This window comes from Henckelia pumila, chromosome 2, assembly GCF_033568475.1.
Source record: "Henckelia pumila isolate YLH828 chromosome 2, ASM3356847v2, whole genome shotgun sequence".
In the NCBI taxonomy this organism is placed as follows: Eukaryota; Viridiplantae; Streptophyta; class Magnoliopsida; order Lamiales; family Gesneriaceae; genus Henckelia; species Henckelia pumila.
The window spans coordinates 21,357,068-21,429,156 of NC_133121.1; the positions used below are offsets into that span (position 1 = coordinate 21,357,068).

The 72,089-nt window shown below is 35.2% G+C and overlaps 3 protein-coding genes and 1 long non-coding RNA gene across 11 annotated transcripts; 3 read left to right on the forward strand and 1 right to left on the reverse strand.

The window, feature by feature from the left end:
* Positions 1-7,782: 7,782 nt before the first annotated feature.
* On the forward strand, positions 7,783-17,544 carry LOC140879743 (DNA (cytosine-5)-methyltransferase CMT3-like). The gene is made up of 20 exons (XM_073283608.1): positions 7,783-8,180; positions 9,664-9,747; positions 10,355-10,462; positions 10,542-10,661; positions 10,735-10,834; positions 11,899-12,086; positions 12,219-12,284; positions 12,358-12,621; positions 13,367-13,425; positions 13,526-13,592; positions 13,928-14,257; positions 14,406-14,474; positions 14,553-14,639; positions 14,726-14,813; positions 15,849-15,967; positions 16,055-16,159; positions 16,261-16,304; positions 16,392-16,461; positions 16,551-16,654; positions 17,207-17,544. Exons 1-20 carry the CDS (start codon positions 7,857-7,859, stop codon positions 17,361-17,363), a joined length of 2,553 nt encoding a protein of 850 aa, XP_073139709.1. The 5' UTR covers positions 7,783-7,856; the 3' UTR covers positions 17,364-17,544.
* A 2,233-nt stretch (positions 17,545-19,777) lies between these two features.
* On the reverse strand, positions 19,778-22,197 carry LOC140878123 (uncharacterized). Its single transcript, XR_012149314.1, has 2 exons — positions 22,083-22,197; positions 19,778-21,997 (listed from the first exon to the last, which is right to left on the reverse strand). It is a non-coding gene; the product is annotated as an uncharacterized lncRNA (long non-coding RNA).
* On the forward strand, positions 21,991-33,256 carry LOC140878121 (E3 ubiquitin-protein ligase BRE1-like 2). Of its 8 annotated transcripts, none has more exons than XM_073281727.1 (20): positions 21,991-22,278; positions 23,639-23,712; positions 25,534-25,695; positions 25,805-25,892; positions 25,968-26,198; positions 26,342-26,509; positions 26,633-26,856; positions 26,965-27,048; positions 27,909-28,028; positions 28,099-28,285; positions 28,354-28,514; positions 29,134-29,205; positions 29,291-29,367; positions 29,552-29,746; positions 31,276-31,348; positions 31,533-31,619; positions 31,716-31,853; positions 32,164-32,366; positions 32,463-32,625; positions 32,715-33,256. In XM_073281727.1, the coding sequence occupies exons 1-20, from the start codon at positions 22,218-22,220 to the stop codon at positions 32,844-32,846; spliced, it is 2,700 nt and encodes an 899-aa protein (XP_073137828.1). In that variant the 5' UTR covers positions 21,991-22,217; the 3' UTR covers positions 32,847-33,256. The 8 variants fall into 8 exon arrangements, with proteins under 8 accessions (XP_073137828.1, XP_073137829.1, XP_073137831.1 ...); XM_073281728.1 differs by lacking the exon at positions 21,991-22,278 and adding an exon at positions 23,363-23,519; XM_073281730.1 differs by lacking the exon at positions 21,991-22,278 and adding an exon at positions 23,363-23,519 and having other exon boundaries at positions 23,645-23,712.
* A 3,511-nt stretch (positions 33,257-36,767) lies between these two features.
* Positions 36,768-38,066, forward strand: LOC140885260 (uncharacterized). Its single transcript, XM_073292204.1, has 2 exons — positions 36,768-37,271; positions 37,827-38,066. Exons 1-2 carry the CDS (start codon positions 36,774-36,776, stop codon positions 37,869-37,871), a joined length of 543 nt encoding a protein of 180 aa, XP_073148305.1. The 5' UTR covers positions 36,768-36,773; the 3' UTR covers positions 37,872-38,066.
* Positions 38,067-72,089: the final 34,023 nt, after the last annotated feature.

Here is a 72,089-nt window from a genome sequence, read left to right on the forward strand (position 1 = left end):
CTAAACATTTGGAAGAAGACATACACCCTTTATTTTTAAAGGTTGCTCTCACCTGCTTTTCTAGTTGACAAGCAGGACAAACTTTGTCTTTTATAAAATCTCCTTCAGGCAGACCAGAAACCAAATCATGCTTCCTCAAGTTAGAAATGGACTTAAAATTTAGATGATTTAACCGCTTATGCCACAACCAATGTTTATCATGATGAGCAGTAAGACAAGTAGGTGAAGAAATATGTGAGCAAGACCAGTTTACCTTGTAGGTGTTTAGGTCTCTTACACCGGTCATAAGAGTCTCACCTTTGTCATTTTTGATGATGCAAGTGTGTTTGTGAAACTCGACCGAATGATCATTGCCACATAGTTGACTAATACTTATCAAATTATAGCACAGTTTGTCAACAAGCAACACATCTTTAATAATGATGTTACCATGGATAATCTTACCCTTACCCACGGTTTTACCTTTGGAGTTGTCTCCAAAGCTGATCTTTGGTCCTTTGCACAACACCACTTCTGTTAGAAGTTCTGGATTCCCTGTCATGTGCCGTGAGCAACCACTATCTAAGTACCAGGTAGTGTCCTTGATAGAAGTGGTCTTCTCGCCCGTTTGGACTTTTAGTACCTGAAAAAAGTAAAGAACTTTTGGTACCCATATCTAGTAGGGTCCAGGTCGGATTAGCCCTTTCGGGACCCACACCTGAAACACCCTTACAGGTTTGCCCGTGTGTGTGTCCAGAAATCTGTGCGGTCGATAAGCAGTAAATGTGTGTGCTTGTGAGGTTGCTATGTGCTGCTTGCCTTTTTGATCTTTATCAGTTAGCCTGTACCTCTTTTGAACTGGACTGCAATTAAAGTACTGGTAAGGCTTCTCCTTTGACCATCTTCTCTTAGAGTAGTTAGACTCATTCCATGGCCTTTTGAAATTAGATTGGTTTCCCTTTCTTCTTTCATTAGGTTTTGGTTTGACCCAAGTTCCTCTTTGATTGGAGATCTGGGGATCCACATATCCCAGCCCTCTATGCTTAGAGCTTCGTTCGTTAGATACTTTCTGATTTTTTTCAAAGCTGCACTCATCATGTTCATATATCGTGCTGGACCTGACAAATCTTATTTTGTTAAGATTGCCTTTGTCCAGGCTTGACTGAATACAAGATTCCATAGACTGTTCATTTGTTCCAAACCCTAGACCGGTTTTGTCATGTGCCGGTCTTTGGATTTCCTGAATCTTGTCAATGGTTACAGAAGATTTATTCCAAGCCTTAATTATTTCAAGTAGTTTTTTGTTCTCAGTCAAGGTTGCTTGGAACACTCTTTTCAAGGTGTCATTCTCAGTAGCCAGCAGACTTAGCTTGACCTTAAGACCATCAAGCTCTTTTCGCTGCATGCAGCTTGATTCGCTTGACTTATCTTTTAGGTCAGCTCTTTCTGCCTTTACCTCCTCGAATTCCTTGGATAATGCTTTGTATTCATTAGCCATTTCGTGTAAAGCAGTAACTAGATAACTGTGAGTAAATTCAGATGAACCAAAGTCAAATACCTCCTCAGCTTCTTCTTCGATGTCAGCCATGAGGTATTCCACCTTTTCATCTTCGCTGTCATCTGAAGAGCTTCCGGTATCGGGGTTGTCAGAGTCAGATTCAGCCCACTTACTTTTGCTTTCGTCTGCTACTAGAACCCTTTGGTCTCTACCTTTTCTAAACGTCCTCTTGTCCTCCTTGCCCCTTCTTCTTTCGAAGACTTGCTTCTGATCATTGCTCTTAGGCTTGGTGCAATCTGCAATGAAATGGCCTGGCTTGCCACAGTTAAAACAAGTGGGACCATCGTCTGCATGGTCCGATTTATGATAATTTTTAAATTTAGAATTGTTTTTACGCATAAATCTACCAAATTTCTTGACAAAGAGTGTCATGACTTCGTTGCTGATTTGCTCAGCTGATCTCTTTGGAGCTTCCTCGACCGGTGGACGCATCACCGTTGAGGTTAAGGCCTTGGTTGGTTGAGAGTTAGATGGTTCATCTTCTGTCCTCATGTTGAGCTCGAACTCGTAGGCTTTGAGATCTGCAAAGAGATCATGCAGTTCAACCTTGCTTAAGTCTTTTGACTCCCTCATGGCCACTGTCTTGATTTCCCATTCTTTGGGCAAAGCTCTCATAACCTTCACAGCAATTTCACGGTTAGTATAAGTTTTTCCTAAAGCAATAAGGTCACAAATGATACTACTAAACCGTTCATCAAATTCAGCCATGGTTTCCCCTGGCTTCATTTTGGCATTGTCATATTTTTGAATGGCCATGATGAGCTTGTTTTCCTTGGTCTGGTCATTTCCTTCACACAGCTGAGTGAGCTTCTCCCAAATCTCCTTTGTTGTGGAGCATGACTTGATTTTGCTGAACATGTTCTTGTCCAGTATTTTGTATAGGATGTCCCGGGCCACATTGTCAAGATTGGCCTTCTTTTTGTCCTCAGTAGTCCACTCAGCTCTTGGTTTCTCAATCATTTGTCCTGCACCATCGGTTAGAGCTGGGTTGACCTTCATGATTTTGATGGGACCGTCTGTTATGACATATAGCATGTCATCGTCCTGTGCTGCAAGATGTGCCTGCATGCGAATTTTCCAGTCATCATAATCTTCTTTAGAAAACATAGGAATTTTGTTGAAAGAAGTCATGATTTTAAAACTTTAGATCAGCAGTTGAGAAAGGAACCCGCTCTGATACCACTTGTTGGGATCGGTTCAGAGGGTAGAGGGGGGGGGGGGGTGAATACACTCTGAAACTTTTCTTCTTTCTTTTCAAAATGATCAAGTGAAGTTTAGTTTACTTAATCTGTTTTCTCAACTTCTAAAACGGTTTGAACAACTTAAATAGTGCGGAAATAGTTCAGAGGTTTTAGTGATGCAAAGTTTAGAACACAATGTATGAGCAATATGTAAGATAAATAGCAGTAAAGACTAAGGCACGATTTTTGGAAGTTCGAAGGCTTAATCCTTCTACGTCTCCCCTTCTTCCACTTAGGAAGAAATTCACTAGAAGACTTTGGTTATTACAACGTCTTGCAATACACCCACTTCAGACTTAGGACTTATCCAATGCCTAATCCGAAACTCCTAGATTTACACAGATAAGATTCTCAGTTCTTATCAGACTGGTGGAAGCTTTCAGAGTAGCTTCAAGTCTCTTCAATAATGAGTATAGTTCGGTTGAGCTTCTCAAACTGCAGAGCGATCGAGAGGCTTGGAAACCCTAGGATGATCCTTGAAGATCAGATATGTAAACTGTAGGCAAGGGTTTATTTGAGCAGCAAGTGAATGATCTTGTAAGTGTGCTCAAGTATTGCTTCAGTATATCAGATGAGGACTTCTGATAGTATTCAAGTGATTGAGTTGATTGAGATTTTTCGTGTTGCTTGTCTTCTTGTCACTTCTTGAGCAATCTTCCCTTTATATAGGTCAATCATCAACGTCTTTATTTTGAACGTTCTGATGCTGCATTGAATGCACATTTAATGCTTCATAAATGCATTGATGATTCTGCATGAAGATCGTATACTTCTTTAAATGCAGACAACTTCCAGGGTCCAAAACTGGTATAAACGGTCGAATGCTTTATCTGTAGCCATTCTGCGTTTTTGCCATTTTAGTGCAACCTGTTGTCTCGATGCAAGAGTCAACAGATCTTCTGATACGCCGGTTCTGCTTTTGATAAAGATTTTGCAATGAACGTCTTGTCACAAGTACTTGTCTTGAGATATCTTGATAAGCAGTTGGCACTCTACCGGTAGATAGATTTATCCTCTGCTGGTTTGAATAACCAGTTGATAGGCTTGTGACTGCAACCGGTCGAGAGACAAAGGCGATTGACAAGCTTCCGGTAGATAACTTGAAGGGTTTAGACGGTTGCGGTAGGAGTTGTAGTAGATTCCTGAAATACAAAAGATTGGTAGCACATTCCTATACAATGAGTTGTTGTTTGTTATCACCAAAATGTCGGATTCAACAAACTTAATACTATTTATTCATGTATCTATGTCAATTGAGTTTAGTTAATTTAATAAATTGAACAATTGAATACTATTTATACATGTATCTTTATCGTTTGTGAAAACAGGAGGAGGTCGAGCGTCGAATCACCGAGAGCTTTCCATTGAGGCATACCGGAGAAGAGCAGCACTGCCCGACGACTAACGAGGTGAATGCAATTTATTTTGACGTCGTCGGTGGCGTTAGTCATTAACGGGTATATGGTATTGGGTCTACCGCCCAGACCATATTCTCGGATGAGATGACACCTCGTCCTCGCGGGTGTATTCAGATGAAGTCGACGATGGCGTCACAGAACGAGGCGATACAGGTTGCTAGATCTGATGCACGGACTGCGAGGGAGGAGACCCAGGTTGCAGAAGAGGAGACCCAGGCAGCGAGACTGGAGACGTAGCAGCTTCGAGCAGAGCACGAGCAGACTCAGGCACGACTGAGTAAGATGAAGAAGATGATGGCTACTATGAACTATCTGCTCTGCGATCAACAGGAAGAAGAAACAATTCACAGAAGGCACTCGTGCTGCTACGTCTTTCGTTCCATCTTACTCGCTGCGTATTCAGGAGCCCACTCAGCCCGACCACGAGGACGATGATGACGACGACGAGACCCAGCCGGCTTCGGATTGGTCACAGTTCCTTCAGTAGACTAGTGCATGTAATGAAATTTGGATATTTTGTATGTATTTTGGTTTAATATATGCATTTAATTTGGACAATTTGTGTGAATTTTATGATTTTATTAATATTTCAAAATTATTTTTAATTATTAATAATAAGATATATAAGCAAATTTTTTTAATATAATAATTATATTTTTCCACGATTTTTCCTAAACCGTGAAAAATTATTGGATATATATATTGTATAAATGGTGGAAATATTTTGTCACGGTTTTTAGGAAGCGTGGCAATATATAGTAACGGTTTCAAAAAATCGTGGCAATGTTTGCCACGGTTTAATGAAAATCGTGGGAATAGTTTGTCACGATATGGAAAACCGTGGCAATATATTGCCGCGGTTTAAGTAACACTGACAATGTATTGCAATGATATTTCTTAAACCGTGGAAATAATTTGTAAGGATATATTTTAAACTATGACAAACATTTACCACGATGCCTTTTCGGACGGTTTCTTTAAACCGTGGCAAATGTCGTTTTTTTTTTGTATTGATTTGCTTCAAATCAACACAAAATGCATTTGGTGTATAAAGTAAAATATTTCCGTCAGAATTATTTTTGCATTTAAAACTCCTTTAATAATCTATATATGAACAAGGAGCTAAATCTATATCAAAATCAAACCAAATCCCGAGCTTATCTCAAAGGAATCCTACCTATACAGGCAGTGCCTTGACATAGATCTAACGGTGGACATTTACCAATAAATGTGAGGTTAATTATTTTTAGGAACCCCGCATGTATTGATAAATGAAGACCCTTAGATCTATCATGAGGGTAATGCTGTAAAGATAGGTTGATATGAAACCCATAGGAGGTTGCAATTAAATCTGTGACAGATTGACCTGTGAGGTTTAAATTATTTCATGGGATATTCTTTCTCATATCAGCACACCACGCAAAACTAAATATGCAATTATATTTAGATCAAGATAAAATAAATCTTCCCAAAATATCGCAATCATATATTCCATATATTAAAAACAATAACTTCTAGGGGTTAGTCTATGCTACACCGGGAGTGCTTTTTCCCCTATTTTAATATCATTAGATCATGTGGGACCCATATATTTTTATGAAAATTGACATATGTCTTGATAATCCAATGGTTGATATTTGATCACATCATGAGGGGAGAAGTATTCCAGGTGTAGTATAGAATAATCCAACTTCTAGCATGATAGCATCTCAACCACATCTTCAGCAAATTACAAAAAATATTCAAACAAATATATTTTTCAATTATTATCATATCTTAAAAATCTACAATAAATTATTTTAAAATTTTTTGAAAAAAAATAACAAATCGAGCAAAAAAAAAAAAAAATCATAGAAAAAGAATGAAATTTTTAAGTGGAAAAGAAGTATGGGGAATATTTGGATAAAATTTTCTTAATAGTATTTCAGTGATTGCGAAGATTCATATGACTTGAAATAATACGTGTTTGGATTACGCTAAATTTTAAAAGGGTTGACCCCGAAGGGGACCCAATCCCACATGAGTCAGAGGTCCATTGGCTCATGCGGGGGTTAAATCGAGGGATGTGCACGAGTAGGCAGAGACCTGAGGGAGGAAACAACATGGTCCAACCCCCAGAGCATATCCCCAAATATTTCAATGAGGAATATGCTCCACACGAGGATCGAACCTGCAACGCTGGGGAATTTCTTTCCACGTCACCTCAGGCCTTACCAACTCGCCTATACCCCTGTGGGCGGATTACGCTAAATTTAGGTGATAACAAAAGAATTTTAACTAATTGCTTGAATCTCGGCGATTATTTAAAAAAGCTACATATAATTAACATAATTTAAAATTATTAATTTATCATTTTGTCTAAGAAGATTATTATCCATTATAAGACTTGCATAATTGAGATTATATATTTAGGCACCGTTCTGTTCGTGGTATTACTAATATATGTATAACTCATCTCATCTCATCCCACGTTCTTCTCATCATATTATTTATCTATATATTAACTATTTATTTTACATCAATTAAATCATTAATTATTTATCTCACATCAATCAAATCATTGAATTCAAATTACTATATTACCCCTTATAAATAATATAATTTTTATTTTATTTATTGTTAAAAGGACAAAATAGTCATTTAACATTTTTATATAAAATTTAATCAATCAAATCAAATAAACCATAATCTATCAATCAAATCCAATACAATTTTAACTATCATTTCTTATTTATTTTTTATTACATTATACTACTTATCTATAAATTATTTATATCATACCTCAAACCAAACGGTGCATTAAGTTCTAAATAAAAAAGTGAGATATTTATCCGAATCAACCCAATCGAGATATAGACTAAAAAGTTAAACTTTTGACATTAAAAGTTGTAACTTCTCATGGTCCAGTCGAATAAAAAACCATTCTCAGAAAAATATATCAAGAAATTATCTCACATGAGTTTTTGTGTAAAATAGATGCACAATATACGAACAAAGATTAAAAATTAAGATAATTAATAGATGATATCACATATAAGTACAACCATTGCTTTGACATATATCTAACGGTCCTCATTTACCAATAAATGTGAGGTCAATTATTTTTTGGTGAACCCCCCATGTTTTGATAAATGATGACTCTTAGATTTATCATAAGGTAATGTCTAGGTTGAAATGAACACACTTTATAAAGGAAATCGTATAAATTAAGAATATTTGTTTCCATCTATAAAATAAATTACCATCAAGAGAATCTCCCATCCATTTTTAAATAAAGAAGCTTAAATAAAAATTCAAAGATGAATATGAAATTTGGGTGAAAAATGAAAGCTGAAATTAAGTAAAAATCAGCTTGATTTTCGCCCAAACTGTTTATTTATAATAAAACTTTAAAGTTTGAATTCGATATCTATTAAATTAATTAATTAATTAACTCGATTTCATTTATTTCCACTCGTAAATAAACAGAGTGGAAGCGGACTCCACGCCCCACAATTCAAATTCATTTAAATAACATCCCAAAATTCCAAGCTCCCGCCTAGTGTACACTCCCCACTCCCTTCAAATTTTTTTGAAAACCCTACCCTTCATATACCCCACCCTTCCTCTCCAAAGCTCCACACTTTTCCCCCGATTTTTCTCTCCTCCAGCTCCACTCCAATGGCGAAGAAGAGGAAGTCTGCTTCCGCCACCAGGGATCCGGAGGCTGCGTCGACGGAGAGAAAATCCAAAAGGCTGGCTAGTTCCGTCGCAAAGAAGGTGACTGGATCGGATTTGATGTCGGATGAGGCGGTGGAAGTCGTTGAGAACGGTGGATGTGAGAATAATTTGAAGCCTTCTGTTGCTGCTTCGAGAAAGAAGGTTGACGTTTCGGCTGACAAAGACGATGCGGAAGATGAATTTGTCTCCCGTTTTTTGGGAGAACCGGTTTCTGGCGAGGAAGCGCGGCGGCGTTGGCCCAAACGCTACCAGAAAGGTCAAGAGGTAACCGAAATGAATTTGATTTTACCATATTCATCTGTTTTGTTCTGTCGCAAGATACCTAAGTTTGTTTTTGGGTTTGATGTTTGCATTCTCCCCAGTTTTTGGAGGAGAAAAATTGGCTAGAGTTTCCTCTCAAGATATCAGCCCTAACTCATTATGATTGTCTGCAATGTTGGTATTATATTTGCATTATCTGAGCTATTTATAGACTATACTCACCTATTTTCTATAGAGATTTTGACCTCCTACCCCCTTTTCCTCGTGTACTTAAGAAAAATAACTGAAAAATATGGGATAATGGCGTTGTATTTAGTTTCCTCAGTTTGCTTCGATCAATGTTTAAATTTGTTCTTCCTAGTCAAATATTAACATCCGATTTTAAATGTGATTTCGGCCAGCTAATTATTGTGCAAAAACTTGTATATTCCTTTTGTAACCAAGAAATATGTTGCCATCATTCACCTTTTTAATTCATTCAATCAGACTTTAATTTTCTAATTGTTGATTTCATAATCATCCAAAATTTCAGCATTCGAATAGTGTGATTTTCAGGTCTAGTGTGAATCTCATTTTTATTTGCATTTTATTACATTGTTCAAATTTACCAGATCCTGTAGTCAAACTGATGCCATTCTTGAAGCAGCTCTAATTATTAAGTTTAATAGTAGACTGGTAAATGTTGCACTACTCCATCAAATATGAATAATGAAACTTCTCCCTTTTAAACCTCACACATGGTTTCGTCCATAGCTGTAATAGGCGAGTGCCTCTCGTCTTAAGGTGACATTGTTGTGCATGGGTATACACCAATGCTGGACCTGAGTTTTTTTAGGCATGCTGTGAGCATATAAAAATTGGTGCTCCTAAAGCTTAACATTCATATATTTTTTTATGGATAAATATGATAGTATAAATAACATGACTTCTACAAATAAAATTAAAATTAAAAATAGATAAAAATATGTCATAAACAAATACTAATAAATCCAAGATCATCCAAACAAAATGTGAAATTTATGTTTTGAACCAGTACATATTCACTTGATTATTGATGGTCTCTTAGGTTTGAAAGCGAAAATATTGATTAATTTTGCATAATAAGTGTTGTCAAACACTTCTTTTCCTGATTGATGCATAACCATGTCATTTATGACTATCTAAATTGCATGTTTAATGTAATCATTTTGAATCTTAGTATGTTTTGAATTTTCAAGAATCATGAGGCCAATGGACAATCATATCTATACAAATGCCTTAGGCATCAAATTTAGGTATTTGTAAGTTCCTTGAGGCTTAATTGACTCCCAGAAGTTTTGTTGGCCTTCGAATCATTATCTTACTTGTATCAAGATGGTTTTTTTTTTTTAATTTTGTTATACATTTTATTTTTGAATTTTCATTCCCAAATTTTTGTTACATAATTTGTATTTCTTCTCTTCACTTCTTCTCTACATAATTGGTTGAGGATGTTTACATTTTGCAGGAAGTAACTCTAGCCAAATTTCACTTTTTGCAAGCAGAAGTAGATGGAAAAGTTTTTAATTTGGGAGATGACGCCTATGTGAAGGTGAAATTTTATTCAACTGTAATCAAGGACAATCCTATCTATAAACAATAATTTTCAGAATTGTTTTGCATTTTTTTGGTTGTTTTTTATTTATCGTTTGTGCTCTCCATTGGTAGTCATGGTGATGTTGACTCCTGCTCCTATTTGGTGATAGTTGACGTAACTTCGAAAGGCATATTCTTCTTGTATTGAGTAGATTTTATTAAATTAGAACTAGAAGAATATTATAAGGTGGCTCGATATAAGAACAAGAGTATATATAATCATCTTCATAATTAGGCTAAGATTTAACATTCACAACATGGAAAGTTCTTATTAACAAGTATTTGGAGTCTTAATCACAATGTACTATATGTGTGTTGGTACCCAACTGTAAAGATAAATACATTTAATCTAATAATGTTTCATTTTTCTATTGTTTTTGTAAGTGTAATTATTAAAATTCAAGTCTTGCTTCTGAAAGGTCATTTATTTGATGCTAGAACATTTTTAGTGTTCTCTCATGTTATTGTTTTTGTACTATGAGGGTACAATACCTAGTTTCCTTTGCAAATTATGACAAATTGTTCCAATCCATTACATTACTAAAGGATGAAATATGGTTCAGGCCGATGATGGGAAAGACAATTACATCAGTAAGATAATAGAGTTTTTTGAAGCTCGAGATGGCTCTCTAAAGTTTATGGCACAATGGTATTATAGGGCCTCGGACACGGTAATACAGTATCAGAAACTGGTGTTTTTTGGTATATATATTTTATATATTTTTTTGAATTGGTTTAATTTTTGGTTAGGCCATCAGAGAGTGTGGTCACCTTGTCGCAGACAAACAGATTTTCTTCTCTGAGATCAAGGATGAGAATCCTCTTGATTGCCTTGTTAAAAAACTCAAAATTGTATTTTTGCCACCAAAGGTAAGTCTTATCCAAGTAAAGTTGATTACAATTTTTACAATTGTGACAGGATCTAACACTTGTTCATTTGCAGGCAACATTAAATGAGGGCAAAAGTCTTAATCCATCATTTGATTATTATTACAACAAGATGTATTTGCTTCCATTTTGCTCTTTTGTCAACATACAATCAGGTATCCTATCGATTTCCAACCGCAAAGGTGTATTTAATTTATTATACAAATGCAAACTTAAAAAGTTCTCAACCGCATTGCATAAAAAAAATGTGGCAACAATTTGAAGGAAAAAAATGTGGCGACCCCATTGCATAATTGGAGAAGTTCATTCGTTTTTTTTTACTTTTTATTTATACATTGATATTTATATTCTATAACACCAAAAAATATATGCGCAATACTTTCTTCAATTTGTTAGTGTCCCACATTAGTGGATGTCGAACAACCAGTGTTCTAAATGACTCCACCTAGGCGGTAGAAAGGTCCTTGACCGCACCGCTTTTGCCTAAGGCGGTTATGGAGGCCGGGCAGCCGTGGCTGGTCCAGGATGAGTGAGACTGGCAGAGAGGTGGCTGAGGCAGATGATTAGGAAGTCCAAGAGCCCGTCATCAAAATTGAAAATTTAAAAACCCTAGCTTTCCAAACCATCATATCCATGTCCAACCGATTCACCCACAAGTCTCATTAGCCCCTTCCCGCTTCTCTGCCTCAAACCGTTGCCGCTAGAATATTTTCCCTCCACCGCTGCCCACTAGGTCAGATAATAGTATATTACTTTATTAGTATTAATATTACTTTTTTTAGCATTAATATAGTGGTGCATTTTTTTTTTTTTTTGACGTGGGAACCCGCAACCGCTATTTTCGGTGCGCACTAGGTAAACCCTCGAACTAACGCAATAGCCTGCAAACTACGTTGTCTAGGTAAACCATCTAGGTAAACCACACTAAGCAAACTGTGGTTGATTTAAAAATGGATGGTGTTAATTTTTGTAAACCCGAGATGAAATGATGGTTGGAATGGTTTCACAAGTTGATTTAAAAGTGGACGGTGTTAGTCTTTGTAAAGCCTTACTCCATTCTTTTGCTATTTTAAGTGAAAACTATTACTGCCATCGCATTTTAGTAGGTTGCACCTCAAATGTTTCATACATTATGTACAACATATAATTTGTCTCGACTCTTGATGCATGTATGGATTTGAATTTTTTATTCATTTCTGAGTGCATTCTTGCTCTACAGACTGTTCTACAAATAGCAATGAATCTAATTCTACAATCTCTAGTGATGCTGATGTGGAAGCCATTAGTTTTTCTGAGGTTGAAGAGCATAGTAGTGAGAGAACAGTGTTAGATCTGTATTCTGGATGTGGTGCCATGTCCACTGGGCTTTGCCTTGGCTCCAATATCGGTGGCGTTAGACTTGTTACAGTGAGTTTTTATGACATCTTGTAAATAAACTACACGTTTGAACTGTTCCCCCTATAATTAGAATGGTTCCACTTGTGTTCTATAAGTTTGTTCTTTATTAGTTGAAAAGCGTTTGAATTTTTGAACTTACAGAAATGGGCGGTGGATATTAATCAATATGCTTGTGAAAGTCTCAAACTCAATCATCCAGAAACTCAGGTTCATTTCCTTGAGAAACATATAGTTCGCCATTTGTTTTAATGCTTATTTTTGGGTGTTTTGGATAATCTAGGTTCGAAATGAATCTGCTGAAGATTTTCTGCACCTACTTAAGGAATGGGAGAAACTTTGTGCCTCGTTCTTATCCGTAGATAAAAATGGCTTAGCTAGTGAAATCGAAAATTTCGATGACATTGAAGACGATAAAAGTGACAACAACAATGTAGATGAAGAGGATGTTGATGGAAATCAATCTGAAATATATGAAGTTCAAGAGATATTATCTATTTGTTATGGTGATCCAAATAATGACAAAAATCGTGGTCTTTATTTCAAGGTAAATAATCCAAATTTCTTGGCATTCTTTTCTGGGCATGCAGCTTATTTAAAAAATGTAAGTAATTGTTTTCTGCGTAAGAAGTGACTGGGAAATTTTCTGATGCTGGATCATAGTTTTCGAACGAGCATGTGTAATTGCAGTGAATCACAAGCTGTTCAATAAAGCACGCCTCAAAGTGCACCAATTTTGGGAATTGCATCTCTGCCTTAGAGAAGAAGCAGCCTTTTCTTTTAATTTCTGGAAAAAGAGAAATTGCCTTTTCTAATTTTTTATTAAAATAAAAATAACAGATGAAACCCTAATGTGGCTTGATAGAGATGATTATGTAGATTTGGAAGGTGATGATGTTAAGAATTTCAGTGTGTGATATTTCATGCTTCACATTTTAAAAGAAATCTGATTTTATTTTTATTACTTCCAGAATATTTAGTTGTTCTTTATTTCTGTCAAGTGATTTCTTCATTTTGTGTTTAAAGCCTTGGGACCCTTAGTGCCTTGATGCACATTGCACGTTTTCAAGGGTTAATTAATCCTTTAAACTACAAAGTTGTTTCACAATTGGATACAGTTTTTTACACGTACGTGTTCTATTTCATGCCTAGCACCATTTTGTTTGTGGGTTAGGCAAAATATATGTGTGCCTGTAGAATGTTTCTTGATTATGAATTTTTCTCATTTAGGATAAGTATTTCCTTGCTGTGATTACATAATTTCTGCCCCTTATCTTTTCAATTCTATTTAGATACGCTGGAAAAATTATGGTGCTGAGGATGACACATGGGAACCTTTGGAGGGTTTAAGGTATACCTATAGCAATGTTATTGTTTAGTGATAATTTTGTTTAATTTTTTTTCCATGATCTCCTAATTTCTTGTATTTGTACTGAATGGTTTGTTACTAGTGCTTGCAAAGACAAACTAAGGAGATTTGTGTCCACAAGCTACAAGTCCAAAATGTTGCCTTTACCTGTGAGATCTTGTTGCTTTGATAAACTCTTTATTACTCCATCTGTTTCATATATATTGTCCTCTTTTCTTTTTCACACAGATTAAGAAAAAGGTATTGGAAAAGAAATTTTATATAGACTTCCTATTTATCCCGATTTAATGTATTAAAAAATGATTGTACAATTTTTAAGGTTTAGTCAATATGAGTATATCAGTAAAGAAATGTAAAAAAATATTACTAAATATAGTATATGACTATTTTGGGACAAACAAAAAAAACGTGGACAATATAATTGGGACGGAGGGAGTATTTGGTATCTGCTTTGTAATGATGAGTGTTTTTCTAATGTCTGCAGGGAACTGTCGATGTTGTGTGTGGCGGGCCACCATGCCAAGGCATAAGTGGCTTCAATAGGTTTAGAAATACAGACAAGCCCCTTGAAGACTCAAAAAACAGACAACTTCTTGTTTTCATGGATATTGTGGCGTATTTGAGGCCAAAGTTTGTGTTAATGGAGAACGTTGTTGATATTGTCAAGTTTTCCAGTGGTTTTCTCGGAAGATATGCACTGGGATCTCTTGTTGCAATGGATTATCAAGCTAGGATGGGACTGATGGTTGCTGGTTCTTATGGTTTGCCACAATTTCGCATGCGAGTTTTTTTGTGGGGTGCTCTTCATACTGAGGTGATACTACTCATATTTCTCTTGTATTTATTTATGTTTCCCGGTATCTACGTTTCTATTTTTCCTATATCCTGTGTGTATTTTGATTGTTGTTGAACTTTGGTTTTATATATTTTGAATTATTCCTGCCACTTTCTTTTCATAACAGAAATTGCCCCAGTATCCATTGCCAACACATAATGTTGTTGTTAGGGGTAACACTCCCACAGAGTTTGAGGTATGATTTTCTAGTTAGGGTATAAAATTTAGATTTATCGACATTATGTTTCATAATCAATATTATATAAACTTGCAGGCAAATGTGGTTGGTTATGAAGAAGGCAATCGAGTCCAACTGAAGAAAGAGCTTTTTCTTGGTGATGCTATATCAGATCTTCCACCTGTATGAGTTCAAGATTATCATTTAATCACCTTGTTTATATTCTTTTTCTTGTACTGTTTTAACTTTTTTTTCCATGTCTGTTTCAGGTTGACAACTATGAGGCACGTGATGAACAACCATATAACGCAGAACCTAAGACAGATTTTCAGAAATTAATAAGGTTGCGTCGGAATGGTAAATTCCAACACCCTTTTAGAGAATTGCAGAATTTACGAGTGAATATACATCTTGGCAGGTGGTAATTAGTATTGTTTATGGTATCTCAAACCATATGAATCATTCTGTTTTAATTTCACATATATAATAATAATAATAATAAATCCAATGACGTCTAAATTTACCTATAAATAATATAATTACCTACTAATGATCTAAGTTTGAGCATGTTACAAGACCATTCGGAAGTGAAATGCTTGCTGATAACACATCCCAGATCTATCTACCAAATGAGCGACCAAAGCAAGTAAAATAAATTAAATGATATGATTTAGTGTTTTTTGATTTAAGAGGACAAAATATGTAAGTAAATTTGAACATACATGTCTCTATAATGGATAGAATCAATAATTCTAGAATAAATACTGATAAATAGTACATGTCAGAATATAACATATGAAGTCAGTCTTATAAAACTTTGGAAGAAATTAGCCTGATCCAAAACTTGACTGCTCCCCACCCCACCTGATTTCTAGCTCTACCTTGTCGAGGTTTGCAATAATAACAAAAACCTCTGTTTTTGTTTATGTGTATAGTGTTTTTAAGATTGAGAACATTTATGTTCGACCTAAGACCTGCTCTTTATGATAGTACTATAGTAATTTAAAATAAATTTCATACTTTATGAATAAGTATCTAGCATTGTTGATTTCCAATCATTTTATATGTGATTGCTTACCTGATATATAAAACAGGTTAAAGTTTGCCTTATATAGGTAATGACAAATTCTAAATAATTCTACTCCTTACCATGCCACTTCAATAGGATGCAAATAAAATGTGGAAATAATTCTCTATCTCAGCCTTCGGTCAAGTGTTTTTTTTGTTTTTCCTGCATTGGTACTTATAGGTTTTTCATTAATTTATTTGCTTGTTTTGTTTGCCTTAAATCTATTGTATTTCAACTAGCTGGTTTTTTAAAATTTTGAAACTTTTTTATCTTGTCGTGGAAAATGAAAGTTTTTCACTCAATATTGATCGTTTATATTATAGAGATGCCTGGCTGCTTGAATTTCAAATCTGAAGTGACAGAACACAGTTTGTATGATCATCGCCCTCTTCAGTTAAATAAGGATGATTTTGATCGTGTTTGTCGGATTCCAAAGAAAAAGGTAACCCCAAACCCCGTTGCAAATAATTTTGCCTTGTAATCTTCCAAGACTTGCTATGTATTCTCCTAAATCTTCAACTTTTTTCAGGGTGCAAACTTCAGAAATCTGCCTGGTGTACGCGTTCGTGCTGATAAGAAAGTTGAATGGGATCCTGATGTAGAAAGAGTTCTCTTGTCTTCTGGGAAGCCTTTGGTATCTATTTGTATTATTTGTTTTATTATGTTGGTTTGTAAGCCAGTCGTTAGCACTTAGCAGTGGATTTTCAAGAATTTATTTGCTTTCGATGAATGCAGGTCCCAGATTATGCGATGACTTTTGTGGGAGGAACTTCACCGAAGTAAATTAACAATTATTGTTTTGCATTAAGTGTCTTTTCTGGAAAATTGTTTGCCTGATCTGTGAAATTATATTTTGATTGCTGCAGGCCCTTTGGGCGGTTGTGGTGGGATGAAATTGTGCCTACTGTAATTACAAGGGCAGAACCGCACAATCATGTAACAATTTGTTTTAACCAACAGCTTCCCGTTCATAGACTATTAGCTATGTGCAATATTGCAACATAAAAGTTTTCCCATTTTTCCAGGCCATATTACATCCGCTTCAAGATAGAGTCCTTACAGTCCGTGAGAATGCTAGGTTGCAAGGCTTTCCTGATTATTATAAACTCCTTGGTCCCGTGAAAGAAAGGTGACTTCGTTCTTATATTGCTAGTAGTTTTAAACCGTGCGAAAAAGCTAAGATGAATCATGAATGCATAGCGTGGAGAAAATTTGGCGAAAAAATGGTTAAAACTCTGGTGGATTAAGTTCTGCGTGGAAAAAAGGCAAAAAATGAGTGTTCTTCGATAAATTGTGTAAAAAAATTTGGTTGATTGCATAACATTTTTAAAACCTGTCCCAAACCATATCTTTCCTTTTCTCAATCCAAATTCCCATTGGCAAAAAACCTTAACTACACGTAATTTGTGTTTTTGATATTTTTTTTGTTTTTAACTTGAAAATTATTTCATTTATTCTTAAATTTGAATCTATTTGTGTTGATTTAGTAAATGGCTTTGTAGTTATTCGCTCCTTCAAAACTTTGGTTTTTTAATTAGGAATTTGTTGGCTTTTTACATTTGAAAAGATATTGATGTTTTTATACAGTTTTTTGTTTTAGAATGTCGATTAGTCTTTATACAGAAAATATTCTCGTGATGATCTGTTTGAAGTTTTAATATTGTGTTTGTCATATAATTAGATACATTCAAGTAGGGAATGCTGTTGCTGTGCCAGTAGCACGAGCGTTGGGATATTCTTTGTCTCTTGCAATGGAAGGATTGGCCGAAGAAAAACCTTTACTCAACCTTCCTGATGATTTTCCTCTGAATCGAGACGCACTTCCCCAAGTCTTATGAATTAATTACTTTAGTTTCGGTGTAAAAAACGTATTCTGCAATTATTGCATGCCTGATGTTTCTCAAGAGAATTTAGGCACCAATTAGTGACAGTCATTTCTTGAATATGATGTTGGATGTGAATTCCGTAACATTGAAATATAACCCGTGGGCTTTCACTTATTTTTAGATCTTGGTTGTTTAATTTGGATAGCTTATTTATTTCTATCATTTAAATTAAGGCTTTTTTTTAAATATGAATAAACAAATATTTTAGATTGTGTGGATTATGGAGGATATTGTCAAAACTCGGGTTTAGTGATTTATGAGGTATAGTAATAAGTTATTTTCAACCACTTCATTATACTTGCGACAATTTTAGGAAGAATTTCTAAACTTACAAAAGTTTTATTTATTATATAAAGAGTAAAGAATTATTTATTAAACTTGTTTTTATTTTATTTTATTGAAAAAGAGAGAAGTGATTTTGGTGTTTGAATAAATATTAAAAAATATTTTTACTTTTATTATTAAATATTATTTGTTATTAGAAATAAAAGTTCGAAAAATAGGATTTAAAAAAAGAAAAACACTTTTTATGTGTTGGAAATAGCTTTTATAACCAAATCTTTTTGAGAAAATGTGTTTTCAAAACTATGGTTTTATCCTTCTGACTTCTCTCATCTAGGGAGATATATCATATATATATTAGCAATTGTAACCCACGCAACAAAAAATGTGACAAACATGCGTATATAAAGTAATACATGTTTCAATAATAAATTTTTTTAATGCAATCAAATAAGATAACTAAAATATTTAAACACATGATATATATACACATTATCATGTACTTTTTATATATACAGTCCTAATTAATATATACATGTTCGACGAAATAAACAATATTTTTATTTAAACTTCAAAGATCATTGTTACATACAATCCAATGTCATTATATTATAACTTATAGCAAAATAATTAAAAAAAATCAGTAATTAACATACTCATGTAACAATAGTAAAATTGCAAGAAAAAATGTTTATGAAAAGTAATTCTCATTAATTCAAAAAAAAACTTGAGAAAATAAAATTTTAGGCTATCAAGAAAAAGACAACATTGAATCAGGTAGTCATCGACCATATACGAAAACTTAGGATTAAGACAATATAAAAATGAAGCACACAATAACATTAAAACTTATAGATGAATTCAAATCATGGCAAAACTACAAAGTAATAAACTAATTATAGTATATATTTATTTACCAAAAACATACGAATAATTTTATTTATTTCTGAGCTAGATTCAACTTTGCGTAATAAAACATCAAATTTACGTGTATATATATTTAGACAGATACATGCACATTGCTTTAAACACAAATTTTTGTTACCATACTTCGAAAAATTTTCAAAGAAATAAAAGTTTAGACAAAATATTTTTGACTTATCGAAACTTTGGAAAAAAACAAAACAAAATCTCCCAAAAAGATAGCAATAAGGACCACAAAAATGAAACAATATATGAAAAATTTCATACTACATGCCATAATTATAAACCTGCATATTGGTTTGAAGCCACATTATGCCGTACTTATAAGCCAATAAAATAAAATTTCATCAAATTGAGTAACATAATCAGAAAAAAGTGTGATGTCTCTATATAAAAATTCGATAATCAAATATCCTAAATAATATTGAATCAGTCATATGTAAGAATTTAATAACCATAATATTCCAAATAACATTGAATCAATCATCGCCCATCACTTTGCATAATGTTTAAATTTGATTTTTTTTTATAAAAACAAAAAATAGTATGAATTTAATAAAAAATAAAGAGGAAAATCGAATTCTCCCAGGATGATAGGATGAAATTTGGAATTTGGCATATGTAAGGGGACACAAATAGCTATGTTAAGAAAAATAAGAAGACCATGTTGGTTGTTGTTGTGGTGAGAATTCTAGACGTTAAGAAAGCAATAAGAACCCACACAAATAAAACATAACATAATTAACCATACACAAATTAAAGGTTAAGCAAACAATTTTAAATTAGTTTGAGATTTCGAACTAACAAGATATATTAACATAATATCATTCGAAATTTCAATTTGAAATATAATAAAGTTCAATTTGAAAATAACAAACGCATAAATATTGGACTTACTGTAAAGTTTAAGCCATTGACAAATGTTCGACAAACAAATTCAATATTTGACAACCAAAAGGTGTGAAAACCAACTCAACAAAACAAAAAAGAAAAAATGACAAAAAAATCACCTAAATGTCACAACCAAAAGAGCGTCAACCTCATTGATAAAATTTGGAACAACCCACAAAAGCATTGGAAATCATGGAAATCCATCTTTATTCCTAACTGTAGCACGTATTTTGCTCAAGAAAATCGGTTTATTTCTCCCACAACTGGAGTTGTAAAAACTATTTTTTCATAATATAAGTTTGAAAATTTGTATTCGTTCATACAATATATACACACACACGTGATGTACCATAAAAAAAAGTGTCAAAACGGAAATTAAAAGAAAATTCAATGATGTTAGCTCGACACTGGACCTCAAACTTCTTTAAGCACTCTGCGGATTTCTGTTGCTTGAACTTTGTGGTACATGTAGCTACATAGAAAACCTCGATTATCATGTTTACAAATAATTTAAAGCTACATGACTTATGACATAAGTAAATAAGGTGATATATAAAATTTATCAAATTGCTTTCGAATATCTCATTGAAATTCACCTTACTTCGAGTTATTATTTTAGCCACAATAAAAAGCTTTTGATTTCAATCAAAAAATATTCCAAAGATATATAAAATCATTATGTTCCACAATTTTGTGAAAAAAGATAACTTCCCTTAGCATTTTGATTTCAAAGTCTTTAAATCATCTGAAAACTTGAAGAATTAATATTAAAATATTTGAAAGGAGAAAAAATGGCAAAGCAATGAAAATCATACTTTACGGTAGCAACCGAAAGCCATATTCCTCCAAATATTATGTATTGCAAAGAAATCCTTGAGAGGAAAAACACATCAAGTCCAAGAAGTGAAGAAATACACATCTGAAATTATTGAATAAGAAATCCTCACGTTCTGAAGCAAATAAAGGAATAATATATAGAATTTTGAAAATTACTATGGGGTATCTCACTGAAATTCTCCTGTTTATTATGTAAAAAATGAGTTTTTCTTCTTCGCATAATGAATAAGAAGTTCACTTCAGTTTTCATAGTGAATATTTATGGTGTTCAATCGAGTTTCATCAGAACTATTGGATTAGAAGCTGAATCCAAGACCCTAGAAAAATTGAGACCGTAGAAAATGAATAAGAAAAATATATATTTTCCTAAAAAATTTCAATAGAAAAAACTATGCCATCCTAATGTTGTTAGCATGAAAACATATTTACTTCCAATTTGAAAATCTTTGTATTTGCGAAAACACGTGAAAGCAACAACAAACACATACAAAAGCCGTTAGTACTGTGCATTTTTTTACAAACAATTAGTGTGCATCAAATGTATATAGAATGTAGACAATCCTTCATAAAGGAAAAAAAAAAAAATAACTCAAGAATCCGATCCAATCCTGTTAAATGCTCGACAGTTTACGAAAATAAAAACATGACTCTCCAGATTAAGTGATTTCAGAGTAATGGAGGCATGTAATTATCAAATTTCCATGAGTTAGCTTCCAATGCTGAAATTTTTTGAAGTTTTGAATTGGTGAAATTGAATGAGATACCCAAAAGCCAGTCGCGTAACAAATAGAAAAACGCTTCACGATTCTTAAGAAAATAAGGTGATGATGTAAAACTGGTTGGAAGGTATCTGCGATTCTATCACCCATTTTCAGCATAAAGTTAAAGGAGACACAAATATCCTTTATTTTCAGAGTAAAAATCACGTCGAATAGTGTGGGAAATAAAAAAGATGCTCACCAGAGAGTGTAATTTCAGAGTTAGCTTCCTGACGTATAACGAATTCGAGGCATTGAATGATCGAAATTGAATGAGATATTCCAAAGCAACCAAAGCAAGAATAAGAAATGCAGAAACCCATGAGTCACAACAATTCTGAAGCAAATAAGACGACAAAAGTAAAATGGGCTAGCAATTATAGCCAATTTGAATAGCTGTTTTTTGGTGTGTCAAAAATTGCTTTTGGTACATTTGATAAGATTATTAGTGTAAATATAATATTTGAGATAAGTAACCTATATGTAAGGATATTTTAGTACTTGAGAAAAAAACTAGTTTTGTTTGGTATGTTTTTTGTGGTAAGGATAAAAGTGTGTACAAATTTTTAGGTGTCAAAAATACCCTTGTTGACTCCGACTTTACCTATGTTTTTGTTTTGTTTTGGTTTTTTTTTTTAAAAAAAATCATGTTTATCAAAATATACAAACCCAACACTTCGTCCTCTTCATCCGACCTCCTCCGAGTCTTCTCACGTCACTCGTTCAAGACGAGGAGTTGGAGTCCAGATGTTTGGCTCTTGTCCATTTTTGGTTGTCATTTCGAACCTCAAACAAAGTGAAGATTTATGAAAGATGTCGAGAAGGTCTGGCAAATCCGAATTTCATATTCTAAACTCCTTCGAAATTGAGATAACTTCGAACGAGGTTGGTGAACTGGGTATACAAAAGGCGAAATGATAAGAATTTAGAAGAGAACGAGACGAAGGAGTTGAAATCTTTTTCCAACCAAATGAGTTACCTGCATCAAATCTGAGACAGCTACAACCCGTTCGGAGATGAAGGTGAATGCCCAACAATTGGTCTTATTAGGGCTGAAGGGTAAAAAGGTAAACAAGACCCACAATAATGGGTACTGTGCAAATAAGGATTGAGAATGCCTTCCAAATTTGAGGATAATATTCCGGCCTTTTCAAGCGTCTACAGTGCAAGAAAAGGTTGACACCCTTGAATAACTGTTTTTTGATGTGTTAAAAATATCTTCAAATTTTACCATTTTAATTCACATTTTTCTCCATTTTTATCTTTTATCTTTTGAATATATTATCTTCCCAATAACTAATTTTCAACTACTAAATAATATATTATTTCATAAATAAAAAATCATGAAATATCATATATTATATCATACATGTAGTTGCGTGTGCTTTTATCACTAATATTATATTAAGTCTGAACACCACTTTTACTTGGTAAGATGGTATGAATTTTTTTTAATTTCTCAATAATACCCTCTTATTATATGGAGAAAAAAAGAAATTGAGAACGATTTACTTCTCCAAACCTAAAAATACTTTTATCTATTACACTTTCAAGCTTTGGACGATAACTTTTGTGTCTAATTTTTTTCCATTTACGTTATTCATAATATTTATTTATGTTAAAATTTTGGATGTTGCAATCATGATGGTGGTTGAAAATTTATTTGCAAATGCATGCATCATGCATGTATTAAATATTTATATTATATTATTTGTACATATCGCAAAATATTTGTATACTACATGCATTGCGTATTATCGCTAATCTATACTATTATATAAAAGATGAGCACACATAATAAATACCATGAAGACACCAAAATTACATATTCCATAATTACCCTTTCTTATCAACTATCCACTAAATCTCTTCCACTCCTCCATGTTTTACTTTTTAAAAAATATATAAATATAAAAAAACTTTTCTTTTACACACGCAAAACGTGTGCATTTTTCGATAGTATTAATTAAAATTAAATCCTCTTTATTAAATGAAGTTGGTACGGTGATGAATTTTTTTATAATTCTCAAAACACCTTCAAACTATTCATTTATCTATATATAATAAATATATTCTTTTTTTCTTTATATTTTCTTAATTTATTTCATACCAATTTATTATTTTTTTTTTACGAGCAAGATTTCCTATGATATTTTTTAAATATTAAGTTTTGTATATTATTATCTAAAAAAAGAAAAGTTTTGTATACAATAAATTTTAAATTGGGTTTGGTCAAGTAGGAAGGAACCAAGAGTTTGGGCTTGTTCATGAAGCCTCTTCAAACAGATTGGACTCGCGAATCAAATAACCCCATTTCCCCAAAATTTGTGCAGCTCCAATTTTTCTTCAATTCATGTCAGAATTAGGGTTCTTCGGCTTCATGGATTCTACTGATTAACGAAAGAAATTTATGCAAGTATTGTTTTATGATTATTTTGCTTACTAGTGGTTAGGATTGAGACGTTCTGTTGATTGACGCATTTGTTGGTTAGGATTGAGACGTTCTGTTGATTGACGCTTAAATTTGTGTTGCAGGTGTAGACACAATCATGGCTGAAGAAGAAAACCAAAACGAAATGAAAGAGGAGGTCAAGGATGACGCAGGAGAGGTTAGTGGAGTCCTCTTTCACAATTAGCTGCAGTTGCTTAGTGTATATCGGCAATTGACTGTGTATACTCTGTTAAGAATCAGGAGCTAATGCTCCATGTGGTTATTGTATTTTTGGGCCTAAGAATGAATCATTTTACTTTCTTATTCCTGCTGTTGTAAACACTGAAACTGGATACTATTTTTGTTTTCTGAGTAAATATGTGGCGTATTATCTTTACTATTGGTAGCAATTCCTCCCCTTGTGATCCAAGATCACATTGGTATCCAGGATCTTTTCACGTCACTATTCTACTTGGGCTTGATCACATTAGTGGAGGCTCTGTTCTAAAAATCGTTGCCTAGGCGGTCCTAGGTGACACACTGCCCCGATTTTTAAAAAATCGGTGGCTCCAAGCTGTGGTGAAAAAATCGGTCACCTAGGTGGCGCAAAACCTGCCTAGGCGTGTAACAAACAGCCTAGGTGGTTCGATTTTTTTAAAAATAAAATAGATATATATTTTTTTAAAAAATCGTTAAACAAAGTTATGCATATTTTTGTTGAAATATATACATATAAAAAATTTATGCACATTAATAAGCATGGCTGAAAAAATATTAATTAATATTGAACATATTTATGCATATTTTGACTAATTTTAGATATTATAAAATATTTATATATTTTTAAAAAAACCGCCTAGGCGTCGTTTAGGCGGTCGCCTATGCACCTAGGCGCTAGGCGGGGGCAGCCCGCTTACCACCTAGCGCTGTTTAGAACCTTGAGTGGAGGATCGAAAAAATGTCTTACACAGTCTTTTGGGCATGTATTAATTTGAAATGTTGGGCCAGATACAACCCAATATTAGTAATATACGGCAGCATTCGAGTACGAAAATAATTTCATAACTTCTTGAGGCCTCGGTTAACTCTCTGAACAATTCAGGGTTACAAACATTGTGAATCTTTACAACTTGTACACTCAAATGGAGCCAATAATTATTGCATTTCAGAGAGTAGATATCAATTTGCCTTGCAATAGTTGGAAGTTGGGACCAAGATATCGTATCTGGCCATCACATTTTCCAGGGAGGTGGTTGTATTAGCGTAAATGGGAGCGTTGGAAGAGCCAACAACAGGGTCTGCACCTCGATGATGGCTCTTACTCTTCATCCCCAAATATTTATTGTCCTTCACATTTTCTATCGTATTAATGCTTAATAATGGCTTCGTTATGCATTTGAGGTTTATGTCTAGTTTTCATTCACTTTACTTATCAGTTATCTGATTTTTCTTCAATTGGATTATCTGTTTTCATTGTAGTTAATTGTCCTATTAGAATTTGAATTGAGTATTGGTTTTATTTGGATTGTTTAGGCTAGAGATATGGGCATCATCTCACAGAAGATGACCGGTAGATTTTGGTATTGTTCGACATGCAATATTTTTATGATTTTTTTTTTAGAATCTTGATATGCAGTAAATTGGGTCTTCTCGATGCCAGTGGAATTCAGTGTAGATACATAATGGTCTTTGCCAGTATTTTTCTAGGCGTAATGACCCTCTTATTCTTTTTCTGAATCTTACCATAGTATAGGTTTGTATGAAAAGAAGTGTGGGGCTTTGGCTTCCATCAACGCTACAATTTCTTGATTTTCAAGAGTGCAAATAAATAAAGAAGAGCCAAATGTCTAAATGAATAACCGGGCTGATAGATATCCTTTCTCATTGCTGAGTTGATTGAGATATTGAAGTTTCCAAACAGTTGAGATAAAGGAGTTTCCTCAACTCCCACTAATACGGCTATGATAATTAAAACAAGCTTAAAAATATTCTTGGTCAGGTTGATACTGCAATTCTTCAGTACCAGAATCAGAAATTTGTTCAGCAGTTAGAAGTACTGAAGGAGGAGTGGCATAGTCTTGAATTGAAGATTAAAGAGTTAAAAGACAAGCAAGCTTCTTATGATAAAATGTTGATAAAAGTGAACCAGCTCTGGAATGAGGTTACTCGCTGTTCTTAATGTGTTTTTTTGTTTTGTTTTGTTTTGTTTTGTTTTGTTTTGTTTTGTGTTGTGTATGATACTGTAGTATTAACTCGGTGACTTGATGTAGCTAGTTGATGATATCATTTTACTTGCTGCACAAGCTGGGGCTGACCGAAGTTCTTTACAAAGCTTGGAATGTTTAGAACCTGTTCGAGGTAAAGTTTTAGTTTCAATGGCTTCGACTTTTATGGAAATATTTTGATACATGCTAGGTACTGACTTCATTTTAGGATCCATCCCATCTTGTCCTCCCGAGGATGTTTTTCTTTGTAGGCTGTTAGAAAGAGACACTATTCCAACCAACGGAAATGATGGCTCAATTGGTTTTATTAAAGAAGCTCTTCTATCCCGTCTCAATTCTACTCGGGGGTTGATGACATTGCTGGAAGACACTATCGATTCTCAAAGAGCTAAATTCGAAGACATTGCCCAGATTTTTCTGGGAAAACCATCTGCAGAAGGTTGTTAGATTTCTTGGCAATAAGGGAGACGGCTTATTCTTTATTCTATTTGCCAGTTGGGGCACTTATAGATATTCAATAACTCACGTGTGTTCTCGATATTTTACTATCTGTTCAATAAATTTTATGGTTGTTCATTACAGACGCTGTTACCCAATTCCATAGGCTTGAAGATTTGATAGCAGAGGAGGGCAGTCATCTCCGCGAGGTGTTTGATGTTCTTCACTCGAAACACAAACATTATGCTGATGAAATTCAAGCTTGCATTGAAAAACATTCAGTCGATCAGTCTGAGATAAAATGCCTTGCAGGTAATGAATTCTTTTTACTTGAACACATCTACGCAAGGCTCAATGATTGATATGTGCATGCGTTGGATGTGGATACAATGTCAAGTATCTCATACTTATTACTATTTTTAATTATGTTTTTAGGGGAGCTGGAAGAGAGCATGGCTGAACTTGAAGAAAGTAGAAGAAAACTTATCAATCTGAAAATGCAGAAAGATGGGGTCTCTGGAATGCAGGTTCCAATTCCTATTCCTGTCCCAGTTCCGGTTCCAGTTCCTAATGCTGTAAACGGAACGATGTCTCCAGAAAAGCACTCTGACATGTCAAAGCGATTACGTGAGCTAAAAGAGTCTGTTGAGGAGATAAAGGTTTCTATTCTTTGACTTTATATATCACTTGCTTATTTTATCATCTCATATATTTATATAATGGATAAAGGTCGCGAATAATGTTTGTTGAAGTTGGATATGATGTAGGTGGTCGCAGAAGATCGCCTTTCTGAACTTCAAGATGCGCAGGAGGACAATTTAATTTTGTCAAAGCAGTTGCAGGATCTTCAGGTTGTAAAGCATAGTTTTTTCCTTACAGATCAATAGATGGGTAAATTACACGGACTTTGCTTGATGTTTGATATAATTGCAGAAAGCCATCTGTGTTATGTAACCACCATTCAGTAGTCTAATGGGTGGATTTTTAGTGAGAGCATTTTTCCCTCACATTTCCCCCTTTTTCGCATCACTTTGCTTCCCCAAATTCTCGAACTCTCACCACCACACATTCCGCTTCTCTGTAATTTGGAATACATAAAACATATATTTTTTCTTTAAAAAAAATTCACCACCGACTTAAATTTAAACATGAAATAAATGACGCACATTAAAATTCTACATTTGAATATCTTTGACTTTACTGACAAACAACTCTTTAAAAATTTTATCTTTATTTTATGGTTTTTGATGAATGGTTCATCTTAGAGTTGGTGAGCATGTCTCTTTGATTGATTACAAAGCTGAACTGGGATTTTTCTCACCAATTTAATTTGTTCTGAACAGTGTAATTTATTTATATTAGTAATATTTACAAATTCAATTGTTTATCATTGTGCTTCAGAAAATGTTAGAGGATTGGCAAAAATGCATGTATCAAATTTTTCAGTAATTGTATGTATTACCTATTAGAGTTAAACTAGTTTGCAATGGACAATCAAATAACCACATTCGACTAGAGTGCATTACGTGAACATCACTTCAAATTAGCTGGCCTAGTCGCTGTTTTTTAGTGGCAAATATAGTCAAGGATATTGTTGATTTGAGAAATTTTGGTGTAGATTTGTAATTAGTCTCTAATCAGGCATTATCAATGTAATTTACCTTTTAAATTGTTCTGAGTTGAAATCTAATTCGTGATGTTTGTTGTGTAGAATGAACTAAAGGAGGACAAATATTTGTATGCATCTCGTCCTTACTCATTACTGAATGATCAGTTCCAGCACTGGAATTCTGAGGCAGAGCGTTATAAAGCGATGACTGATTCTTTGCAAGTAAGATATTTCACGTTACATTTGTATCTTAATTCTCAGAATTGTGGTTTCTCTAAAAACAACATTTTAGGCTGAAAGGCCTTTCATCGTGCGAAGGGAGAAAGAATTGATTCTTAAAGCAGATTCTCTGGATGCTGTGAGGAATGCAATCGATATTTCTGAGACAAAGGTTGAAGAATTACAGAATCAACTGCAAAAGTGTGTCATTGAAAATAATGAGATAGAGATGAAAATGGAAGAAGCTACGCAAGATTCAGGTTGACAGGCTATGACTTTTTGAAGTTTAATATCGCAACTGGTTGTGGTCTGAAAGAATTTTTTTCAGGTAGAAAAGACGTTAAAGAAGAGTTTCGGGTAATGTCATCAGCATTGTCGAAGGAAATGGGAATGATGGAAAGTCAGTTGAATAAGTGGACCAAAACGTCTGACGAAGCCCTCACTTTGCGTGAGAAAGCTCAAACACTCGGCACCTTATTGGAATCAAAGGTTTTCAATGTTTGGTTGTGTTTTGCTGTAGAATTTATTTATGTTATTGAAGTTAGATGTGTTTGCCTTCGGTGCGAATAGCTGGTTTGCAAATTTAACATGTGATCATTAAGGTACACTTCTTGAAGATCCCTACCTTAGTCTGTAACTCTTTGCTGTTGCCTGTATAATTCACTGTAGAATATCGAATAATGTTAAATTCTTTGCCCTACATGCCATCAATATTGGAATAAAGTCTATACCCAAAGAAGGCAATTGATTATGTAAACATTGAGCTAAGCTTCCATGATACCCAATTAACTGGAAGATCTTAGACTTGTTGGATGTTGGACGAGATATTCTTGTGTTTCTTTTCATTGGAAAACACACATTAAATTCATCTTGATAGTATGATCATTTCATTCCTTTTGTTACCTGACCTGACCTTTTAACATGACATCAACTAACTGCAAAAGTGTCTTAGACAACCTTTTAGATTCCTGCTGCTGCCAGAAAATTTTGTTTTTCTCATGTCAATTTTATTTTTGGCTTATATGCTGTCAAATTCTTCATCAGTAAATGTTCTTGCTGATGAACTGATGAACGATTCTCAGTTGAGAGCACTTGTCCTTTCTGGCAGACTACTGAACTGAAGAATTTAGCTGATGAATGTGCCCAGCAGATGGTGGAGATCAAATCTTTGCAGGAAACTGTATGGTATTCTCTTGTTATTATCATTTATATTCCATGAAATACAAAAACAGATTATTATTTATCATAAAAATGGAAATTTGTAGACTCAGAAAATACAGAAGCAGAAGCAGGAGCTAGAAATTTTCTTGGATCTGCTAGGTCAGCAAGTTTATGATAACAGGTACTACATACACTTGACTGGTGGTGAACAGGTTATTTTTGTGAGAGTTCATCATCAAGACAACCTCAGATACATATTGTCCACGTGGCATATTCCTGATACATTAGACTTGGATGCTCTCATCTGAATTTCGGAATTTCCGTCTATCTCTCTCGATAATTTTCTCATATATTTCCCGAGGAAGGGACTTGACAGAGATCAAGGAATCTAAGGATAGAGCCAGCATACAAACTGAAATTTTGAGGAATGCTCTAGATGAGCATGGGCTGGAATTAAGAGTGAAAGCGGCTTATGAAGCTGAGGTTGCATGCCAGCAGAGGCTTTCTGCTGCAGAAGCTGAAATTGCAGAATTAAGGGCTGAGCTAGATGCTTCTGACAGGTTCGTTCCGTACTCTTTTCCCATGTTTATGCATTCATAATAGTGATTCTTCTGATTGGTAAACTGCTATTTCAAATCAGCAAAATCTTTAGACAATTCCCGAATCGTGGATTTGTTGTAATCCTTCACTGTGTCTATGATTAATTGTGTCATACCTTTCGTTATAGCTTTGATATTTTCTCTGGATTCTTTCCTGCTTACCTTTGGGCGTGTGAATAAGATAAAAAAATGCTTGTCCTTTTCTTCTTTCTATAATAATTTGGTTCCCGGCTGTCCAGTGGTTAAATCCTTGAACTGCTTTGTGGTTGTGTCCTCATGTCTTGTAGACATCATTTTGCTGTTGCCAGAGCTAGGCTTTCATCCTACCTTACCAGCATTTTCACATTTAGTGTTTTGATTGATGATTTCTATCTCGTTTTGTGAAATAGAAAACAAGATAAATGTAAATCTTTTCTTTATCTGAGGTTGTATTTCTGATATAAAAATTCTATGTTTCTCTCTACAAAATTAGATTAAATTATAAATGGTAAAAATACTCTAATCAATTGAGGGAAATTGAAATGCTAACATGATAATGACAAATCAAAAAAATCTTCAAATTGATTACATGGACATAAAAGATTCATTAATTGGTTACCACTACTATTTCCCCTCTCATAATTGATGTTCCAATTTTAAACGGAAGAAGAAAGCTCTCCGTCTCTGAAAAAAAAGAATAAGAAAGCTCTCTGCATGGTTATGATTTTTGCTTTTTAATTTTTATTTCACTGAGCACGAGACACAGCCTAAATGGAATTTGCTTTGAATGTTGATTCAACTTTGGGTGGGATGTGTATAAAGTACTTCAGATATTATAGTTGAAGAGCAGGTGCATATAATTTGTTTCTCGTCTGACTCCAATTCTGCTTAAAGAACCATTTTTTTTTGACTTTTTTGCTTTATCTGGAACAACGCTGAATACAGTTACTAGGACTTGTCCCTTGTCCTAGGTGTTTAAACGGGAAAATTCTGCTTCATTTTCAGCACTCAATTCCTACCTATTACCACTTATATATGCGTCTCCATGCATCACATGAGGACAATTTTTTATATTTAAAATTTTCAATCTTTGTGCTCCCGGATGGATTTCTTACTGATAGAATGTAATTTTCAAAGGAAAAAAAAAGTTCATTTGCCATGACTTAAGTAAGACTTGCGTCACATTACAGACGGATGAAATTTGTGATGTTGTGAATTGTGATGCAGCTTTTCCTTTAATGTGATGAATGACTTGTTTTTTAATGCATGCAAAAATCATTTGTTGTATTTTATTCAGTAAGTAATCATTGTATGTTCTGATGATTTAAAATGAGGGGCCCGTATCGAGTTATATGCGTCAAAGTTCCTTACTTCCTTAAAAATATTAAATGACATAACAAAATATATTTCATTTTTGGATGGTAGATCTAAGCGTAAAGTTTTCATTCAAATTGCTTTATATTATGGCTGCTGAAAGTCCTAAATCTAATAATCGAGGGGTTTACATGCAGAGATGTTTTAGAGCTCCAGGAAGCCATAAAGATCAAAGAAGGAGAGGCGGAGTCTTATATTACTGAAATTGAGGTGTTGATTTGTGGCTTCTTAGGGAACATATATGCCTTTTTTAATTACTAAATCCACCCAATGAATATTAGTCGAAGCATAAGAAATGCGAAGTTTGTATCATATAAAGCCTAGGATCTATTTTTCCATCCCTTATTTTCTAGCATCGTTTGGGGCCATTGTTTACTCTACAATCTACATGCAGACTATTGGTCAAGCTTATGAAGACATGCAGACACAGAATCAGCGTCTATTGCAGCAAGTTACCGAGAGGGATGAATATAATATCAAGGTCCTTGCCATTCTCTGTGCTTTTTTTGACGACTTTGTGCTGCGCATGATCTCTGCAACTTGTTCTGTTTTTTTTTTTGGGCTTTTCATTTTGCAGTTGGTTTCTGAAAGTGTGAAAGCGAAGCAATCACAAAGCTTATTACACTCGGCGAAGCAGGCATTGGCGAAGCAACTTCAACAGCTTAATGTCTCGTTTGAACCTCTAAAGTCAAGAATTGCTCATAGTGAGGAGCAGGTAGACAACATCAATCCCATTATGAATCTTTTTGTGTTGGTGATTGATGGTATATACTTCAAATTTTAACATAAATTGTAATTTTGTATGCAGTAAATTTAAATGTCGGGTCAATTTTTTCCTCATCAAATTTTATGTTCAAGTTGTTATTTCCTGTTTTATTTTCTGAAAAATTAAGATATCGAGGGAGTGTACTTTATAGGAGAAAATTAGTCTTTTTTTAGCTACCAAAATTAGTTATTATAAATTTCTCACACACAATAATATAAGTTTTCAAGAACGTTGTTCAAACCTATGTCAATACCTGCAGGTTAAATTTCTCCATGTTGAAGCTTTGAGTTCCATTCAAGAAGACCGGCACATGACTATAAATCTAGAATCTGCGAGGTGGGAATTAGCAGATGCTGAGAAGGAATTGAAGATGTTGAAATTTGCTCTCGCTTCATCCGAGAAGGATCATGAACAGCTCCAGCGTAAAGTGGATGACATTCAAGTAGAACTAAATAATGAAAGGTGATCTCCTTATTCGATCTTTTCATCAAATGCGTTGCTCCTATACTTGAGTTGTTTTAGAACCCAAGATCACTGAGATACGATTTTAAATAACAGAAGCGAGCGCAAGAAGATAGATGAAGAACTGATGGAGTTGAATAGGACAATTGATGAATTGACTTCTGAAACTGGGGAGGCTGCAATTCAGAAACTACAAGATGAGATCAAAGACTGCAAGGCTATCCTTAAGTGCGGGGTGTGTTTGGATCGTCCTAAAGAGGTATGTCTTGTAAGCCTATTCTAATTTGAATTCTGAAACAGCTTTTGTTCTGCCCAGACCAAAGTATGTACTGCTACCCATCTTTTCAGGTTGTCATCTTGAAATGCTTCCATTTATTTTGCAACCAATGCATCCAAAGAAATCTTGAAATTCGGCATCGCAAGTGTCCTGGTTGTGGAACTGGATTTGGCCAAAACGACGTCCGATTTGTAAAAATTTAACTGAGCTCCCGTAGATTCTGTGAATTGTAGATTAGCTTGTTAAGATTCCAGGTGAATTGTTCCAAAACTTGTTGGCAAAGCCTTTTTGCATCAAAGCTATTTTTCATTATATGTGGTGCCTGTACTCCCAGGGACAGATGGACACTCTGCATTAGGCCTATCCACAGTTTTAGAATTTCAGCAACGGAATTGAGGGTAATGCTGAAAAGGTGGAATCGGAACCAAACTGCTTGGATATGATTTTGGTTCGAGTTCATTATGGATTTCAGTGGAACCGAGAGCGAATCGAATATCTTAGATATGGTTTAGGGTCTAGTTCTTAATATTCCGTTCTAGTTTGAAACGATTTGAATTGAGATTTATATTCTGTTAATTTTGTTTTGGAGTGGGTAGGGATAGCAGATTTTTTTCGCTTTTTATGTGGGTTTAAAATTTATCAGGCAGACAAAAAATAACGTTATGAATCATGAGTTATTTACACCAATTAAAGTTAATTACTTATAAATTCCTTGTCAATAAAAAAAGAAGTTAATTACTAAGAGGTGTTTAGCTAAGCTTATTAAAAAGAGCTTATAAGCTTCTAGAGTTTAAAAGTTGTTTTACGAGCTTACAATCTGTTAGAACTTATTTTAAAAATAAGTTGTTAAAGTGTTTGGGTAAACTTATTTTAAACAACTTAAAAATGTTGATATGTTTGGTATTATAAGATATTTTTATTGTCAAAATTATCAAAAAAAGTATAATTATATGAAAATAATGTTTCGAGATATACATATACGAAAATAGTTTTAGAATAAATCTATATTAAAAAACAAAATTGTTTTAATATTTAATGGGTGGAGGATATGATGGAGATTTATGAAAATATTTAAAGATATTTTAGAGAGATATAATATTAAAATAAGAGCTTTTTGAAAAAAATATCCCCCTAACTTTTTTAAAAACAGCTTATAAGCTGTCAAACAACTTATTTTGACAGCTTATAAGCTGTTTCTTAAAAAATTTATCAAACATAATTTTGGAGCTTAAAAGCTCAAAAAACCAGCTTGTAAGCGGTTTGAAAGAGTTTTTAAGCTTTGTCAAACACTCTCTTAGTTATTATATTACAAAATATTGTTAACATTTATTTTTAGTAAAAAAAATAAAAATAAAGGTTGAATTTATGGCTATGGCCTAAGTCGTAACTTGTAACTTAAGTTTGCTTTGGGTTATGGCTACGAGAAACTGCTGTTAGCATGTTACAGTTTATTTTGGTTTTTTTTTTTTTTTTTTCAAAATTGTTTTACTAAACACTTTCTCAAGCATTTCTATTTTAATGTTTCACTTCCTTCAAGTATTTATTAGCCATATGTAGGGATGAGTATTCGGTCAAAATTGAATTAACTGAATTTTTTTAGGTTAACAAAATCGAATTAATGTAAAATCGATTTAACCAAATCGAATTAAAATCGGATTGATTTTTTTTTTTTACAAAATAACATTAGGGTGTTTGACTAAACTTATTAAAAACAGCTTATAAGCTCTAAGAGCTTATAAGTTATTTTGGGAGCTTATAAGTTGTCAAGTCTTATTTTAAAAATAAGTTGTTAAAGTGTTTGAATGAACTTATTTTAAATAACTTAAAGATGCTGATATGTTTGATATTATAATATCTTTTTATTGTTGAAATTACCAAAAAGGGTAACATACTATAAAAATAATTTAAATAGTAACACACATTTAAAAATAGTTTTAAATTTATTATAAATATTAAACATATATTAAAAAATAAAACTATTTTTAATTTTAATTTAGAAAAAAATTTGATAAATTATGTATAAAAAATGGACAGAGGGCGTTGTGAGAATTTAATAAAATATATAAGGATAATATGGTAAATAAAATATCAAAATAAGATCTTTTTGAAAAAAAAGTACATTCCCCCTTAATTTTTTAAAACAACTTATAAGCTGTCAAACAACTTATTTTGACAGCTTTTAAGCTGCTTGATAAAAAAATTGTCAAACAAACTTAAAGAGCTTATCTCCCAAACACCTTCTAAATATACAAAATTTTATAAAATCAATGATTGAAATATGATATTTTTATTATAATAAAACACATCAAACTTAAAAAATTTAACTATAATATTATATATAAACACATTAAATTAAATATTATAAATTCCTTATACAAAACATTCAAAATTTACAATAATTTTTATATTACAAGTAATATGATTGTTTAAAAATTCAAAAATTTAATAAAATATTTTATTATGTAGGTCTCCTACAAGACTAATTCACACATATACCTGTGAGCAAGGCGGAGCTATGTTCGAAATTTTTTATATGTAAATTTTGACTAATTTTGGAATAATTTGATATTAGTTCGGGTAATTCAATTCAAAAAATTAAAGAATTGGAGGGCTTGAAATTCTAGCCCGGGTAGAATGATAATCCTGGCTCCGCCATTGCCTATGAGATCAGTAGATTCAACTCATATTTTTTGAAATAAAAGATAATATTTTTTTGAGTCAGTTCAAATAAGATATTCGTCTCACAACATTAATATTGACATATGAGACCATCTTGTAGGAGTTTTATTTTTATTAGAAATATAACAAATATTAGAATATAATAGTTATAGATATGGGGCATCGTAATGCACAAATTTATTATATAATTATAATTTGAGAATATATGAGTATTTTTGGTTAATCTGAAAACATATCATGATGTATAAGTTAATCAATCTTAACTCAACTTTAAAAATGATATAAATCATAAATTTTTCTTAAAGATATAGATAAAGATAAACAAATACTAGAAATTTATTTGTAGATAAGTTACAAATTTACTACTATATGTTTTAATTTTTTTTATTGAATAAAAACCGATTTTTTTCCCAATGCATAGGGACATATTTTGTGTTTAAAAAATATGACATCAAGAAAACAAAAATAATTACCCTAAAATTCTAATATTCACAATATAGCAAGCAAGAGTGTATATATATTTGTGTGCACGCACGACAAAATAGTTCACCATCATCCCCAATTTCCAAGCAATTTCCTTGCCTACTAAAAAACAAATATTATTCCGACAGTCCTCATGTACTATGATATCAACACATGACCAAAGTTCAAATTGTACGGCAATAAAATAAGTGAGAAGTCATTTACTCACTCAAATATTACTCCTTGCCTATTCATGACCTGTTTTTCACATTTGGTCATTTTATCCACTAATTTATATATATACATTTTTGTCAATATTAGTTATTTTTCATCACAAGTATATACTTGACGTGACATCGAATATTACTGATGATATGTATCGATAGATATTGTTGACATGTTCGATGTTGCGTTAGTACTAATAAAATAAACTAATTTTCTTGAAAATATAATAAACTAAGATCATGAATTGATCGATAATAAAACCAAAAATAAAAAAAGCATACAAATTATAAAACTAAAAATATAATTTTCTCAACTATATAAAACAAAAAGTTAATTAGATATATAAACTCAAAAACATCATATAATATTACTTCATCCGTCCCATATATGTTGTCTTGTTTTAGTTTTCACACGAATTAAAAAAAATTTATTGGGAAAGTAAATTTTATATAAACTTCATATTTTATCCCTATTTAATGTATTAAAAAATGATTGCACAATTTTCAAGGTGTAGTTAATAGGGATATATTAATAAAGAAGTGTAAAAAAATATTACTAAATATGGTGTATGACTATATATTTGGGACAAACAAAAAAAAACGTGGACAATATAATTGGAAACTGAGGGAGTATATTTTATGTATCTATGTACATTAATTAAATTATTAATTAGAAATGTAGCAATAATTAACCGAGCATGTAATATGCTGCATGTATATATATAGACATGGCTTCAATATATGAGTGACGCATGCAGATCATCCATGGCTTCGAGTTTGGGACAGTACTTTCTCCACATTTTCACCCTCCTAAATCTCTCTTCTTCATCTTCTCCGATCTCACGAGGCGCAAACCCACCAGCTCCGGCGCCCACAGTGTACGAAATCCTCCTCCAACACGGCCTTCCCGGCGGGCTCTTGCCGGATTCCGTCACGAGTTACTCGCTCGCTGCGGACGGGAGATTTGAAGTGAGTCTGCGGAAACCCTGTTACGTGCAGTTCGAATACTTGGTTTATTACGAGGAAAGCATTACTGGGAAGCTCAATCTTGGTTCTATAAGTGATTTGAATGGGATTCAGGTGCAAAGGTTCCTCTTCTTCTGGTTCGACATCGACGAGATAAGAGTCGATCTTCCGCCTTCTGATAGCATATATTTCAGTGTTGGTTTCTTCACCAAGACGCTTCATGTGGATCAGTTCTTGACTGTTCGTTCTTGCAAAGACGACGCCGCGGCCCTGGCTTGGTCGCCGCGACGTATTCAGGTACATTATATCCATGAAAAATATTGTTTTTATGCTATAATACTACTTTTTATAAATATGGGCAGAGACCCGTCTCATAGATAAAGATCCGTTAGAACAGACCTAATCTTAAAATATTATGTGATTTTTTTTCTCCATTTGGTCTATGTGGTTTATAACAACAATTAAGAAGTGCATGCTCCTAGGCATTAATAGTTGTTAACTCAAAACAGTAGCAAAAGATATTCAATATGATCAGCAGTTTCAGAATTGCTCCTAAAACTATTAATAGAAATAATTTATAGGGAGTGTATGTACTATGTACAAACTTAGCTAAAACTACTCAATAAGAACGATTTCAAACCCGTTCTTAAAGGTAGGACACAATAGAAACAGTTTAGTTCAAATCTGTTTGGTTCAATTTTCAATAGCGATTATTTAGAAATCAGTCTTAAAAAAATCAATTCTATAAACAATATATATACACACATATATATATATATATATATATATATATAAATATAAATTGCTCGTATTAATGTCTATTTTAACATTTCGTTTGCTGATGGCTTGCAGCTCATGACGGGTCGGATGGGCAATCTCCCGATGCTTTTTAATTGATATGCCGATGCATTTTGTTCCTTGATTATCGAGCGTCTAATTATGGGAATTTACTTATTATTCTAATATATCCATGTTAGAGATGTATATTTTAATAATGGTCTTCTTTATTTAATAATATAGCCTTTTATCCATACTTTTTTTCCCAAATAATTGAAATGATTTATCCCAGGGAAAATGTAAATTTGGTCCTGTATGTTTGTCACTTTGTGATTTTGGTCATCTATGTTTTCATACTTCAGTTTTAGTCTTGCATGTTTTGATTTTTGGCAATTTCGTTCATTTTTAGTCGAAAATGCTGACGTGTCACTATATACGTCAGCTCCACATCAGCATTTAATTGGTGCCACATCAGCGCCACGTCGAAAAAGGACTAAAATTGCCAAAAAATAAAGATAGCGGACTAAAACTGAAATCTAAAAATATAAAAGACTGAAATCACAAAATGATAAACATACAGGACCAAAAAAATAATTTATCCCATTACGTTTTGTTTGCTTTTTTTTTTAAAAAAATAAAATTAAAAATGACATTTTTTTCAAAATATATTAAAAAATTGCTATGTTTTTATGGCAATCCCCAACTTAAGTTTATCAAGAAATAAATCAAAATTTAAAATATTTATGATAAGAACAATCATAAATTTGAGAAAAATTTAATGAAGATAAGACTAATTTTAAAAATATGAAAAATAACAATATCAATAAATTAAGTACAATAATAAAAGTTAAAATTGTAAAAAAGAAGTACAATAATAAAAGTTATAATATTAGCGAAATTAGAATTGAACAAATTTCTAGTAAAACAAATTAAAAATAACCAAAATTTATTTTAAAAAATAAATAAATCGGTCTACTCAATTTGGTTTGAATTATTTTTATATAAAAAAATAGAATAAACATATTTTTTTTGAATGAAATTCAATTTTTTTTAATAAAATAGTCGACAATTAAGCAGATTGTACCACATGTCTTTGTCATATTTTCAAATATAATACAGTTCGTACGGGGCAATGCAGCTAGATATGAGAATAACGTCTTATTCGCTTTGTTTTTTTTTATTCAACAACATATATCAATCTTAAATGAAAGTATGAACGAAGTTCGAAGATAATAATTGATCTGGTCTGGATATTGTCCGAGCTAGTTCGGTAGCTTGAATTGGACTGGCAGTGAAGATCGATCTGTAAGGACAAAACTAGTTCATTTTTAGCTAAAACTTGGTCCAGTAAAATTACTAATCTGATAAGAGATTCCTTATCATTTTAGTTTTGTTAGTAAGACCGATTATGATATAGATTGAATGTGTTCTTGGCTTTACACAACGTTTTGATTATGGATTGCTGTGAACAGGTACTGTGTAGTTGATTCGATCTCTAATTTAGAGATTGAGTTCATAAACAGTATCTATATTAGAGACTGATTCCCTAAAACATTCTCTAAATTAGAGACTGATACCATAAAATCGATCTCTAATTTAATGACCCATTATTATTCGGTTTCTAAATTAGAGACCACATCAGAAATATCGGTCTTTATTTTAGAGACCGAAATTGTAACCTCAGTCGCTAATTTAGAGACCGGTTCATGTTTTAAGTCTCTCACGATTAGCGACCAAGGTTATTGATACCGATCAAATGGGTGATCTCCTTGTGAAGCTCCAGTGCATCAAGTTGCCGATGTTGTGATATTTGATCTAGTTGGCTAGGTGGGCTAAGAGGGACACCATATCTTAATGGGTAATATTGTATATGGATGTTAAACCTGGACCCGTGTGAAATCCGCCCCGAACTCGCTCCGTTTCCATCCCTAATGTTGTCTCTGAAAAGGACATATCCAACGGTAGAGCAAAGATAAAACTGATCTCGAAGAGATATGAGACAACACCAACAGTAAGACACGCCCCTCCCTAGACTCATGGGCACAAAAACCCGATCCATCTGCGCTGCCATAATTATAAAAAAATAAAGTTGTGTTTTGCTAACAACTATAGTTTTTTACCTAGTGGTAAGAGCTTGATCATAACACATTTTATGCAATTAAAATGTTAAACATGATGAAGGAAATTGTAACGCCCCGAAAATTTAGTAACGAATTAATTGTCAATTAAAATAATTATTGAGTGGATAAAATAATTATTACTGTCAAATGAGTTATAGTGTGTATTCATAAAATACACTTGACAATTAGTCAATGAGTTTGACTATTTTTGGATATTTGGAATATTGACATTTGGAAATAATTATTGAGATATTGAAATAAAAATAATTATTTATGCCAGATAATTTAATTTAGAAAAGTATTTGACTAAGTTGACTGGTCATAGTCTAAGTTTGACTCAATAATTAATTTGAGAAATTATGAGTCCAACTGACTGGTCAAAGTCAATAATTTCAGAAATTTAAATTTATAGATGTTGGGTGTATACCGAAAAAAAAAAATCAGATTAGAGACTAATTTTACCAGTTGACTATCAAATAAATTGATCCGGGTCAGGAAATTATCGAGTTTCTATAAATAGCAAAACACACACTGAAACACCATAAAGAAAACACAGATTCGGATTTTTCCCCATTTTCAAGGGATTTTTTCGACTTGTACTATATCAGGTCGCAAAGATCGAATCGCCGGCCGTTCATCGGTTCTTCGATCGATGATCGGATCGGTCACTTTGTAGCCAACATCAAGACGAAGCTATTTGTGTACCGAAATCGACAATCAGACGGTTTGATCGTTGGGAAATTAAGTTAGAACAGACGGGTTCTGCACAGAATTCGGTTTCACTGTAGCAGTCCACGTTTTTTATTTTTCAGGCCAATTACCGGAGCTCCGATCAAAGATCCAAACGGTCAGATTGTAGGCAAGATCAAGACGGTATAAAGAAATTGAAAACCCAACGGTTGGATCGCCAGGAAATCGACAAAGAACAAACGAGTTTGGCAAAGGTACTATTCATCGTCTTCTTCGCCGAGATTATGATTCGAGCTTGTTTTTGTTAGTTTTTGAATTGCTAAATGATAGTAGGTGATGTGTAGAATATTTTCCGAGCTTATTTTAGTATTTTTGGTGAAGAAATCGAGTTAATCGGAGCTGTTAAAGTTCGCCGGAACCGGACTGAAATTTTAAGATCCCGGCCGCGTCGGAGCTTCGTTCCGGTCGTGGCTTAGATGGTTGGAATCGTCTGGTCGAGCTCTAAAAATCTGGAAAATTTCATAATTTTTGGACAAAGTTTCGCCGTCACCGTCGCGTCGCCGTCGTCTTCTCCGGCGAGCCACCGGATTTTGACATGTTAACCATTTTTTATCATCTCAACGTGATAGATCCAAATATCCAAGTTTTTAGTCGAGATTCAAAGCCGGAAGCGGTGAGAACTCAATAAAGTTTGCGAAATTTTTTGGTCAAAGTTTGACCATAGTTGACTAAGGTTGACTTTTGACCATTATGTGATTTTTCGCAGATCAGAAGCTAATTTAGGATATTAAGAGGCATAAATCAACAGTTAGGGATTTGAGCTTTCCAGAATTGAAAGGTTATGAGATTCCCGAGTCACGATCTACGAAATCGGTTAAGTTTTCGTGCGTTAGAAACGCCAAGACATGTTTCTATCCATTCTTTCTCACCATTTAAATCATATGTACAAGGTTTTATGCATTAAAGGTATATTGGAGTGCATGTTATGTGGTTTAGAACAAACTGATGAAAGCATGCATATGACTTAAGTTATGATGTATTTCTGCCATGTACTCGTTCAAGCCTGCTGATCCATGGGTTTGAGTTTGAGTTAGGGTCCTTATTGGTCGGGTTATTTTTATTCCGGGTTCGAGTAATTTAATGAGTGTTTAAGTGATTAACTATTGGATCATGGGCTTGGTTAGCTTTAATGTATAATTTTGCTAAGTTATGATTCGGGCCAGATTAAGAGTTAATGGGCTAGATTAAGTTATTAATGAGCTAGCTTAAGTTGATGAATCAATTTTTAAATTAATGAGTCAGTTTAAATTGATAACGGGCCATTCTAGCAATTTATGGGCTTAAGTTAAGGGAGTCAGCAGCTCGAACAAGTCTATGAAAATAAATAGTCCGTAAATATATATTTAATTCGTGCATGTATTTTTTTAGATATATATATATATATATATATATATGTATGAATTTTATGAAAAATAATTAAATATATATTTGCGGGCAAATTTTCATGAAATAAAGAAATAATGATAAATTTATGTACATGCATACATGAAATATTTTTATGATGTGTTTATGATTGAGATTTTGAGCATGAAAAATATTTTTATGGAAATTGAAGTGATGTGGCGACACAGAAGTGGTTTACCACCGGCACAGAGGTAGTTTTACTATCGGCATAGAGGTGGTTTTACCACTGACACATAATTAGTTTACTACCGGCATAGATGTGATTATTCACCGCCACGTACGTTGGTTCTTTTAGACTGATCAGTCGGCACAGTTATTAGTCACATTCATGGATATGACCATACTCAGTTTTTATGATTATGACATGCTCAGTTATGCTATGTATGATTAATTATGATGTATGTATGACTGATGATGACATATTTTTATGATGCATTATTTTAAGATCATGCACGTATATGATATATTCACGATATTTTATACGATATGTGCTTGCATGTGGTTTCATATTTTTTTATTACTGGATAGAGCATGCTGAGCCTCTAGGTTCACTAGATTTAGATGGTGCAGGTGATTATGAGTACGATGATGATGATGAGGTCCCTACTGGCAATGAAGGCGTATGAGTATCCAGTGCAGCTAGTACACCCGTGACCGATGCTCAGTTTATGTTCAGTGGTTTTTGAGATTTAAAGCAGTTATTTCCGCTCATGTTTTTAATATTTTCTCTTTTCACAGTTTATTGGTTTTGAAATATTTTGCGTATGCATGGATTTATGAGAATATATTATTTAAGTTTTTATGTTACGAATCTTGCATGCAAGGATTTTTTTTTTTTAAAAAAATTAGTAGCAGTTTCGGGTCATTATAGTTGGTATCAGAGCATGGTCCTTGGAGGGTGACTAGCCTGCTACGTGGAGCTCAGAAGCCAAACTGCCAGTCTGTAAGATTTAAATGCTTTAAGTTATGTTTTACGTATGAGATACATGAGTTATGTTTTAACTGAAATATGTTGTAAGGACTTTAAGTTAAGATAATTAGTTATATATAGCGGTTGCGTGTGGAGTTTATGGACATTGCAGTGTGCCTTTGAAACGTGTTTTACTTGAAGGATGTCAGGATGACTGCGAGAATGATAGATCAGAGAAAACTATAATCTAGAATGAGAATTAACCACTTGGGATTGTTATTTTATATTGCATATGCAATATAAAAATTTGAGATTGAATTTTTATTTGCCTATAAGTTTGATAGTTTTCGAGAATAATTTCTTTGGTGAATGCTTGGTCTAAGTTGCGTTGATCTCAAGATTTGTACATAAAGTTCATTATGGATATAAATATTTAGGACATGATATTTAGGATTTATAAGGTATTATATGAGTACTATAATTTTAGTAAGTGGCGAACCAAATTTGGGAATCGAGTATGTTTAGGTTTGGATTTTAGATGCTAATTGATTCGTTGTAGTTGCTCTAGAACTATTGTCTTTATCTGCTGGGAAATATTCTGCGTGCAGGGAAGATTCGCGTTAGAGGTATTTGTGACACCCGGAGCCAAAAAGTTCTAGGGCGGTACATGGTCCGCAATATGGGTGGTTAATACCTGAAAGATGGAAACCCCACAAAAGAATGGGCGACGGGTGACATGAATGAACCGATCCCACACCGGAATGAGAGGTACAAAAAATTTGATATGTACAACTCATATCAAGAAGGTGCATTTTCTTTTCGGAAGCTCATCACATAAAAACTCCAAAGTTAAGCGTGCTTGACTTGGGGCAATTATAGGATGGGTGACCCCCTGAGAAGTTTCTCAGGGTGCGTGTGAGTGAGGACATAAGCATGCTGAAAAGACCCGTCTTGATACAGTGGGTTGTTACAAATGGTATCAGAGACTGACCTCTCCCAGTATGGTGTGGTTCGGGGACGAACCAAGCGGAAGCTGGTGGGCATGTGACACCCGGAGCCAAAAAGTCCTAGGGCGGTACATGGTCCTCAATATGGGTGGTTAATACCTGAAAGATTGAAACCCCACCAAAGAATGGGCGACGAGTGACATGAATAAACCGATCCCACACCGGAATGAGAGGTACAAAAGATTTGATATGTACAACTCATATCAAGAAGGTGCATCTTCTTTTCGGAAGCTCATCACATAAGAACTCCAAAGTTAAGCGTGTTTGACTTGGGGCAATTATAGGATGGGTGACCCCCTGGAAAGTTTCTCAGGGTGCGTGTGAGTGAGGACATAAGCACGCTGAAAAGACCCGTCTTGATACAGTGGGTCGTTACAGTATTACTACAATTGCGATGCTAGATTCTGGAACTACGCATTCACTTATCTCTCAGAAGTTTATTAGTATGGTTGACATTATAACCTAGGTATTTAATACGGATTATGATGTTACCTTACCTTCTCGGGATATTCTATTCACTTTCAGCGTGCTCAGTGGGTTAGAGTTAGAGCAACAGAGGAATGATGTGGAAGCTGATCTGGTTGTACAAGCGATGACAGGATTTGATCTTATTCTAGGTATGGACTCGATGACAGTCAAAAGAGTTTCGATTGACTTTCAGAAGAGGAAAGTATCACTGAATTCTAAGAACGGAGACCCAATTATTTTTTTTATGCAGCTCAGAGCAACAGTACCCTCCACTTCATCTCTCGTGTATGTGCGAGGAAGTTATTACTTAGGAGTTGAAAGGGGTTTCTTTACTAGTTCTACTGAGAATGTAGAAATTGTATGCGGCTTTCCAGACGAATTTCAGGAGAATGTTGCCAGAATTCCCCAGTTCGAGAGGTTGAGTTCAGCATTGAGTTTCTGCCAGACATTGTGCCTATTTCTAAGACACCGTAGCGACTTGCTCCTACTGAGATGAAATAGCCGAGGGAGCAGATTCAGGAGCTATTGGAGAAGAGCTTCATTCTTCCTAGCTTTTCTCCTTGAGGAACGCCAGTGTTATTTATGAAGAAGAAGGATGTCAGCATGAGACTATGTATTGACTACCGGGAGCTTAACTGGGTTACAGTTAAGAACAAGTATCCACTGCCGAGGATAGAGGAATTATTTGATCAGTTGCAGGGAGCCTCGGTATTCTCCAAGATTGATCTATGATCTGGATACCATCAGTTGAAGATCAGAGATTCTGACGTGTCCAAAACTATTTTCCGGACATGTGATGGGCATTATGAGTTTTTGGTGATGCCATATCTAGACAAGTTCATCATGGTGTTTATTGATGAGATCTTGATCTACTCTAGGAGCATGGAGGAGCATAGACAACACTTGCAGACAAATTTTGACATCCTGATGGAGCATCCATTGTATGCGAAGTTCAGCAAGTGTGAATTTTGGCTCGAGCAGGTGGCATTTCTTGGGCATATTGTTTCTAAGGACAGAATAGCAGTGGATCCACCTAAGGTTGAGACAGTTGTCAGAGATTCGCAGTTTCTTGAGTCTAACAGGATACTACAGGAAGATCATTAAGGGCTTTTCATCTAATTCAGTACCCTTGATATCCTTGACCAAGAAGAATGCGAAGTTTGTGTAGAGTTCTGATTGCCAGAGGAGTTTTTATCATCTTAAGGAGGCACTCACTTCTGCGCCAGTGTTGGAAATTTCCAGTAGCACACGAGGAGTTAGTGGCGTACACAGATGCGTCTAAGATGGGATTAGGCGACGTACTTATGCAGTGTGACAGAGTGATTGCTTATGCGTTGAGACAACTGAAGATACATGAGCCGATTTATCCGACGCATGATCTGGAACTAAGCATTCGTTCATATCACTTATATTTATTAGGAGAGTATGCATTATACCTGAGGTTTCTAATACATATTATAATGTTACCGTACCTTCTGGAGAGGTTCTTTCTACCACATGTGTGCGCAGTGGAGTGTCGTTAGAGATACAAGAGCAGACAATGAGAGTTGATCTAGTTGTACTGTCGGAGTCAGGATTTTGATTATTTATCATATGCGGACGATAATTTTTACTAAATGGCAAAGTCAAGTACAAGTTCTATTGCTATATGAAGAATCCAGTCATAGTGAAGAACAATTATGTCGTGACTAGAATCGATGGTTTATTTGATTAGTTTTCGGAGTTTCAAGGTTTGACAAGATCGATTTGCTATTTGGATGCCATCTGTTGCAAGTTACAGAGAAAGACGTTGTTAAGTTTGCATTTTGAACACATTATAAACATAACTTAGCTGATATTATCAGAATACTCGAACATCAAATCGAACAATATGAGGATGTTACATGGGTAGAATCAGAGTAAACTATCGGAAACACTGAATTCATACCAGGATCTATAACATATTACATGACAAGAACTGAGAATTTGACTGAACTTAGAAAAATTCTATCATTATGACAACCCAATATAAGGGAAGAACAATGAGTACAAGCAAATCCAAGAATAGAGAAAAAAGTTGGGGTGGATATTCACAGGCAAATAGGAGGTATATGAGAAGGATTATCAAGATGGTTATGATGCAAAACATCGAAAATGTCATCTTCTTCTTCGAGATCTTGAGGAAATAACTGAGGATAGGAAGAGTGAGTCGAATGGTCATATTTATATGGCGAAATGAGGAGACAACCAGCCGTTTAGGTACCGTCTTCTTTGACTTTTGGCATTTGAATCATGTGTCTGAAGATATTGAGGATTTTGCTGACCCGAATTAGATCTTAAAGCGGATTTTCAGCCGACTCGAAAAGTTATGTTTTGATCAGATTTAAGTTCGATATTAGAATCAGAAGAGTTATGCTGACCGATGACGAAGAGACCTCAAGTTGCCTTTGTTGACCACATCTCTGTGAGGAATTCACCTATGAAATAAGTGATGCGTTTTTGTAGGAGCGACAAGCTCATTCCGAAGTTTATTGGTCCTTCCAAAATTCTGGAGAGGATTGGTACGTTATTCTACCGTATAGCACTACTACCTTTGCACTGTATTCCACGTATCGATATTGCGGAAGTATATCTCAGATCCATCTCACATACTAGACTAAGAACCTCTGCATTTGACACCAGACTTGTCGTTCGAGAAACGACCGGTGCAGATCTTAACACGTGAAGGGCGAAAGTTTAGGACGCGAGTTCTTCCCATGGTCAAAATCTGATGGCTGAATCATTCAGAAGTGGCTACTTGGGAGGCCGATGCTGATATGCAGACACGTTATCCTGAGACTTTCAGTTTGTATTTCAATTTCGAGGACGAAATTCCATTTAAGGGAGGGAGAATTGTAACGCCTCGAAAATTTATTAACGAATTAATTGACAATTAAAATAATTATTGAGTGGATAAAATAATTATTACTGCCAAATGAGTTATAGTGTGTATTCATAAAATACACTTGACAATTAGTCAATGAGTTTGACTATTTTTGGATATCTGGAATATTGACATTTGGAAATAATTATTGAGATATTGAAATAAAAATAATTATTTATGTCAGATAATTTAATTTAGAAAAGTATTTGACAAAGTTCACTGGTCATAGCCTAAGTTTGACTCAATAATTAATTTGAGAAATTATGAGTCCAACCGACTTGTCAAAGTCAATAATTTCAGAAATTTAAATTTATAGATGTTGGGTGTATACCGAAAAAAAAATCAGATTAGAGACTAATTTTACGAGTTGAGTATCAAATAAATTGATCTGGGTCAGGAAATTATCGAGTTGCTATAAATAGCAAAACACACATTGAAACACCATAAAAAAAACACAGATTCGGATTTCCCCCCATTTTCAAGGGATTTTCTCGACTTGTATTGTAGCAGGTCGCAAAGATCGCGTCGCCGACCATTCATCGGTTCTCCGATTGAAGATCCGAACGGTCACTTTGTAGCCAACATCAAGACAAAGCTATTGGTGTAAATAAATTGACGATCAAACGGTTGGATCGTTGGGAAATTGATTTAGAACAGACGGGTTCTGCACAGACTTTGGTTTCACTGTAGCAGTCCACGTCTTTGATTTTTCCGGCCAATCACCGGAGCTCCGATCAAAGATCCGAACGGTCAGATTGTAGGCAAGATCAAGAAGAATCTATTGGTATAAATAAATCGAAAACCCAACGGTTGGATCTCCAGGAAATTGATGAAGAACAGACGAGTTTGGCGAAGGTACTATTCATCATCTACTTTGCCTAGATTTTCACGATTCGAGCTTGTTTTTGTTAGTTTTTGAATTGCTAAATGATAGTAGGTGATGTGTAGAACATTTCCCTAGCTTATTGTAGTATTTTTGGTGAAGAAATCGAGCTAATCAGAGTTGTTAAAGTTCGCCGGACCGGACTGAAATTTTAAGATCTCGGCCGCGTCGGAGCTCCGTTCCGGTCGTGGCTTAGATGGTTGGAATCGACTCGTCGAGCCCTACAAATCTGGAAAATTTCATAATTTTTGGACAAAGTTTCGCCGTCACCGCCGCGTCGCCGCCGTCTTCTCCGGCGAGCCACCGGATTTTGACATGTTAACCATTTTTGATCATCTCGATGTGATAGATCCAAATATCTAAGTTTCTAGTCGAGATTCAAAGCCGTGAAGCGGTGAGAACGCAATAAAGTTTGCGAAATTTTTTGGTCAAAGTTTGACCAGAGTTGACTAATATTGACTTTTGACCATTATGTGATTTTTCGCAGATCGAAAGCTAATTGAGGATATTAAGAGGCATAAATCAGCAGTTAGGTATTTGAGCTTTCCAGAATTGAAAGGTTATGCGATTTTCGAGTCACGATCTACGAAACCGGTTAAGTTTTCGTGCGTTAGAAACGCAAAGACATGTTTCTATCCATTCTTTCTCACCATTTAAATCATATGTACAAGGTTTTATGCATTAAAGGTATATTGGAGTGCATGTTATGTGGTTTAGAACAAAATCATGAAAGCATGCATATGACTTAAGTTATGATGTATTTCTGCCATGTACTCGTTCAAGCCTGCTGATCCATGGGTTTGAGTTTGAGTTAGGGTCCTTATTGGTCGGGTCATTTTTATTCCGGGTTCGAGTAATTTAATGAATGTTTAAGTGATTAACTATTGGATCATGGGCTTGGTTAGCTTTAATGTATAATTGTGCTAAGTTATGATTCGAGTCAGATTAAGAGTTAATGGACTAGATTAAGTTATTAATGAGCTAGCTTAAGTTGATGAATCAATTTTTAAATTAATGAGTCAGTTTAAATTGATAACGGGCTATTCTAGCAATTTATGAGCTTAAGTCAAGTGGGTCAACAGCTCGAACAAGTATATGAAAATAAATGGTCCGTAAATATATATTTAATTCGTGCATGTATTTTTTTTATATATATATATATATATATATAAGTATGAATTTTATGAAAAATAATTAAATATATATTTGCGGGCAAATTTTCATGAAATAAAGAAATAATGATAAATTTTAAGTACATGTATACATGAAATATTTTTATGATGAATTTATGATTGAGATTTGAACATGAAAAATATTTTTATGGAAATTGAAGTGATGTGGCGGCACAGAGGTGGTTTACCACCGGCACAGAGGTAGTTCTACTACCGGCATAGAGGTGGTTTTACCACTGGCACAGAGGTAGTTTACTATCGGCATAGAGGTGATTATTCACCGCCACGTATGTTGGTTCTTTTAGACTGATCAGTCGGCACAGTTATTAGTCACATTCATAGATATGACCATACTCAGTTTTTATGTTTATGAAATGCTCAGTTATGTTATGTATGATTAATTATGATGTATGTATGACTGATGATGACATATTTTTATGATGCATTATTTTAAGATCATGCACGTATATGATATATTCACGATATTTTATACTATATGTGCTTGCATGTGGTTTCATATTTGTTATTAATGGATAGAGCATGCTGAGACTCTAGACTCACTAGATTTAGATGGTGCAGGTGATTATGAGTATGATGATGATGAGGAGGTCCCTATTGGCAATGAAGGCGTATGAGTATCCAGTGCAGCTAGTACACCCGTGACTGATGCTCAGTTTATGTTCAGTGGTTTTTGAGATTTAAAGCAGTTATTTTCGCTCATGTTTTTAATATTTTCTCTTTTCACAGTTTATTGGTTTTGAAATGTTTTGAGTATGCATGAGTTTTGCTTATGCATGGATTTATGAGAATATATTATTTAAGTTTTTATGTTACAAATCTTGCATGCAAGGATTTTTTTTTTAAAAAAAATTAGTAGCAGTTTCGGGTCATTATAGAAATAATTACTAAAGTAAATCAAGTTTTTAGACAATTTGGAACCAAATGATTTGAGTTCGGACCTTCCTGAGAGTTCGGATCCACCGATGTGAGTTTGAAAGCACCGAACATGATCGGATCCATCAAACGAGAACAAAACAACCGAAGAGAAGTTAGGACATGCAGATTGTGAAGTGTAAAAAATTCACGGATACGTGGAGAGATTTTATTATTGATCATGATTTCGGACCTTCTGAACACAGTTGTATACTTAGGTGTCAAGATAATGTTGACACGTTACTGCATGTATGAGTTTGGAACTTCCAAATCGGGATCAGATCGTCGGATCCCTATCTATAAATATGTCACGAATTTCTCATAGTTAGTGTATGTTTTAGGTGATTCCTTAGTCCAATGTATATTTTTGAGTGCTTTTAGCCATATTAAAGAGGGCCGGGCACCATCAAGGTGCTACCAGAGCTATGCTAGCTTGAGTCTTGACTTTCGAAATCAAAGGATTGGCGATGAATGCATGCATAGACATGGATCCCTATTAGGTTTTGATAAAGCAGAAAGTGATCGGTCCTACAATTGTTATCAGATTCAAGGTCATGGATTTGATTCTAATTGATTACAAGAAGTGCAATTATCGAAAGAGAGGTTGTTGATGTGCAATAATTGTCCTTGCTGGGTAGAACGATCGAACCATGACGTCTAGACTGCTGTGCGGTTTAAAAAATTTGATTTGCACCATTACTACCAGCTATAGCATTTGGTAAAATGGCAAACGCTCGGTCCTACAGTTTATATACAAATCTAATCTTATACCCTTAAGTCTAACTGTTTCTCTAATTTTATTTTAGTGACCTTATTTTACCATACTAGCAATAGTTATAAATGATTTGATAGCGCAGTATAGGGGTGCAAACAAACCGAACATGTTCGTGAGTTTTACGAGCCCGCTCGATAAATATTTGATTCGTATTCGAGTTTATCGAACTCGAGCCGAATTCGAACATGTTCGAATTTTTTTCGAGCCGAACTCAAACCAAAATTATTCTGTTCGATAGTTCACGAATAGTTCGCGAGCCTTAATATTTAATTAATATAATATAATTATATGATAAATATATATATACATTTCAAACTTTTTCGAACATTTTGAGTTTTTAGAACCATAATATCCGAGAAATAGTTCACGAATATGTTGGAATGTTTCGAGCCGAACTCGAACTTCATTTCGAGCCGAGCTCGAGCTAAAATATTTGAAATTATCGAGTTTCGAATCGAGCTCGAGCTCGAACTCGAATATACTCTTATCGAGCCGAATTTGAGCCTTAAAATTTTATCATTATTCGGCTCGATTCGTTTCGTTTGCACCCCTAGTGCAGTACATGTCTAGGAAAGCGGTTAAAATAAATATTGAAAGATTCTAGTGGGAAAGAAAGATTTGTTTGATAATTATTTTTGTACACATAAGCCAGGTAATTATGTTTAACTTAGCTTTTAAAACATAATTGTGAATATATGTATAAATATTTTTGAATCGAGAGTATGCTCTTATTGTTTTGATTGTATAAAAATATATGTTGATTAGTGCAGTAGAATAAATATTGGATATCTTCGTAAATATTTTGAATTGAGTTGCTATACATCCTTAACCGATGTATGACTCTAAACTTTTTATTGATCATGCTCGTCGGTCACACAATCAATTTAATTTCTTGTATGAATTAGTGGTATATAGTTACGATCATACCAAACAAAAAGGTCTATAGTCCTTGTGCACGAGTGAGAATATAGGAATCTAAAAATGGGTTAACGGATCTGCATCAGTGAGGGATGATTGGAACCCCGCCCAAATTGATTCAGGTATTTTAATTTGAATTTATTATTCGAAGGAAGTAGTTTTCTCCTTGACAATCTTATATAAGTCTACTACCAACACATATCAAATTAATGCATATACGCTTTAAAAAATGCCCAATCCAATACCCATTTAATTTTTAAAACACTTATTTTTTAAGAAAGGCTCAATTCACATAATCTTTAAGAAAAACTCAATCCAATATCCATTTAAATACTTAATTTTTAAACTCACATCAATACACATTTCATTTATTAAACACTTATTTTTTATTTAAAACCTATAGAAAGCGATAATTTTTTTTCACCCGTGCCGCTTGAACACAAATACACGACACATGGTTCAAAGTCAAGCTGACGATATTAACAAGTATTTTAGTGGAAGTAGCAAAACAAAAAGAGATGAATTAAGGGATAATTTGGTTATTGAAAGGACACAGTCAAAAGTGTTATAAATATATTATTATTATAGATGATTATCTTATTAAAGATATGTGATCAAGATAAATATGCAAAGATAATATTTGTACAGATTTGTATCTTGTAATCTTTCCCTATAACTAGAGGTGATTGAGTTCAATAAAATTTGCACCTGAGTATTGACTCATATGAATTTTTTCTCATCTCATAAATTCTATCAACTCATCTATCTTATTTCTCTCGTGATTTATAACACGATGTTGTAACCAACTGAGAATGAAAATAATTTTCGTTTTATTGATGCTATTGGAATAGCACAACGTGTTGTCAATACTCAAATTTGGTGCTCTATGTTGGAAAACTGTGTTCAGATCAATTAGAATTGATACCCGGTGCAGCGAAAGTTTAAAAATTTTATTTTTCTAATATGGAACGATTCCATATCTAGGTATCAAAACCTTTTACGATTAAATTTGTTCAAGTAAAATAAATAATCACAATTAAATATTTTACCTTGTCAAGCAAAGGCTTGATTGTGGACTCCAACAGAATTTAATCTGCTCTTCTTGTAAATCCCGGGAACTGATGGCGTCACGATCTTTCTCCGGAATTAGGTCCACGAATGAAAAACAGAAACCCTCTGATTGACTGCACTAGAAATCAATCAGAAGTTTGCGTAGAGAATAAACAGATATGATCTGTTAATTCAGAATTGTAATTTTTCACAAAAATCACAAGACTGAATTTTCTCCGAAAAGGGACAAGGATTTTCGAAAAACCCTTAGAAAATAATATGTGTGTTTTCGAAAAATTGATGAATGAATTGCATGTAATTTTCGAACACTGCACATATATTTATAGATAATTTTTAGACTAGATTAAGTTATAATTGTATCAGGACTCTAACTCCTTAAAGCCCATAATCCATAACTTAAGCCCAACAAGCCAAGCCCGTTGTTATAGAAATTAATATAAAATTCATCGTGACTCTGATTGATAAACTGATTTCACCAAAGTGCACAGAAACCATTTCTGCATCTTTTAGAGTCAAGATAATTTTTCTGAATCCGAATTCAGTGATTTCCAAAAATGCCCATCCCTATGTCATTTTAGGAAATATCACTCCCTTTAGTTAAGAAGTCCAACTTCTCTTTCATTAAATTTAACTCTTTAAATTTAACTATCTCTACGGGGTTTTAGTAATCCATTACTTGTGTAACCCTCAATGGTTCAGGAATACAGCTAGCCGTGGGCTCACAACTCCTTGTGACTCGGAACAATAATTTCCGACTTACCCATCGAATCATGGTAAGAGCGCCTAGCAACATCGCCCCATGATTCCCTAGGTATTACTGATAGTGCCTGCAAGAACCAGTATATTTTGGTTAGCGTACAGTACGGTCCCTTCATCCGTATATCCCGATCGAATCAACAACCATTAGTGCATCGAGAGTCGTTCGAGATTTAATAACTATGCATAACATCTTGGAGATCAAATAGTGACATCGCATGTGTTACTAGGAAAACCCATTAACCTAAAACACATCATGTACTCTGGCCAGAGATTCGTCACACTAATATCTCCTCAGATCGCATAGGATATCCACACTCGCAAGTATGTGGTGAATCCTTGACAACAAAGCATCGACTCCTATATGTGTCGTAACTGTACCCAATCCCGACACCTGATGACCCCAATAGAGTCGGTAAATGAGTCAAAGTACAGTACTAGCATATAGAGTCTCAATGATGTTTCAAGTAATAAGGACTAATGGTGTACAACCAAAACCGCAGACTTTATCCACTCGATAAGTGATAACCACTTGAAAAGTCCGAATAGGGTAGTTCGATCATTCATCATATGAATATCCATTTGCATGCTTTGAACATCTCTATGTTCCATACCAATGAAACGTGGTACTCGGCATCGCAAATGCTAGTCTCAATCTCGAGCGATCCTTATCCTTATTTGCGGACGGCTCAATTGACTAGGAACAGTTTAGAATATACAGTGACTATAAGATATGTTTCATGATAGCCATCCCCATGTGCTACCACATCTTACATACACTATAGTATATTCAAGGTCTTCATCTAAACAACAATAGTATATCACAATATAACAATATGAAGGAAGATAAAGTCAATGCCATGATAAAAGTGTAAATTATATTTAAACAAAAGATTTTTTACATAAAGAGTCATCAAAACCCTTAGCCACAAGTTGGCTATCCGGGCACCCACTCTTTCACTCTAAAAGTAGCACAAAGAGATATTCATTGGTGCTCTAGAAGTAGCACAATGAAAATAATTGATATATTGGTGCCCATAAAATATCATGAATATGTTGATGGCTATAAAGTTGCACAACACGATTTTACATTGAGAATTTGAAGAAATTCATGATCATGATATAATATATTGTGAATTTTGAGAGATTCATGATTACAATTTTGATATATCGAAAGATATTCATGAATTCATGATATAATATATTGAATATTGAGATTTTCAAGATTAAGATCTTATATAAGATCAAATATATTGAGAATCTAAAGAGATTCCTAGTTATAATATAATATATAGAGAATCTGAATAGATTCATGATAAAGATGTGATATATGATTTCGTATATTGATAAAGTGAAGAAATCATGATTGATATCTGATATGATATCAAATATCTAAAAATATCATTGAAAAAATAGATCTCATGTCAAAATATATCAATATTAAAATATTGATAAAAAAATGCAAGATTTGATAATATTCGTGAAGAATATTAATATAAGATCCAAGATTTGGAAATATTCTCGAAGAATATAATTTAATGCCCATTTGGTTGTTGAGGATCTTATGAATTGAGAAATTTAGTACAATTTTTTAATGAATATCGATATATGATCTAAAATTGTCAATATCCATAAAAAATATTATTAAAGATATATGTGAGATATATATCAAAAGATATTGACTTGATATCGATTCAAATCATATATTTGTTTTTAATGCTCTAGAAGAAGCATGATCTATTATTTGTCACTGTTTTTATGAATAGCGACTTGATGTTCAATGATGAACTGCATAGGCTATTGATTGAAAATTATGAATGTGCGGTAGTAAGATCGCAACACTATCAACCGAAAAAGAAAAATAAATGTTAAACCCAATGAATTGGACCATCATCTATATTGGGCAATGACGATGATAGATTGATGGTAGCCTATGCATGATGATGCCAATGGGTTGATTTATGACTAACTTCAAGTCATTTTATTTATTTATTGAACTAATTTATTTTTGGTAAATTAATTGTGTATTTGTTTAAACTAAATTGTGAAAAACTCTAGCATATGTTGTGTTTTGATTCACATAAATTATTTTGATGATATAAAATAAGAACTACAAATTTTGTAAATCTATTCTATTAGTCAATATATTGCATGAGATATTGATTATGCAATTTGGTGATAAATTTTCTGATTTGAGAATTTTTATATTTTAAGGATATATTGGGTTGTTAAATCTTTATTTAATAAAATTTGATTATGGATTTTAAATTCATCAATTTTGATTGTGGATATAAATTTTGAATTTTTTCAATCATTTGATTAATCTATCATTTTTAAAAAAATGATAGAGTATTTTTATCACATGTTATTATCTTACATGTAGAAACATGAATTTAATGTAAAATGACATTCATGATAGATTGAATGTCATTATTGAAGTTAAAAGATCTACTTGGTGCGTACAAGAATTTGAAAAGGAATACAAATTTAATGTGAAATGATATTCGTGATAGATCAAATATTATTATTGAAGGTAAAAAATCTACTTGATGCATACAAGTATTTAAAAAGGTACGTTTGATTTTTTAATTATTTTATTATAATATCTTATTTATAGTATTTTGTCCAAGGAAAGACAATTATGAAAGTTGTCTGATTAATGTGGTCCATTCTTTTAAGTGAATGTGAGAGTGCCAATGAACACAATTGATACACTGTAGTTTAATTCTTCAAGAAAAAATATGTCATCTCGTATGAAACCAGATATGAATTATAAATTTGGCATAAAATATTGAGATATACGTCATAATCAAGTATTGTACTAACGTACGTCGGTATCTCGTATCACTGTCGTACATGAAGTACATAAAATATTTTTTGATTGATGTCTATCCAAAATTATTCATTGTATGATGATATAAATGTATGAAAGATCTTGAAGATCGTTTGATTGACGATGAAAAAGATTATGTGTTTGATATTATAAAATAGTGATACACAATATTGACGTATGTGTATTTTTTAATCTAGCAGATATTGATTTGGTTTAAATAGTATATTACAAATCAATATTTCTAGAAGACCTAGAAAACTCCAAAAGTATCAATGATATAAATACTTTCAGAGTTTGACATAATGGATTGAATTGAGCATTCAAATTATATAAATAGTTGAAAAACTATTGATAGTGCGCAAAGATTTTAATGAATAAGCCAAATTTCCTGGATCAATAAATATGAATGTTTTTGAATCAAAAATCCAGAAGATTTTATGAATTTTTATTGGCTTATCAAATTTTATATCATTATAATTAGCTCAAATTGGTAGAGAATCCCCATATTATCTGGAATAAATAAATAACGTGGGCCCACGAAGCGCAACATGATGTTTGCGAAAATACGTATTGAGAAAAACATCCAGATATGTAATCAAGACAAGCTTGGTAAAAAAAGAGGATATGAATATCAATTTTATGATTATAAATACGTTGGTTTAGTTGATTTATTTTACCTTCAATCAACTATTAAACCATGAAAATAAATGCGTCATATTTGGGGATATCTGAAAGATATATTATAAATATGCCAAATGAGCATGTACTGAAAGTTAATGTTTGTGCGAAAAATGCACTACAATAAATCTCTTGAAGGGATTGTAAATATGTTGAAAATAAATTGAATCTTATGATCAATTATCTTGAAAAATGAGATTTTATGACGCGAAATTCTCATTTATTATTCTTGTAAAACAATGTTTCCAACATTGAGAGGGAGGAAATAGAAGCTACAAGAATATTTGAGATCGATTCCAATGAAATATAAAGTAAACATGATGTTCAAAGTTTAAATCTCAAATACATTATTTGATCTTGTGTATAAGATCGTTTAGCTTTATTTATGTTCAAGTTGAATAATTTAAATCGTCTTTAGTGACGAATAACCCCTTTAAAGAAAATGAGTGAACATCTCAATATGAAAAGAACAATGGAGGCTGGTCGTTATGAAATAAATCGATGTTGTGATGCCTAGAATTTTCATAATTTGAGTTTTATGCCTAAACCTGTTTTAATATTTTTAATTTTTAATTTTCCATGTCTAATTGCTTAAATCAGTTTTTTTAAATTTTTTATTATTTAATTATTTAAAATTTTCAGTGTCAGTCGCTTTCAAATTTAATTATCCCGCGCTCTTGAGCTAATTATTTTAAACCTCTGCGAGTATTAGCATATTAATTTCCGGGCTATCGAATTCGATCTTTTATTTTATTTGAAAAATCCTAGTGTGTGTTTTGGGTGCGGGTTAATTTAGAAATGCGAATTATCTCTTTAGTTTAGCACTTTGAATTTTTAATTGATATTTTCACCTAGGGTTGGGTATAACCCTAGCTTTTAAAATTGCACACACACACAAATACCCTAACTCACGCACACCTCCTCACACACTCACACTAGCCGACTCCCCTGTTCCCTTAGCGTGAGATCGATCCCTTCGATTCTTCACCAGGAGATTTGCAAGCATCATCCTTCCTCTAATTAATCGTTCCTCGGCTAGCTAGAATGGTGGTTTGAGCTCGAGTCCCACGATTCCCTCCTGTTCTTCCCTCTCGCCTCACTCACGCACAGCCCCATTTCTGCTTGGGATTTTTGATTCCTGTTTAATCTAGCTAGGCAAGATTGTGGAGTTCGTTCTTGCATTTTTTTTACGATTATTATGTGTTGTATTTGTTCATAGCTGCTGCCCTCCCCATTTTTTTTTCGAAGATATAAGCATATGCGTGCCCTGCTCCTTCTATTCTTCACAGCTAATGTGGTGTTTTCTGGGAATTCTTGATTTTTGCTGATCTAATAATGTTCATAGGTTGAGATTGGATGATCTTAAAGCTTTGAAATGCAATTGTAATCATGCTAGCATTTTCGATTTTTTCCTAAATTCTAAACTGTAATGTTTCGTAAGTTTCTGTGTGTTTGTGGATGGTGGTGATCTAGGAGCTACCACGGTTGATACGTAGTTCACGTGGTAGCAATAGAACGAGTAAGTTTGAATTGGGACTGAGGTGGGCAGGTTCTATTGAAGCAGTGGTTAGGGGCTGTCTCAGTTAGCTTGAAGTTGTGGTTAGGGGCTGTCTCGGCTAGCTTGAAGTTGTGGTTAGGGGTTGTCTCGGTTAGCTTGAAGCTGGACAACAGCTAGGGAATTTTTGTGGTGGTTAAGGAGTTGCTGGAGGTGCCTAGAGGATTGACATTGATACTAGGATAGTGGTTCGAGGATCGTGGAACAAATCAATACATTTCTGGGTTGAGTTAGGACGTTGGCATTGGGCAGATTTTTGGGAGCATCCTTGCTGCCCGGAAGCATGAGATTCCAACTGGGTTAAGGGCTGTATTTGGTAAAGGCTCGGGGCTGGTGGATACCTTAAGTGCTAGGGAAGTTGATGTTTCGAGCAGAATTCGAATTGCTTGAGTTTTCCCTAAGCCTTAGGCCTTAAGTCTTAGGAAGAGCAGAATTTTAAAGGCAAAAAGCTTGTTGTCCGGGTTTGAGCATTATAAACAGTGTTAAGATCAAAATTTGGGTAAAGGCTCGTGACTGGGAGTAGTTAAGAAGTTAGGATTTCGCTGTTTTGAGTGGAGTTTCTTTAGGCAAGAAGGGAGTGAGTGGTAAGCTTTTAGGGTGTATCGCTCCATTTACCTAAGTACTTTAAATCATGGATTAGATTCTCGCCCTTGGAACTCCCCTTCATCACCATTCCAGTCATTCACCATCGAGTCCTTTGCATGTTCATTAAGTCATTATCTTCTTAGACTTTACATCAACATGTGCATGCTAAGTCTTAAATTCAATAAAGGAAAAGTTACATTTTTTTTTTAACAAAGTGAGATGGTTGTGACTACATATTCATGTGTTCGTGTGGGGCTGAAAGACGTTTTGGCCTCCCTTACCAATTCATTATGGGTTTCCTTACCTTAGAATGTGTTCATGTGGGGCCGAAGCTATTCTGGTCTCCCTTACCAATAGGGCAAGTACGGGTTGGGTTTCATCTCGACCTCCTTGCGGCATTGTGCACTATAGCCATGATCATGATCGCAATCACAGAGTCACAATTCATGGATCGGAGTTCACTCAAAAAAATTCATATGACCATGTTCAGTACAATTTATGCTATTTATTGAGTTATTTGACTTAGTCTTGCACATGTCATATTCATGCATTTATTCTTTATTCATGTTCATTACTTTTAAGTTCAGGGGCACTAACGGTTATTTTACTATGCACTATTTTGAATTCTATGTGTGCTTGTAGTTATTTAGTACTCGTTATCCCCCCCCCCCCCCCCCATGATCTTGCTGGGTCTTTTAGACTCACCCCACTTCTTTCTTCCTTTCAGGTGAGGACGAGTATCAGTGGATTGAGGGGCAAATTCCATGGGCGAGGTTCCCGGAGGCGCAGGCCTGTGATCTTGGCTCCATTTATTTTTCCGCTGTGTCATTTTTGTCTTAGAGTCTGTAATAAATTTATACTCCTACTTTCTCGTTTTTATTGGTAGCAGGATGTGATTCCCTGCTTAGGAACATTTTCTTTTTTCGCTTTTGCTTGTGGTTGCCCGGTGTGGCACGTTACTGTCATGTTGCTAGTTTTGATACTTGTTGAATGTTGGGAGTCGTTATTTAAGATATTTTGACATGCTGTCTGTGTTGTTGGTTGTTCTAAAAACAGACGGGTCATGCCGAATTTTTAGAAAAAATTTATTTATCTTGAAATTCGAGTATTACTTTCTTTTATTTATTTGAGTTGTAGTAGATAGTCGTTTCAGTTGGTATCAAAGCCTCGGTCTTGGATGGGTCTGTGCCTACTACCGGTTGCCGAAACTCAAAGGGATCTCGCCTCAAAGTTTGTAAGATTTATGTGCTATTATTTTTACTTGTTTAAGTTCATTTCCGCGTATCCCTTTTTACTTTCAAGCTTGTAAGAGTTTAAAGAGAATCTTTCTAAGGCATGAAAATTGATTGTGGGAATTTGAACTTGCGTACAGATGGCCGCTCATCGTGGACGTCCCCCACATCCACCGCTGCCACCTCCTCCTCCGCCACCTCCACCAGCTGGAGATGTTGGGACACAGGTGCTAGCGGGCTTAGCCCGTATCCTTGAGCGACATGTGGACGCTCCGAGGCCTGGACTTGGGACTGTTTATGAGCAGTTCAGGAAGATGAATCCGAAGGACTTTGCTGGCACCACTGATCCATTGGTAGCGGAGGGATGGATCTGTTCGCTTGAGGTGATCTTCCGTTATATGCAGTTGGGAGATTCGGATCGAGTCCTTTGTGATGTATTTCATCTCCAGGATGATGCTGCCCTCTGGTGGGAGGGAGTGGAGAAGACAGTAGACACAGCTACCCTGCCTTGGGCTGAGTTTAGGAGACTCTTCTTTGAGAAGTATTTCACTGCTGATGTGAGAGCCCGTTTGAAGACAGAGTTTTTGAGTCTGCGACAGGGAGACTTATAGGTGGCTGAGTTTGTGTTGAAATTTGAGCGAGGTTGCCACTTTGTGCCTTTGATTGGGGACGATGAGGCGGAGAAGCTCCAACACTTAATTGTTGGGTTACGACCCACTATCCGACGAGATGTGCTCATGGAGGAGCCAGCTGACTATGCATCGACGCTCAGATGAGTTTTGAGGTCGGAGCAGACTCTGAAGGACATCAGTGCTGAGGCGCAGAGTAAGAGGCCACTCCCATCTCATGGTCCGCAGCAGCAGCAAGGGAAGAGGCCGTTTACTGGGCCGCAGCGTCAGCAGGGGCACTTTAGACCTCAGGGGCATCTAGCCCATAGGCCCCAGGGGCATCATGTTCAGCGACCCCAGGGTCAGCCAGCACCGAGACCCGCTCCTACCAAGACTGGGGAGAAGCCTGTTTGCCCGAAATTCCATCGTGCTCATCATGGACAGTGTATGGCAGGTGCCGGAGTTTGCTATCGATGCAAGCAGCCAGGACACGTGGTTTCAGATTGTCCTTTGCGCGCCACGCCGACTCAGGGGAGAGTGTTTGTGATGCAGGCCGAGGAGGCCGACCCTGATACCACGCTCGTCACAAGTAATATTTAGAGAATTTAATTAAGGGTGATTTAACTGACTCCTAGTTGCACTGTTCGATTATGAGCTTTTCTTTTTGGGAATGAGAATTTGTTTTAGGTTGCATGCTTTGGGTTAGTTGGTCGTGTTGAGATGAATAATTTTGGAGTATGGAATATGTGGCTTAGAATGTGCCTAAGTAGGACTCGCCTTAATTGTTTTCAATCTTTTCATGGTTGTAATCACCGTTAATGCAGGTAGAATTTTAGTAGCCGGTGTGGCCACTAGAGCCTTGTTAGACTCAGGGGCTACCCATTCTTTCATATCGGAGGCTTTTACCCGCAAGCGGAGCATTGAATGCGAGGATCTGATTGGTGGATTCACCATGACCATCTCATCAGGGGAAGAACTGTCCACTAGGAGAATGGTGAGGAATCTTGAACTCATGTTGCAAGGGCAACCAATAGTTGCAGACTTGATAGTGTTGCCCATGCCTGAGTTCGACTTGATTCTCGGGTTGGATTGGATGACGAAGAATGCAGTGGTGATCGACTTTCAGCTGAGGTCAGTATTGGTCAGACCAGAGGGAGAAGAACCGTTTCAGTTTGAGGCTATCAGGGGTTCGAGGAAGACACAAATCATATATTTTATGCAAGCCAAACAGTTGGTGCATGACGGATGTGAGGCGTTCTTAGCCAGTATATCTTTGACAGAGTTGCATTCACGTCCAGATATCACAGTTGTGGACATTGTCAGGGATTTTGAGGACGTTTTTCCAGGCGATGTGGTAGGCATTCCACCTGATAGATAAGTGGTGTTCTCTATCGATTTAGTACCCGGTACTGTGCCAATTTCTAAGGCACCGTACAGATTGGCTCCTGCGGAAATGAGGGAGTTAAAAGAGCAGATTCAAGAGTTTCTTGAAAAGGGTTTCATACGCCCTAGTTTCTCTCCTTGGGGTGCACCGGTCCTGTTTGTGAAGAAGAAGGACGGAAGCCTAAGGCTATGTTTAGATTATCGGGAGTTGAATGGGGTGATAGTGAAGAACAAGTACCCACTACCTAGGATTGAGGACCTCTTCGATCAGTTGCAAGGGCCTCTGTATTTTCAAAGATTGACCTTTGATCCGGTTATCATCAGCCGAGGGTGAAAGAATCGGATGTGTTTAAGACAGATTTTAGGACTCGTTATGGTCACTACGAGTTCCTTGTGATGCCATTTGGGTTGACGAACGTGCCAGCAGTTTTCATAGATCTTATGAACCTCGTATTCCAGCCGTTCTTGGACCAATTTGTCATCGTCTTCATTGACGATATTCTCATTTATTCCAAGGATAGGGAGGAGCATTCGCAGCATTTGAGGACCGTTCTAGAGGTACTCCGGGAACGGAAGTTGTTTGCTAAGTTCGACAAATGCGAGTTTTGGTTGGAGAGAGTAGCATTCTTGGGCCATGTCATTTTCGAGAGAGGTGTTGAGGTAGACCCCTCCAAAGTTCAAGCAGTGAAGGAGTGGTCAGTACCTAGAAATGCATCTGAGATTCGAAGTTTTCTCGGATTGGATGGTTATTATAGGAAGTTTATCAAGGGCTTTTCATCCATTGCAGTGCCCTTGACAACATTAACCAAGAAGAATTCTAGGTTTGTTTGGAGTTCCGAGTGTCAAAGGAGCTTTGATGTATTGATGGAAGCTCTTACGACAACGCCAATATTGGCTATGCCATCAGGACAAGGTGATTTTGTGGTTTACACTGATGCTTCCAAGTTGGGATTGAGAGCAGTTCTTATGCAGCGTGATAGGGTTATTGCTTATGCTTCTAGGCAGTTGAAGGAGCATGAGAAGAATTATCCTACACATGACCTGGAGTTAGCGGCAGTAGTGTTCGCTCTCAAGATTTGGAGACACTATCTCTATGGAGAGAAGTGTAAGATATTCACCGACCATAAGAGCCTCAAGTACTTCTTCACCCAGAAGAAGTTGAATATGAGGCAACGGAGATGGCTAGAGTTGGTGAAGGACTAAGATTGTGAGATCAGTTACCACCCGGGTAAGGCTAACATGGTCGCAGATGCATTGAGCCGGAAGACGGCAGTGATTGCTTCCATGTCAGTGGCTAGACCGTTACAAGATGAGATTCAGAGGTTCAGATTGGAGTTCTATGCTGAGGGTAGGGCTCCTAGATTGTTAGCCTTGTCAGTGCAGACCACATTGTTCGACCGTATCAGAGTTGCTCAAGCAGATGATGAGCAACTGAGAAAGTGGAGACAGAGAGTTGAGGAGAAAGATAGTGGTTTGTATTCTGTAGTAGATGGGATTGTGAAGTTCAGAGATCGATTTTGGGTTCCTGTAGGTGACTCTCTGCGAGCTACTATCATGGCAGAGACACACGCATCACCGTACTCTATCCACCTAGGAAGTACGAAGATGTATCGGGATCTTCAATGATTATATTGGTGGTCGGGCATGAAGACTGACATTGCCCGATTTGTGTCAAAATGCCTGACATGCCAGCAGGTCAAGGCGGAGCATCAGAGGCCTGCAAGATTTCTTAAGCCACTCCCTATTCCGGAGTGGAAATGGGAGAACATTACTATGGACTTCGTTGTTGGTTTGCCGAGGACAGTGAGGAATTCGAATGCTATTTGGGTTATAGTAGACCGACTCACAAAGTCGGCGCACTTCTTGCCAGTGAGGACGACCTTCACGATGATGCAGTATGCGGAGTTGTATATCCGGAAGATAGTTAGACTAAATGGTATCCCTATTTCCATAGTGTCTGATAGAGATCCACGGTTTACTTCAACTTTTTGGAAGAGTCTTCATGCATCTTTAGGGAAGAAGCTTTTATATAGCACTGCCTTTCACCCGCAGACGAACGGACAGTCCGAGAGGGTGATTCAGATTTTAGAAGATCTTTTGAGAGCTTGTGCCATTGATTTTCAAGGCAGTTGGGAGTCGAGACTGCCATTGGTGGAATTTGCTTATAACAACAGCTTTCAAGCCACCATTGGTATGGCGCCTTACGAGGAACTCTATGGAAGACCGTGTAGATCTCCGGTGTTGTGGACCGAGATTGGGGAGAAATCATAGTTAGGACTAGAGATTGTTCAACAGACTGCCAAAGTTGTAGCCAAGATCCGTGACAGGATGAGGACTGCACAGAGCCGGCAGAAGAGTTATGCTTATCACCGGAGGAGAGACTTGGAGTTCTCGGTGGGTGATCATGTGTTCATCCGTGTAGTGCCGCTTAAGGGAGTTATGAGGTTTGGGAAGAAAGGAAAGTTGGCACCGAGGTTCATAGGACCCTTCGAGATATTGGATAGGGTAGGGGCATTGGCTTATAGGGTGGCCTTGCCACCTAACCTTGACGGGGTCCATAATGTCTTCCATGTGTCGATGCTGAGGAAGTACATCTCGAACCCATCTCATGTGCTCAGTTCGGAACCACTTCAGCTATCACCTCACATGACCTATGAGGAGAGGCTCATCCGGATTTTGGATAGACAGGAGAGAAGACTCCGTAACAAGTCGATTCCAATGATCAAGGTGAGATGGCAAAACCATTCGTATGAAGAGGCCACTTGGGAAGCAGAAGCAGATATCAGAGATCGCTATCCGGAACTATTTGGTGAGTCTCGAATTTCGAGGACGAAATTCTGTATTAGGGAGGGAGGAACTGTGACGCCTAGAATTTTCATAATTTGAGTTTTATGCCTAAACCTGTTTTAATATTTTTAATTTTTAATTTTCCATGTCTAATTGCTTAAATCAATTTTTTTTAAATTTTATATTATTTAATTATTTAAAATTTTCAGTGTCAGTCGCTTTCAAATTTAATTCTCCCGCGCTCTTGAGCTAATTCTTTTAAACCTCTGCGAGGATTAGCATATTAATTTCCGGGCTATCGAATTCGATCTTTTATTTTATTTGAAAAATCCTAGTGTGTGTTTTGGGTGCGGGTTAATTTAGAAATGCGAATTATCTCTTTAGTTTAGCACTTTGAATTTTTAATTGATATTTTCACCTAGGGTTGGGTATAACCTAGCTTTTAAAATTACACACACACACAAATACCTTAACTCACGCACACCTCCTCACACACTCACACCAGCCGACTCCCCTGTTCCCTTAGCGTGAGATCGATCCCTTTGATTCTTCACCAGGAGATTTGCAAGCATCATCCTTCCTCCAGTTAATCGTTCCTCGGCTAGCTAGAATGGTGGTTTGAGCTCGAGTCCCACGATTCCCTCCTGTTCTCCCCTCTTGTCTCACTCACGCACAACCCTATTTCTGCTCGGGATTTTTTATTCCTGTTTAATCTAGCTAGGCAAGATTGTGGAGTTCGTTCTTGCATTTTTTTTACGATTATTATGTGTTGTATTTGTTTATAGCTGTTGCCCTCCCCATTTTTTTTTTCGAAGATATAAGCATATGCGTGCCCTGCTCCTTCTGTTCTTCATGGCTAATGTGGTGTTTTCTGGGAATTCTTGATTTTTTCTGATCTAATAATGTTCATAGGTTGAGATTGGATGATCTTAAAGCTTTGAAATGCAATTGTAATCATGCTAGCATTTTCGATTTTTTCCTGAATTCTAAACTGTAATGTTTCGTAAGTTTCTGTGTGCTTGTGGATGGTGGATTGACTTGGTGATCTAGGAGCTATCACGGTTGATACGTAGTTCACGTGGTAGCAATAGAACGAGTAAGTTTGAATTGGGACTGAGGTGGGCAGGTTCTATTGAAGCAGTGGTTAGGGGCTGTCTCGGTTAGCTTGAAGTTGTGGTTAGGGGCTGTCTCGGTTAGCTTGAAGCTGGACAGCAGCTAGGGAATTTTTGTGGCGGTTAAGGAGTTGCTGGAGGTGCCTAGAGGATTGACATTGATACTAGGATAGTGGTTCGAGGATCGTGGAACAAATCAATACATTTCTGGGTTGAGTTAGGACGTTGGCATTGGGCAGATTTCTGGGAGCATCCTTGCTGCCCTGAAGCGTGAGATTCCAACTGGGTTAAGGGCTGTATTCGGTGAAGGCTCGGGGCTGGTGGATACCTTAAGTGATAGGGAAATTGATGTTTCGAGCGGAATTCAAATTGCTTGAGTTTTCCCTAAGCCTTAGGCCTTAAGTCTTAGGAAGAGCAGAATTTTAAAGGCAAAAAGCTTGCTGTCCGGGTTTGAGCATTATAAACAGTGTTAAGATCAAAATTTGGGTAAAGGCTCGTGACTGGGAGTAGTTAAGAAGTTAGGATTTTGCTGTTTTGAGTGGAGTTTCTTTTGGCAAGAAGGGAGTGAGTGGTAAGCTTTTAGGGTGTATCGCTCCATTTACCTAAGTACTTTAAATGATGGATTAGAGTCCCGCCCTTGGAACTCCCCTTCATCACCATTTCAGTCATTCACCATCGAGTCATTTGCATGTTCATTAAGTCATTATCTTCTTAGACTTTACATCAGCATGTGCATGCTAAGTCTTAAATTCAATAAAGGAAAAGTTACATTTTTTTTTGAACAAAGTGAGATGGTTGTGACTACATATTCATAAGTTCGTGTGGGGCTGAAAGACGTTTTGGCCTCCCTTACCAATTTATTATGGGTTTCCTTACCTTAGCATGTGTTCGTGTGGGGCCGAAGCTATTCTGGTCTCCCTTACCAATAGGGCAAGTATGGGTTGGGTTTCATCTCGACCTCCTTGCGGCATTATGCACTATAGCCATGATCATGATCGCAATCACAGAGTCACAATTCATGGATCGGAGTTCATTCAAAAAAATTCATATGACCATGTTTAGTACAATTTATGCTATTTATTGAGTTATTTGACTTAGTCTTGCACATGTCATATTCATGCATTTATTCTTTATTCATGTTCATTACTTTTAAGTTCAGGTGCACTAACGGTTATTTTACTACGCACTATTTTGAATTTTGTGTGTGCTTGTAGTTATTTAGTACTCGTTATCCCTCCCCCCCCCCCCCCCAATGATCTTGCAGGGTCTTTTAGACTCACCCCACTTCTTTCTTCCTTTCAGGTGAGGACGAGTATCAGTGGACTGAGGGGCAGGATTCCATGGGCGAGGTTCCCGGAGGTGCAGGCCTGTGACCATGGCTCCATTTATTTTTCCGCTGTGTCATTTCTGTCTTAGAGTCTGTAATAAATTTATACTCCTACTTTCTCGTTTTTATTGGTAGCAGGATGTGATTCCCTGCTTAGGAACATTGTTTTTTATCGCTTTTGCTTGTGGTTTCCCGGTGTGGCACGTTACTATCATGTTGCTAGTTTTGATACTTGTTGAATGTTGAGAGTCGTTATTTAAGATATTTTGACCTGCTGTCTGTGTTCTTGGTTGTTCTAAAAACAGACGGGTCATGCCGATTTTTTAGAAAAAAATTATTTATCTTGAAATTCGAGTATTACTTTCTTTTATCTATTTGAGTTGTAGTAGATAGTCGTTTCAGGTGTCCTGCAGGACCATATTTTATATTACTTGCAAGTAAATGAAAAAGGACGCTAGAAGCGTGAACGACCATTTATTTCAATGAATCCAATTTGGATTATGTTATTCATGAAGAATAACAAGTATATCAAAATATGAGATTTCACAAATTATTTGGGATCGAAATGATATAATCAACCGTGTGTTTTGTTATTACGCAAAATGATGATTATTTTGAACTACAACTTGTTGAACTTTCAATAACAATGATATGTGGTAATATGAGCAAATATTAGCAAAGTTTCTCAAAGTATTTCAAGCGGATTATGAGAAAATATTTGCACTTATCGTGGATGCACTAATTTGATGGTGATACATATAGAAACATCCTCGAAAGATTCGATGCTCAAAATATTGTTTTTGCCAACTTTAAGAAGAAGAAAAAAAGATATTTGGTCTTGAAGTACCATATATATGGCAAAATCAGCATCTGAATCAATTTTTGGCAAAGTAGTGCATAAGATTGAAATATTAAGAGTTAATAATTGAAAGTGATGTTTGCAAGAGGGGGATCAATCAAAGTTGTACTCTTTTTCCCTTGTCTATGATTTTTTCTACTTGGTTTTTCATAACAAGGTTTTTAATGAGACAATTAACAAGTATGAAGAGATGTCGTACCCTTTTTCCTTCATTATGATTTTGTCCCACTGGATTTTTTCTGATAAGGTTTTAACGAGGCGCATCCATCGTCGGGAAGATATTCAAAGAAAATATATTTTGTTGTACTCTTTTTCCTTCGTTCAGATTTTTTCCATGGGGTTTTACCGTCAAGATTTTAACGAGGCAACACTTGAGTCCCGATAAAGTTCTCATACATACATCTTGCCAAATGGAGATTTTGAAGAATCGATTGCTTGTGCAAATAATCATCTAAGGGGGAGTGTTATAAATATATTATTATGATAGATGATTATCTTATTAAAGATATGTAATCAAGATAAATATGTAAAGATAATATTTGTACAGATTTGTATCTTGTAATCTTTTTCTATAACTAGGGGTGATTGAGTTCAATGAAATTTTCACCTGAGCATTGACTCATATGAATTCTCTCTCATCACATAAATTCTATCTACTCATCTCTCTTATTTCTCTCGTGATTTATAACAAAAAGAACTAATTTTTATTATTCGCTGCAGATCTCATTGAACACAAGTGCAGCCATGATTGCACCCCTCGATCACTTATAACTAGCTGCTAATGCTATACACACATTATAGTAGGGGTGAAAACGAACCGAATCAAGCCGAATAATTGTAGCGACCCAAACCGGATCACTACCTAATCAGAGTTTATAGCATAATTAAGCATGCATTGAATAAATTGATGCAGAAGACTTAAATAAAAATAGACCGACAGAATACAACCGGTTAAAAAAATTCGATTATACAACCCAATCGAATAAATAAGCCTAAAGGGCAAAAACCTACAGCTAATCCTGTTGTCTCCAAGGTCACTGGCCGCTCCAAGCTCCTAGTGCTCAAACCTGCACCTACACCTGCCCCGTCGAATGGGGTGTCCAGATACATAGAAAATACTGAACGTGAGCTCTAAGCTCAATACGAAAGCACGGGTAAAACATACAAATATGATGCATGCAAATGACAAGGTATACATATCTGAGATAACTGTATACAACTGCTCAGTAATGGAGCCTAGGACATGAGTGGTACAACCCGGGAATCAAACCATGCATACACTGCTCATTCCTACCAAACGTAGACCGTGTCCTACAGATGCCAGTGCTGGCTAACCTGTCGGTCGCGGGGCACTCAACATCAACCGTCCGAACAGGGCTGAGCGGCCCTACATGGCTCATCTCAAAATATGGACATGCACAATATGATATGCACATGATGCATAATAATATGACACACAAATGCAACATATAAGCATGCAAACCCGCTGGCTATCTCAATCAGTACTTACGTACCTTATTACAGGCAGTCCTAGCAGTCCCGCTCTAGGATTTCAGGCCTATCATCATCTCTACAATGCAAATACCCATGCATCATTATCTAAGCTCTAAAAACCTTAACTAAGATATTGCATACTCCTAAATAATTTATGGAGACCATAACTATACCTGCGTCCGTCGTCAGCCACTGATGGCGACTGTCTCAAAACTCAGTCACGGCTCCGTTACGACGTTGGGGTCGCTCCGCTACTTTCGGATTTCCAATAGGACGCCTAGAAATCCCTAAATCTGATTAGAAAGGCTAAGAACGAGAGAGAGAAGAGAGGAATGAGCGAGTTGAAATGAGGCTCTCACACCCATATTTATAGACGGAGAATGTTGCGTCTGTTCTCCAGTTCATTGCGTCTGATGTCCCATCAAGTTCGTAAGCAATGACGTCATCTTGCTGATGTCACGAATGACATCACTGACCAGAACTTTGCATCCGTTCTCCCAATGTTGCTTCTGTTCTACCCGACCTTCCAGGCTATTTCTGATCATTTTGGGTCCGTTTCTGAAGTCCATTAATCCTTTGGAATTTTCTTAATCATGTTTTATTTAATCTAAACATGATCACTTGATTAATTACCAATTAATAATTAATTCTGGATATGGGTCACCACAATAATGGTAAAATTTTGAGGCTCGAATTCGGTTCGAATTAAGTATATTCGAGTTCGAGCTCGATTCGAAGCTCAAAAATTTCAAATATTTTGGCTAGAGCTCGACACTAAATGAAGTTCGAGTTCGAGTTTGGTTCGAAATGTTCGAACCTATTCGTGAACTATTCGAACTATTGCTCAAGTATTATGGTTCGAAAAGCTCGAAATGTTCGAAAAAGTTCGAAATGTATATATATATTTTATATAATTATATTATAATAATAAAATATTAAAGCTCGCGAACTATTCGCGAACTATCGAACAAAATAATTTTGGCTCGAGCTCGGCTTGATAAAAAGTTCGAATATGTTCGGATTCGGCTCGAGTTCGATAAGTTCGAATGCGAATCAAATATTTATCGAGCAGTCTCGAAAAGCTCGCGAACCGGCTCGATTCGTTTACACCCTTACATTATACCATGAGAAATTATTTAAAATATAATTAGATTTGTTTTATTTAGTATGCAACATTACATCTATTGTAAATTATGTCTGCAATTTCATTTTTTTAGCATCACCCATAGTCAAAGGGAAATGCTACATGTACACATTGATTTACACATTGGGTTATACACTACACATGAAATTACAAAATTATCCCTCCACTTGATTTGAAAAAAATCTTCCAAAAATACATTAAAGATATTTATGTAATTTTAAGTGTAACGTGTAACCCAACGTGTAACCTTCCGTGTACACGTAGCATCACCCATAGTCAAACTAGGGTCAACATCCAGTATTTTTTGTCTGTATTTCTATTTAATTTAGTAATATTTTCGCCAGATTAATTAATTTGACGGAAAATTGTTGAGTATGGGCCGGAACTTGGTGATGCGGTATTCAAAAATATTAATGTGTTTGGACAATTAATCCATATGTTTACTTGCCTTAATAAACGAGGGATAACATTAGTAATACTGACTAATCATATGTTTAGTTGCAAAATTAAAAATCATTATAAATTCTTAAGCCCGTTAATAATGAGATTTACAAATGATTCCCACCTCTTTCTTTATTTTCACTCCCTAGTGGTTCCCATATTTGCATTAAAATATAATTAAAACTAATTCTTTGTACGTGGCTTTGTTATACCTATTGAATCAGTCCCGGC

Bases quoted from the DNA above. Each gene is read 5' to 3' on its own strand.
- LOC140885260 (XM_073292204.1), top strand. From the start codon at position 36,774: ATGGCTTCGAGTTTGGGACAGTACTTTCTCCACATTTTCACCCTCCTA. The intron at 37,272-37,826 runs GTACATTATATC...GATGGCTTGCAG, and splicing joins GGTCGCCGCGACGTATTCAG to CTCATGACGGGTCGGATGGG.
- LOC140879743 (XM_073283608.1), top strand. From the start codon at position 7,857: ATGGCGAAGAAGAGGAAGTCTGCTTCCGCCACCAGGGATCCGGAGGCT. The intron at 12,622-13,366 runs GTAAATAATCCA...AATTCTATTTAG, and splicing joins ATCGTGGTCTTTATTTCAAG to ATACGCTGGAAAAATTATGG. The intron at 16,655-17,206 runs GTGACTTCGTTC...TCATATAATTAG, and splicing joins CTTGGTCCCGTGAAAGAAAG to ATACATTCAAGTAGGGAATG.
- LOC140878121 (XM_073281727.1), top strand. From the start codon at position 22,218: ATGCCTTCCAAATTTGAGGATAATATTCCGGCCTTTTCAAGCGTCTAC. The intron at 27,049-27,908 runs GTTGTAAAGCAT...TTTGTTGTGTAG, and splicing joins AGCAGTTGCAGGATCTTCAG to AATGAACTAAAGGAGGACAA. The intron at 32,367-32,462 runs GTGATCTCCTTA...TTTAAATAACAG, and splicing joins GTAGAACTAAATAATGAAAG to AAGCGAGCGCAAGAAGATAG.